At 41.6% G+C, this 72089-nt stretch overlaps 1 protein-coding gene across 1 annotated transcript; it reads right to left on the bottom strand.

The window, feature by feature from the left end:
* Positions 1–21657: 21657 nt before the first annotated feature.
* On the bottom strand, positions 21658–69771 carry sh2d1aa (SH2 domain containing 1A duplicate a). Its single transcript, XM_048544664.2, has 4 exons — positions 69541–69771; positions 41376–41439; positions 26802–26919; positions 21658–26183 (listed from the first exon to the last, which is right to left on the bottom strand). Exons 1-4 carry the CDS (start codon positions 69672–69674, stop codon positions 26137–26139), a joined length of 363 nt encoding a protein of 120 aa, XP_048400621.1. The 5' UTR covers positions 69675–69771; the 3' UTR covers positions 21658–26136.
* Between the last annotated feature and the right edge of the window lie 2318 nt (positions 69772–72089).

Genomic DNA, 72089 nt, shown 5'->3' with positions numbered 1-72089 from the left:
TCAGCCAGCTCTGATACAATGAGCTGAATAATCTCCTCCTGTGTCATAAATTTTCTCTGTTGCTATTGTATCAATGCCTTTGAATGCAGTTGAACACAGAGATGGGATGTTAAAGTCTTTGGCAAATCAAACACTATCACAGCACCTTTAAACGTTGTGAAAAAGTATCTGCCAATGCTCTTCTCAAAACACTATACAGGTCGTTCTCCTACAACACAATAGTAGCATTCTTTTGTGACAATACACTATAGAAAATCGCCATAGAGAATCACATTATCGGGAATTTGCTAGAGAAAATCACTATACCTGTACAACAGAAAGTTTGCATTATCCAAACAGTGTCCACTATTCATCAATCACGTTTCAGCCAATTCACATTAACAAAATATGACGCATAGTGACCCAGGTTCAATTCCAGCCTCAGGTGACTGCCTCTGTGATGTTTGCACATTCTCCCCGTGTCGACATGGGTTTCCTCCCACCGTCCAAAGATGTGTAGACCAGGTGTATTGGCCCTGCTAAATTGCCCATAGTGTTCAGGGATGTGCAGATTAGGTGGGTTATGAGGGTTGGTTGGGATGCTCTGAGGGGCAGCGTGGACTTGTTGGACCAAAGGGCTTGTTTCGACACTGCGCAGATTCTATCCTATAAGGAAGCCCAGAAAAGTCGGGCTGCCACCATTTTTGACTCAAGGAAGCCCCCATATGCCAGATTTGTATTATTCTTTCGAAAACAGAAATTGCTGGAAAAGCTCAACAGGTCTGGCCACATATGTGGTGAGGAAGAAGAATTACCGTTTTGGATGCAGTGACTTTTCTTCAGAACCATTCTGAATAACTGGGATATGGAACGTTAGTGGACAGACTGGACAGTTTTGGAAGGGGTCAACACAACTCACACTGTCTGTAGCATTGATGTGGAGAGGGTACAGGGCTGGCAAGAATGTCGGCACCCCAATGGTCATGATCTTTGGGCGTAAAAGGAATAACAGGTGGAGCATGCAACTCACTGCCGTGAACACAAATTCTAAACCTCACCACATTGATCTTAAAATCAACTGTGCAATACATTGATATTCGATATTAAGAAAGTAGAACCCAAAGTGGAAGTGGTAACGGTATTTTTGGATAGGGTTGGAGTTCACCATTGGAATGTAAGGTCATCTAAAGCATTGCTCCAGTGATCAGCAGTCCAGTGATTCCACAATACTAACGATTTGGCTTCAATTCATAATTGACCAGCATTTCAACAGAGCTTGCAACAACCAAATAGCGTCCGGATACACCATAATGGTCTGCCCTGCCATTCTGTATAACAGGGGCTTCAGCAGGAGGTTCTCTATGTAGGAGTACTCCCTTTTTCCATTTGGATGGTGTTGTATACAGCAATTCCACGCAATAAATGATTCAGGTCATTCATGATTCCCATGCCACCTGCCTTTTCTATAGGGTGGGCATTCTGTTGAAATGTCAAATTTACTTTTTGAAGGCAATGGGACTGCCCTTAATTTCTGATGACACTTCAACCCTGTGTTCTTGATCAATGGCCATTCGTTGCAGAGGGGGTCAGCAGCAGATCAATTGGTCACCTTTGAGTCTGTTTCCAGGCATGTCCAAAACAGCCATAAGCGCGCCCAGGTAGAGGGCGGTTGAGGAGCTTGCACAGCTGTACCTTCTGCCCATCTTCCATGGTTTTGTGTGTGCCATGGAGGTCTTGCTGAAGGAGCATGAGGTGTCCTTCAGGCAGCACAAAGACTGGACTGTATTGTTAATTATCTAAGTGCCATTTAAATTTGAATTTTGTTATTTTAGGTTTGGACACAATTAGCTTTTGTCACACTGTCCCCTTCAGGGGATGGCAACTTTGACTGGGTTAATTTGGTTTGATTTGGCTTATTTGAGTTCAGTTGATTTAACTGGTTTTGAAAGAGTTATGTCAAACCAATTGACCATCGCCTGGACTTACTGTGTTGTGTTCCATCCAGAAAGTGCTGTGGTATCTGCTGCGTTGCTTTTTATATGGGAGTATTCCTCTTTACCATTGGAGATTTTCCATGGAGTGTGTCGCACACAGCAGTCCATGCAATAAAGGAACAAGATGGTTCACCCATGCTAAGTGAGTCCTTTGCAGCCTTGAGAAGCCTCTGTTCCATATATCTATTGGGTGATGTAAACTCCAGCTCCTTTTTCATTTGTAAGGGGGCTGCTACAACAATTCTGTTTGCATTTCAGCTCCATGCTCCTGATATTTTGACACAATGTATGAAGGGGAGATATAGGCAACACAGATGATCTTCTTGTGAGTCTGCTGCTGGTCCTGACCAAGATGGCCACAAACAGGCCCAGACAACATACAGTTAAGGCATTAATTTCACTGAACTGTCTGCCCCTTTTTCACAGCTATGCGCATGCTCAGGTCTTGTTGGAGTGGGAGCATGTTAGAATGATTTGCTCAAAATCTTCCATTACTGCGGGGGTTGGAGTTCCCAAAACAGCATTTCAATTTGAATATTGTCCACTTAAATTTGAACATTTAATTTTTGTTGCAACTTAGTCATGGAGGCATTGACACTACTGACTTGAGGAGAAAGCTGCTGACTGCTTAGCATGGCATCTTCTGCTCCATCAAGGCATATGCCATCTCAAAGCTTAGCGACTCAACTGCAAGATGGAATGGTGACTACAGACGGAAGTGGAGAAAGCCAATACAGGTCTGAGAATTCCATTATCCCACAGCAGAAAAACCTATGGGTCTAAAATTGGACTCCTCAGTTTCCTGAAGACTCATCTAACCTGAAAAGATGGCATCTTCTTTTATTTCTGTATTCTTCATTGTGGACTGCAAAAGGGAAAAAGACTTTTAAAAACCCAGAATTCTGGAAGGGATTACTGCGCTTTTTGAAAATCATATTAATGACACTCAGCATAGCTGCCATTCATGATTTTGTTCGTTCAATCACTGGAAGGTGAGGAGAATATTTCATTGCGATGCATTTGAGTTATAAATGGAGATTCATCCAGCTGCTGGACAAAAGGCTGGGTCACAAGAGCTGAGTAGAAACCTCATTCTTGTAACCCTAAAGGTAGTAGCTGCCCCTAATTTCTTTGCCAATTCAGGGACCTGCTGAGGATCTCTGTAAGACTTTAACTGCTAATTGCATCCAGGATGTCACTGATGACCTAATGGTGAGAGCCACCAATTCATTTGGCTCTGCCTTGACGCATGGAGTCAGACAGCAAGAGTATTAGGATTGTCAACCATTTCTTATTTTTTGCGGGAGAAGAGTGTTATTTATGTCTCATAGGTTTCAGGGACTCATCATAAACGAGCAATTTTTGTCAACAGCAAATACCACTTCCTCAAAGTTCAAAACATTTGTGACCACAATAGCCAGATAGTATGACTCTGCACTCAATATCCGGGAAGTTGCCATATTTAAAACATCCAGGATTACTTATCTGTACCAACTTCTTTTAAAGGTCACCAGGCCATCATTTACTTTGGAAGTAAAGATGTCATCTTTCAGGTTAGATGAGTCTTCAGGAAACTGAGGAGTCCAATTTTAGACCCATAGGTTTTTCTGCTGTGGGCTAATGGAATTCTCAGACCAGTATTGGCTTTCTCCACTTCCGTCTGTAGTCACCATTCCATCTTGCAGTTGAGTCGCTAAGCTTTGAGATGGCATATGCCTTGATGGAGCAGAAGATGCCATGCTAAGCAGTCAGCAGCTTTCTCCTCAAGTCAGTAGTGTCAATGCCTCCATGACTAAGGGCAAATTTGAATGTATTCCTAAACTACTTCCTTTGGTCACCCTTTGAATTTTCTCCAAAGGAGAGCTGGGAGAAGGATTCCGACCAAGGGAAGCAGTTTCCATTCATCAGAGTTGGTTTTTAAGGAACAAGCCTTCAGTGTCGTTGGACATTACTGCATTTAGGACACATGTGGGTTCAGTGGTCTTCCCATTTGACTGCCACGATTCAATATAGGCATTGCTAGTGGAAGCTGTCAAGGTTCTTAGTGTTATGTCGATAGATAGCTCAGGTCCTTTGCTGCTCTCTGAGGCAGCCCTGTTGTCAAAAACATATTGTTGTAACTTTAAAAGGTAGCATCAACAAGGGTGACCTGCTGGTGGACTTCTTCAGTAATGGCAGTCTTTGGAAGAGGTGGTTGCCAAGATACACCAAGTTCTATATATAGAAGATATAAGAGTCACCCTGTCTGTTCATTGTTTTAGGGGGTGTTCAACTGGCCTGGGGAAGGTTAGTAGAGGATTACTGTCTTGACAGTGTTTAGGACAGGCGAAACAGTAGAGACAAGGTTTTGAAAATGTCGACATAACTTTTCATATCCTGTGTAGGGAGAGCTATTTCGCAGCAGTCATCCACAAACTGAAAGTCATGGATGTCAATGAGTTTTGTTTTTGACTAAAGGTGACAAAGGATGCAGAGATGCCCATCTAGATACTTTTGGAGCACAACCCACAATTCCACTGGGGAGGGAATTCCAGGATGTTGACCCTAATGACAGTGAAGTAATGGTGACATATTTCCAAGTCAGGATGATGAGTGGCTAAGAGAAAAGTTTGCAGATTGTTGTGCTCTGATGTATCTGCTGCCACTGTCCTTCAAGATGGAAAAGACCATGGGTTTGGAACTTGCTGTCACATAATCTTGGGCAAATTTTTGTTGTGCATCTTGTAGATAACACACACTGGTGTTACTGAGCATCAGTGATGGGGGAATGGATGCTTGTGGAGGTAGTGCCAATTAAGTGGGCTGCTTTGTACTGAATGGTGTCAAGCTTCTTGAGTGTTGTTGGAGCTGTGCTCAAATAGCAAGAGGGGAATATTCCATCACACTCCTACCTTGTGCCTGAAAGGTGACGGACAGGCTTTGGGGAGTCAGCATCTGTTGAAGTTACTTCCTGCAGTATTCCTAGACTCTGACCTGCTCCTGTAGCCACTGTGTTTATGTGGCTAGTCCAGTTGAGATTCTGATCAAAGGTAAACCCCATGATGTTGAAGATGGGCGATTCAGTCATGGTAACACCATTGAATGTCAAGGGCAACCATTAGATTGTCTCAGATCAGAGCTGTCATTGTCTGTTTAGAATTACGTAATATAAGAGAGAATATAATGATTGTAACTTTATGACTGGCCTACTATCATAGAAATAAAAGCATTTGTCATAACAGAAAGGCATTTATCCATTGAGCAAGTGGGCAGAGTTGATTGTAATGGAAATGATATTAGGCCAGATTGGTAAATATCAGGGCTGCTCAATTTTACTGGTGCGAGGCTGCCTCCATTTCAAATGTTTGGCCATATTAACATAGATGCAATGGATTTTGAAAATGAATAACTATCCTCATAAGTTTAGCAATACCAGTCGGGCCCATTTTGGAAAACCCAAAGAACAAGACAGCTGGGACTACACTGCAAAGGGTAGGGTGGGGAGTGGCAGAAGAATGCTGGGGTCTACATTTGCAATCACAGAAGGGTGGCAACCTCGGGCAATATCAATGCACATTATTTTTGCTCTTCCTGAGACCATGAAACTAATCTGAAAACTTTTCATATCTCTTCTGCTGTACTACCAGCTGTTAGGTGGCAGATGCTCTGCACACTATGCAATTAAAAGTGCGTCTTATGGCCTCATTTTGTACAGGTTAATGAAACTCCTGCAGGTATGCTGTCCCTTAGACGTATTGTTATTTTCTACCCACAAATACACATAAGCTTTCAAATATTCTGGAATAAACTTAATCATATCAACTGCATTTTGCTTCAGTAAAGTGGATGGCATATTTTTCTTAAATGACAGCATTCTTGTATTTCAAAATAATTAAATATATGTGAAGTTCTTTGAGACATCTGTCCGAAACATAAGCTCCCACAAAGATATAAGCCTTCTTTCACTTTTGATGTTAGGTTAAATTTTAGTGAATGTGAAAACAAGGTTAAGCATAAGAACATGAAACTTATCCTGTCTCATAAGCAATTTACCAATGCATAATGATCTCAGACAGAAGTGAAAACACTCAACTAACAGAAACTATAGTTATAAATGTTATGTTTAAATATGTACAAAAATTGAAGAGATGAAAAAATTAAGTTGAAATTATACATTTAACCCAGTGAAAGAAAGGCTTCCATATGTATAGTACTTTTCACGACCACCAGATCTGTCAGCACTTTGCAGCCATTGAAGAACATTTGAAGTCTAGCCGGTGTTGCAATGCAGAATAAACAGCTGCCTGAGCAGTCAGTGCTCATAAATGGCAATGTGATAATGAGCAGGTAACTTTTTTTGTAATGTGCTGTGATGTGAGGAATAAACAGGTCTGAACACAAGGGATAACTCCTCTGTTCTTCTTCTTCTTCACGATCATTTAAATCCAGACAAACAGGCAGGTGGAAATTTGGCTTATCATCTCAACTAAAAGACAGCATCCAGCATTGCAGCAATCCCAAAGCGTGGCACAGAAGGATCAACTGGGGTGGAACTGGAACCTTGCAACTTATGGTCAAGGGTACCTAGCCAGGTATGGCTGGCACTCAAAAGTGTTTATGAGCCTGTAATTTTCATTGTATTTCCTAATATTGCAAGGGCAGAATGATGACCTTACAATCACAATGTATTTAAAACACTTGGAAATATTATGTGTGGTCATTATTTGCCATCTTGAAGGCTCTGTTCTACCATCAGCAGGAGTCAAATGGTATTGCAATTTTTAAATCGGAACATTGTGAAATTTCATTGTTGGAAGTTTCAACCTATTTGGCCACACAATGACAGTTAAATACAAGTAAGTCTTAGTTCTTGAAAGCAAGAAGGACAGGATGTGAAATGTTCAGATGGCTGTTGATCTGGCAATTTGTCATAAGTAAATGGATATCACCAATATCGACTGTGGTACCTTGGCATTCACAGCTTGCTCAGAAAACACATTATTGAGAAGTCCTCTCAACGACAATTGCATTTCATGCTCAATTTACCACAAAGGTATTTCAGAAACAAGTGTTTCTGAAATAAGCAGTTTCTTACAGTGAAATTTCCCAACTGCAATCAAAAACTATCTCCCAGGCTGCAAAACAATTTCAAACAGAGCAACTAGAAAAATCAGTCTTAAGAACAATGTTTTTGTTTTCTCCCTTGGATTGAGTGCAAGCAACCAAAATCAAGAATTATCTGAAACCATTTGTTTTCCATGAAATGCCTCATTAAAATCAATGTTCCAACATCATTTCATTGACCTCTTCAAAAAAATCAACTATTTCTCCTTCATTATGTTTGATTGCCTCTAAATGAAGTCTCTGTCAAAGCATAGACAAATCAGTAATACGACTGCAATAAGCAGGAGACACTCTTAACGAACAGCGTAGCACTCTGTTATAACCCTGTGTTTTCTATAGTATATGTTAGGGCAATAGGTCTTTATATAACTGTGGCATCAGCTGCTCAATGCAGGGTTTGAGGTTTGAGGTGTTTTTCTTTCTTTCTTACCACTTTTATTGTCCTCCATTTCAGTACTTTCTGTATTTGGATTCATGGAATATTTTTGAAGAACAACTTGCACACAGGTTTTGGAAGCAAAACCTTAGTTTGAAAATGACTCAAAACTTGGAAGTCTTGTTAACAGTGAGGATGATAGGTGACAACTTCAGGAGGATACAAATTGGTAAAACTGGCCAGCTGGAATTCCTTTACCTAAATTGAAAACGCAGCATTAGGGGAGGAAGAGTGTACAGTCATACAGTTTGAAAACTGACCCTTCAGTCCAGCCAGTCCATCACGACCTTGTCCCCGAGCCAAACCTGTCCCACTTGCCTAAATTTGGCCCATATCCCTCCAAACCATTCCTCTTCACGTACTCATCCAAACGTCTTTTAAATGTTATAAGTGTACCAGCATCCATCACTTCCTTCAGCAGTTCATCCACCTATGCACCACTCTGTTTAAAAAAGTTGTCTCGCATGCCCTTTTTAAAAATATGCCCCTTGTTTTGAACTCCCCCGCCCTTGGAAAAAGACCCTTGCTATTCATCTTATCTCTGCTCCTCATGATTTTATAAACCTCAATAAGGTCACCCATCGACTTCATCCACTCCAGTGAAAAAAGTCCCAGCCTATCTTTATATTTCAAGCATAATAAAAACTAAACTGAAAAATATTACAGTCAATTCAGCGGAATTCACCTTCTGTGTTTCATGATCAGATATCTCTGAATGTGGCAGAACAATAAGACTGTTTACTAACGAGCACAAAAAGCTGGGTTTTTATGAACAGAGAGACGTGAGATAACAAAAGGTGTGAAAATCATTAGTTGGGCCTCAGCTGGAATATTTTCTATTTCATGGCATCAGACTTTCAGAAGGATGTCAAGGTCTTGGAAACAATTAGTGCAGAAGAATAAAGCAAATTAGCACCACGTCAGAGCTGAGGGACTTTAGTTATTTGTAAACTCAAGTGAAACTGGGATTTTTTGTTTTGTGGAAAGGGTTGAGATGAGATTTATTTGACTTAATCAAAATTATGAAGGCTTTGGTAAAGTAAATTCAGAGATATTGTTTTCGTTAACAAAAACAAACACCACCAGAGAATCAGAGATAATGGGAACTGCAGATGCTGGAGAATCCAAGATAACAAAGTGTGAGGCTGGATGAACACAGCAGGCCCAGCAGCATCTCAGGAGCACAAAAACTGACGTTTCAGGCCTAGACCCTTCATCAGAAAAGGGGGATGGGGAGAGGATTCTGAAATAAATAGCGAGAGGGGAGGGGGTGGACTGAAGATGGACAGAGGAAGAGATACTTGGAGAGGAGAGTATAGGTGGGGAGGTAAGGAGGGAATAGGTCAGTCCGGGGAGGGCGGACAGGTCAAGGGGGCAGGATGAGGTTGGTAGGTGGGAAATGGATGTGCAGCTTGAGGTGGGAGGAGGGGATAGGTGAGAGGAAGAACAGGTTAGGGAGGCAGGGACGAGACGGGCTGGTTTTGGGATGCAGTGGGGGGAGGGGAGATTTTGAAGCTGGGGAAATCCTTTCGTAGATTTAAAGTGGTCGACAAATTAACCAGGGTTGAGCAAATCAGAATTTCTTGTGTACAGTGATTTATGATTTACAATAGATTAACTATAAGTGTAATGGAAGCAGATTCAGTGATGCTTTCAGAAGGGAATTGGATAAATACTTCTAGGTGATAAAATCACAGTGCTGAGGGATAAATAGTGAGGAAGTGGGATTCCCTCCCTAACGGCATTGTGGCTCTACCTACTGCAGTGGTTGAAGAAGGAAGCTTGAAGGTGACCAACGATGGGCAGTAATTGCTTGCCCAGGTAGGGATGCCAATATTGCTCGTGTTGCATAAGTGAGCAAAAAGAAAGCTTCCCCAACTTCTCTGCTTTTTTCCTAAAACTATAAAACGGCTGAGATATTTATATTGGTGCTAGCATTCGTTTTTGGTGCATGTCTAATTGCCCATTTGCTATCTCTGACATGAGACAGTGATTGTCAGCAGAATATTTAATAATACAAATGTACATATGAACTTCCAAATTAGAGGAGAAGGCCATTCGGCCCCTTTAGCCTGCTTCACCAGTCAAGAATACTGACTTAATTGTGACCTCAAATCCACAATTCCAATAACCATTTATTCCCTTGTTCATCAAGAATCTCCCTCTGCCTTAAAAATATTCAATGGCCCCATTTTCACTACTCTGTTCATTATCAAGCCTCGTGATTATTTTTTACCTATTATCTGTGGATATCTTTCTCCATCAAGTATCAAATTGTAATGATTACAAGTAACAACAATTGAATAATCCTCCCCCATGTAATTAAAGTATGCCAAATTGTAGTATTCCAACAACTACCTTAGCTGTGATCAGCCTGATCGATATGTACCATCAGAGAAGAAAGTGGTTGGAGAGAGAGGAGAAATACTCAGGAAGGTGTGTCGTGATCAGTAAAAGAGTTTTCAAGAATTTCATTAAAATTTCAATGCAATTTTATGTCTATGTAGCCAATTTTAATTTCTGTGCTATGGGGGTTTTGCTTTTATTGCGGTTAAAGTATTTATTTTCAATACATAATTAGTATCCGAAATAGAGAAACCATTTAAATAACAGTAATGGTAAACACACCAATTAGTCACACAAAAATTAAATCACTTCTAAACTAAATTAATTGCCAAGCACCATTTATGGAAATTTTGATGATGTGTGATTATTAAAGTTAAGATTAGTTAGTAGAATTGATGACATCCATCTATCTTGGGTGATGATGAACTGTGGTGTATGCATCTTCTGGATTGAACATCATCTGTTGTGAATGTAGAGGCTAATTCATGAGCATCTCTTCTGTCTCCAGCTGACATAGGTAAGTATTCAAGGATGACCAATCTCTTTTAACTAGTCATTTGGTAGTGTACAGTATTGCTGACAAAAATGCACATCTTATCATAACTTTTCTTCTGCATTTATCAGGAAAATTTACAAGAATACCATTGTAAGGGGGAAAAAAAACATTTATAGTGTATGATAGGAGAGTACTAATCTGTTGGAAAGTGGACTCAAATTAGTTGTCGTATTGCCAAGGATCATACACCAGTTGGTGATGACTGGTGATAATTGCTAAATTAAGCAGGTTATCACTAATAGGCTGCTGCTGTCAAGCCAAAATGTAATGTAAATGATGAATATCATATATGAATTTCAGCACTGGAGTGATGCTAGGTGAGTAAGTTAGCCATCTCAAAGACTAGAAAATTGTATCAAATAACAAACCATTTCAGATGTTCACAACAGGCAAGGTACTGACCATGCCTAACCAATCCACTGTTAGGAAACCCGTAACACTGTTCAGCATTGAGCAGCATTTCATGGATAATCATGAATGTGTGAATAATTACACTGGAAACTGATTCAGGATTGCCACGTGCTCAAAGAGTAGCACTATATATAGATATTATATATGTATATATATAGATGTACAATGTCCCATTCTTTGCAATCAGGGAGAATGTGCACAGATGGTGCATCTATTTCAATTCATCAAAATAGGATTTTGCTCATTCATTTATCAAGGCAACATCTTGACCAATCAGAATTAATCTGCTTGGTTTAAAATTAAACCAAGTGTGGCAGTCGTCAGTCATCATTAACTGGTGCATTCTTCATGGCATGATCTCTGCCAATCAGAATATACTTGCCAACCATTCAGCACTCACATCTCATATAGTATGCATTAGTTTCCCCTTGCAGTGGAATCGGGAATTATCCTTGTGAGTGCATGCTGAAAAGTTCAGCAAAAGCACCATTTTTCAGCAAGCTGGTGTCATCCCTTTTGGTGGGTTTTCTAGGCCCGAAACGTCAGCTTTTGTGCTCCTGAGATGCTGCTTGGCCTGCTGTGTTCATCCAGCCTCACATTTTATTATCTTGGAATCTCCAGCATCTGCAGTTCCCATTATCTCTGATACTATTTTAACCTCACTGCGAAGCCTCTTCCAGGGATGCCTAACCTGAAGAAGTTACCCTCCTCCCTCCGGACCAACCTCAGGGAATCTCTCTCCCATTGCAACTCTCTTGTACCTGTCCGTCTTCCCTGGACTGACCTATCCCCTCCCTACCTCCCCACCCACACCTTCTCCACCTATCTTCTTTACTCTCCATCTTCGGTCCGCCTCCCCCTCTCTCCCTATTTATTCCAGTTCCCTCCCCCCATCCCCCTCTCTGATGAAGGGTCTAGGCCCGAAACGTCAGCTTTTGTGCTCCTGAGATGCTGCTTGGCCTGCTGTGTTCATCCAGCCTCACATTTTATTATCTTGGAATCTCCAGCATCTGCAGTTCCCATTATCTCTGATACTATTTTAACCTCACTGCGAAGCCTCTTCCAGGGATGCCTAACCTGAAGAAGTTACCCTCCTCCCTCCGGACCAACCTCAGGGAATCTCTCTCCCATTGCAACTCTCTTGTACCTGTCCGTCTTCCCTGGACTGACCTATCCCCTCCCTACCTCCCCACCCACACCTTCTCCACCTATCTTCTTTACTCTCCATCTTCGGTCCGCCTCCCCCTCTCTCCCTATTTATTCCAGTTCCCTCCCCCCATCCCCCTCTCTGATGAAGGGTCTAGGCCCGAAACGTCAGCTTTTGTGCTCCTGAGATGCTGCTTGGCCTGCTGTGTTCATCCAGCCTCACATTTTATTATCTTGGAATCTCCAGCATCTGCAGTTCCCATTATCTCTGATACTATTTTAACCTCACTGCGAAGCCTCTTCCAGGGATGCCTAACCTGAAGAAGTTACCCTCCTCCCTCCGGACCAACCTCAGGGAATCTCTCTCCCATTGCAACTCTCTTGTACCTGTCCGTCTTCCCTGGACTGACCTATCCCCTCCCTACCTCCCCACCCACACCTTCTCCACCTATCTTCTTTACTCTCCATCTTCGGTCCGCCTCCCCCTCTCTCCCTATTTATTCCAGTTCCCTCCCCCCATCCCCCTCTCTGATGAAGGGTCTAGGCCCGAAACGTCAGCTTTTGTGCTCCTGAGATGCTGCTTGGCCTGCTGTGTTCATCCAGCCTCACATTTTATTATCTTGGAATCTCCAGCATCTGCAGTTCCCATTATCTCTGATACTATTTTAACCTCACTGCGAAGCCTCTTCCAGGGATGCCTAACCTGAAGAAGTTACCCTCCTCCCTCCGGACCAACCTCAGGGAATCTCTCTCCCATTGCAACTCTCTTGTACCTGTCCGTCTTCCCTGGACTGACCTATCCCCTCCCTACCTCCCCACCCACACCTTCTCCACCTATCTTCTTTACTCTCCATCTTCGGTCCGCCTCCCCCTCTCTCCCTATTTATTCCAGTTCCCTCCCCCCATCCCCCTCTCTGATGAAGGGTCTAGGCCCGAAACGTCAGCTTTTGTGCTCCTGAGATGCTGCTTGGCCTGCTGTGTTCATCCAGCCTCACATTTTATTATCTTTTCTTTTTTGTTATCTGGTCTTTCCTTGTATCGTCTGCTTTTCTCTAGGCATTCCAGCCAGAAGTGAGGACATCCCATGCACTGAATTTGCTCACAGTCAAAGTAAGGTCTCACTTCACTGTATATTGCAGTCTTGGGAAACCTGTTTAGGATTATTCTTTTCATCCTTTCTCTTTTCATACCTAATGTCATATGAAGTAGATGAAACATGTGCTTACGTCTGTTTCCATTAGCACCAAACGTTGTAGCTTGAGGGGCACCACTCTGCTTCAACCATGGCTGATCAGAAGACTCTACTACTCTTACTATCTGCTGTTGGCCCATTGGAATGGTTTAGGAGCTAATAATTACAAATGCACAATGGCCATCAAGTGTTTGAGAAGAATTCAAACTTAAGCCTTTGGTTCAGAGGCAGCTGTTATCCAACGAATTCCAGAAGCGTAGGATAGTTCAATTCATCATATGACTGAATAAACCAACCATCCACTTTAATCACACTTTTCAGCATCTGGTTTGTAGCTTTCCAGGTTACAGCAGTTTGGATGCAGATCCAGCTTCCTTTTGAATTAGTTGAGAGTTTCTGCCTCAACCCCCAAAGTTAGCAGAGAATTCTAGACACCTATCAACCTTGAGTTGAATCCCCATTTTTCCTCAAATGCTTCTACCAGTCACCCCTAAATCTATGGCCTCTGATATTTGACTTCTTTTGCAAAAGCAGATCTTCCCTGTTTATTCTATTCAAGGCCTTCATTATTTAGTACACCTCAATTAAGATACCCCACCCTCAGCCACCTCTATTCTGACTGAAACAACCCTAGTTTACCAGTTTTCCTCACAGTTGCAATATTCCAGTTCTGGAAACCTTTCATTAATCTCTTCTGTAGCTCTCTCAAGTAATAATATCCTTCCTGTAATGTGGTAAACAGAACTGGGTGCAAATTCTATCTGTGGCCTGAACAGTATCATATATAGTTCAAGCATTACATTCCTGCTTTTGTGTTCAATTCTTGCCCTAATAAAGAAAAGTATCCAAATGCCTCTTTAACAATGTATCTACTCATCCTGCCGTTTTCAGTTGCTAGCCATCTTTTTCACTGCTAACTATCTAGCATATTTTTTGTGTCATCTGCAATTTGCAAATCATGCCTCCAATATTTGAGGCTAAATCATGAATATACACCACAAATAGCAAAGGATCCAAAACAATGGAACACCACTGGAAACTGCTTTTGATTCATAAAGAATTTAGTGGATTTTGTTTCTAGTCATTCAGTCAATATGTGACTCATCATGTTTTCTTGTAATCAAAGACTTTAATTTTTCTGCATATTCCACGATATGGAAACTTGTTGAATATCTTTACAAACATTATGTAGACAACACCCACTGCACTTTCTTGCTCAATCTCCTTGTTGCCTTCACAAATGAATAAATTACTTATGAAGCCACAATCTTCCCTTAACCAAACCATGCTGACCATCATTGATTAATCGATGTCTCTCCAAGTAACAGTTAATCTTACCTTTCAATACATACTCTGGTAATTTGCCCACCATTGAGTTCAGACTGACTGACCTATAATTATTTGGCCTATTCTTTGCCCTGATTTTGAATAATGGTATTACATTTGCAGGCTTGCAATCTTCTGCTACCTCACCTGTGTCTATAAGGATTTTTAAAAATCCACTACGCAGCCATTATTTCCACCCGGGCTTCAGTTAATAGCATGGGATAAAATTCATCTAGCCCAGATTATTCTTTCAGTTCCAAGGAAGCCAGTCCCTATAGCACTTCCTTCTCATTACGTTTACTATTTTTCACAATTTTCCTATTTAACTAGAATATTTGCATTATCCTTCTCCTTTGTAAAGACATACAGTCATTGAGAACTCTGTCCAGATGTCCTGCATTTGTGTACATGTCTGATAGGCCCAACCCTTTCTATAGTTATCCTCTTGAATTTAATGTACCGTGTCACAAGACCTTCCTTAGGATTATTAGGGGACGGCAAATATGAAAAAAGCAAAGATTGTGCATGGTTCAATTTAAAACAAAAAGATTGATCAGTGGCAGTCATCAAAAACTTAATCACAAAAGGGATTCCTTAAAATAAAAATCTGACACATTATTGTTTTCATTCTTGACAGGGATAACTTATATGAGCAGATAAAGGTGGCATCTGCTTTCTTAGCTGATATTCAACACGTCAGGCCAGGTGACTGCTTGGTTAAAAAATTTGACTTCCAATCAGATAGGAAGCAGTCTAGAGCAGGCCATAGCCTAGGTAATAAGACTGCAGCTTGAAAGGCCACATAGAATCAGATACCTGACCCCAAAAAACTTAAGTTTTGCTGGAGATTCTGATGGTGCTGATTCAAATTAAAGGAAAAGGTTGAGCTTCGGTTGTTGTGAAAACAGTCCTGTTCAATTTGATCCCCAACCAATGCTGCAACAGAAGTATTTTTTTTTTATTTAGCTGTCCTCGTCTTGCTTTTGATGAATATTCTCCCAGACATAGAAATCAGGCCAGCCGCAGATAAATGTGCAAAGCCACCTGCCGACCTCTTGAGATTGTCTATCTGCTCCTTAACCTGTCTCCATTATACTTGGAAGTGGGGCAAGTCATAGGTAAGTTGAGACAGGTTTAAGATTCATAACATTCTAAAGTTTCCCTTGAACGCAGTCCAGTTTTCTGAATTGAAACGTACACATTGTCTCTGAATCCTAAAACAAGGTTATAAAAATTCTAATCACTATTTTGCCCACTAGTCATTATCTTTAGAAAAAGGAAAGTAGCCCTTTTCTTAACATGAAAATCAAACCTTACTTGTTGAGATCTGCTGGTAATTCAGTGCATCAGAAGATGACAAAGTTAATTTTGAATATTTGAATTGGTGAAGCATTTTCCATAATAACATACTTCTGTCACGAAAGACCAAGTCCATCTGCTTCAATAATCACTTTCTTTCATGATATAGTTTATGAATGTTTAATATAGATCAAAATAACCAGGAATCTCCTTTGATGTCATCAGTTTGATTGCTTTCTTTTGAAGTTCCCTGAAATTTCCTGTCTGACCACCTGCACAGGCAAACTGTCCCACATGTATATCACTGTTTTCCTTAAAAGGGTTTGGCTGAGTTGCAGATTTGAATTTAGATCTCAACATCTTCAAACAACATAAGTGGTTTTGAAATTATGCATCCAGAAAATATTATCACTTTCCAAAGTTTTTCACAGAATCTTTAAAATCTTTGCAAAGTTTCTCATAGTATGTGCTCTGCGAGAATGAAAACTCCCACATATTGCGCAACTGTTTTATGTAGGTCAATCTCCGTATATTCCGGTATTCAATTTGTAGCTCTCTACTCAACGCTTCCCAACAACACAACACAAACATGTGAGCGCATGGAATAGGAGCTCAACCATCCTGCTCTCTCTTCAATAAAATCATGGCTGCTTTGTTTTTGTTTCAAATTCCATATTCCAATCTGTCCCTAATAATTTTGATTCCTTTACCTGACAAGAATCTATCTCTGCCTTAAAAATATTAAATGACAACCACCTCAATGGCTTTCTGATGCAGAAAATCCCAAAGTTGCTCAACCCTCTGAGAGAAGAAACTTCTTATTTCAGCCTTAGAAAGGCAACCTCTTCCTTTAAATCAGTACCCCTAATTCTGGACTCATCCACATACTTTCCACATCCACCTTGTCAAGACTGTCTATGATATTATACACTTCAATCAAGCTATCTCTCATTCTTCCAAATTCCAGTGGTAACAAGTCCAACCTGTCCAACCTGTAAGTCAGCCCATTAATTGCTGGCAATTAGCAAACCTCCTCTGAATTGTGTCCAGTGCATTTAAATCCTTCCTTAAAGAAGGAGAGCAAAGCTGCACAGTGTATTCAAGAAGTCCTCTCACTGATGACCTGCATTGAAGGGCAGCTGAAGCAAAACATCCTTACTGATAATAGGATACCTTTCAACCATATTTCTGTAATGGCAAACACTATACAGCTTTTCTGATGAAGGGTCTAGGCCCGAAACGTCAGCTTTTCTGCTCCTAAGATGCTGCTTGGCCTGCTGTGTTCATTCAGCTGTGCACTTTGTTATCTCAGATTCGCCAACAACTGCAGTTCCTATTATCTCTCCCCACTGTACTGCTGTATATTGTTTTTACTTTGGAGATACCAATTAACTAAGTCTGGACTTGAATCAAACTGCTCTCTAATGGAAGTTTATGTTTCTATTTCCAATACAACAGGATTTTTACCCTTTCTCTCAGGGTGCCAAAATCTTTATCCAATGAAACAGTCATACAGCTGTACAGCACAGAAACAAATACTTCAGTCCAACTCATCCATGCTGAGCAGACACCCTAAATTAATCTAAATTAATCACTTGCCAGTATTTCTTCCATATCCCTCTCAACCCTTCTTATTCAGATACCCATCCAGATGCATTTTAAATGTTGTAACTGTACCAGCCTCCACCACTTCCTCTGACGGTTCATCATACAGCATTATATACACCACCCTCTGCATGAAAATGTGCCCCTTACATCCCTTTCAAATCTTTCACCTTTCACCTTAAAACTATACCCTCTAGTTTTGGACTCCCCTATCCTGGGGAACAGACCTTGATTGTTCACCCTATCCATGCCCCTCATGACTTTGTCCAAGTTAAGGGTAATCTTACACATTGGACCAATTTATGGTAGAGCTTCCATCTCCAGAAAGTTAACGATTGGAACCAAGTCACAAAGTGCCATTGATTACGTGGTGTGCCATGAGACCATCAGATATAGAAGGAGACTTAGCCTATTCAGCCCATCAAGTCTGCTCTGTCATTCAATCATGGCTGATATGTTTTTCAACTCCATTCACCCACTTCTCACTGTGGCCCTTGATCGCCTTACTAATCAAAAACCTATTTATCTCTGCATCAAATAAACTCAACGATTTGGCCTTCTCTGTGGAAATCAACCACCCGCTATATGAAGAAATTCGTCCTCATCTCTATTCTAAAGATTCATCCCTCATGCTGAGGCAGTGCCTCCTATTCTATTCTCTCCTACCAGTGGAAACATATTCTCCAAGTCCACTCTATCCAAGCCTCTCAGTGTTCTGTAAGTTTCCATGAGATATCTCCTCATCCTTCTCGACTCCATTGAGTACAGATCCAAAGTCCTCAATCCCTCTTCATCCCTTCATCCTCAAGATCATTCTTGTAAACTGCCCCTGAAGCCTGTCCAAAGGCAGCACACCCTTCCTGAGAAACTGTTCACAATATTCCAAATGGTGTTTGACCAAAGCCTTATACAGCGTCAACAGTACATCTTGCTCTTATATTCTCGCTGTCTTGAAATGAATGAGAACATTGCGTTTTCCTAATTTCTTACTGAACCTGCATGTTAGATAACAAGGTGAAGAGCTGGATGAACACAGCAGGCCAGGCAGCATCAGATGAGCAGGAAGGTGGATGTTTCGGGCCTAGACCCTTCTTCAGAAATGGGGGAGGGGAAGGGGATTCTGAAATAAATAGGGAAAGGGGGGAGGCAGATAGATGATGGATAAAGGAGAGGATAGGTGGAGAGCAGACAGACAGGTCAAAGAGGCAGGGATGGAGCCAGTAAAGGTGAGTGTAGGTGGGAGGTAGGGAGGACATAGGACAGTCCAGGCAGGACGGACAGGTTAATGGGGCGGCATGAGGTTAGTAGGTAGGAGATGAGGGTGGGGCTTGAGGTGGGAGGAGGGGATAGGTGGGAAGAAGGACAGGTTAGGGAAGCGGGGACAAGCTGGGCTGGTTTTGGGATGTGGTAAGGGGAGGGGAGATGTTGAAGCTTGTGAAATCCACATTGATACCATTGGGCTGCAGGGTTCCCAAGCTGAATATGAGTTGCTGTTCCTGCAACCTTCGGGTGGCATCGTTGTGGCATTGTAGGAGGACTTCACAAGCTTCAAAATCTCCCCTCCCCCTACCACATCCCAAAACCAGCCCAGCTCATCCACACTCCCTAATCTGCCCTCCTCCCACCTCAAGCACCACACCTATCTCCTACCTACTAACCTCATGCTGCCCCATTGACCTGTCCGTCTTCGCTGGACTGACCTATCTCCTCCCTACCTCCCCACCTACACTCACCTTTACTGGCTCCATCCCCGCCTCTTTGACCTGTCTGTCTCCTCTCCACCTATCCTCTCCTTTATTCATCATCTATCCGCCTCCCACCTCTCCTTATTTATTTCAGAATCCCATTCCCTTCCCCCATTTCTGAAGAAGGGTCCAGGCCTGAAACGTCAGCTTTCCTGCTCCTCTGATGCTGCTTGGCCTGCTGTGTTCATCCAGCTCTACACCTTGTTAACTCTGAACCTGCATGTTTATCCTTTTCAATGTCATCTTAATGCAGTCAGTAAACTTTTTAAAAATGGGAAACTGTTTCATTGAAGTACAGCACAAAGGAATTATATGCAAATATATTAGCCAGTGTGACACCAGAATTGATTAAGCACCTCTGAGCTGAATCACTGATGTTCACAATTAGAAACATCAGACAAACGTAGAATAGAGTAGTGTTGAAAAATGATGCAGTAACACAAATTATCAAATATAATTTTATTTACATTTTACATTCAAAAACCAGCTAAATTCTTTTTTAGGAATTCTTCAGTTTTATGGTATAAAAATAAAAGATAACGCATATTCATTATCATTTACTTTTTTGGTCATTTTGATGACAGAAGTCACAGGAGTGAACTGCGGGCCATTAATTAAGAAACAAGTTAGTCTAACAATAAAGGCAAGGCTCAGGGACAGGAATGTGCCATACAGACCATGAAGTGTCTGGTTAGATTCATGGTTATTCTTACATTAGTAGTTTTGAACCACAACAGCAGTTTGCCCATCACAGCTGATCTTAACTTGTCATGTTAGAGAGTGGAAGGAATAAAATAAGCTACACTTATCATCATCATTACCCAGAGACAGTTACTGCTAAGTGGATCTGTGGAGAATTAAAGACCAAAACAAAAGCAAAATATTTTGGATGCTCAAGATCAGAAATAAGAACAAAAAGAGCTGCAGACACCTAGCAGACTTGTTTTGGAGGGAGAAACAGTGTTAATGTATCAAGTTCAATACGACTCTTCCTCAGAATTGAAGACCAAGGCAGAAAATGGATGAGCTTTGTACTCTAAAGGCAGGAGGAGCAAGTGGAACAGATGGTGCTATGATGTTGTGGCCATAACAGAGACATGGGTTTCTCAGGGGCAGGAATGGTTGCTGGATGTTCCAGGGTTTAGAACATTTAAAAAGAATAGGGAGGGGGGAAAAAGAGGAGGGGGTGTAGCACTACTAATCAGAGAGGGTATCACAGCTACAGAAGCTTCCATTGTCGAGGAAGATCTGCCTACTGAGTCAGTATGGGTGGAAATTTGGAACAGCAAGGGAGTAGTCACCTCGTTAGGGGTTTACTACAGGCCCCCCAATAGCAGCAGGGAGATTGAAGAAAGCATAGGTCGACAGATTTTGGAAAAGTGTGGACGCAGTAGGGTTGTTGTAATGGGTGACTTTAACTTTCCCAATATTGATTGGAACCTCCTTCGAGCAGAAAATTTGAATGGAGCTGTTTTTGTAAGGTGTGTTCAGGAGGGGTTTCCAAATTCAGTACGTTGACAGGCCGACGAGGGGAGAGGCCATTCTAGACTTGGCGCTCGGAAATGAGCCGGGGCAGGTATCAGATCTTGTGGTGGGAGAGCATTTTGGTGATAGTGACGATAACTGCCTCACGTTCTACATAGCTATGGAGAAGGAGAGGATTAGGCAAAATGGGAGGATATTTAATTGGGGAAGAGGAAACTATGATGCGATTAGACATGAGTTAGGAAGCATGGACTGGGAGCAATTGTTCCATGGTAAAGGCACTATAGACATGTGGAGACTGTTTAAGGAACAGTTGTTGCGAGTGATGAATAAATATGTCCCTCTGAGACAGGCAAGAAGGGGTAAGATAAAGGAACCTTGGACGACGAGAGCGGTGGAGCTTCTCGTCAAAAGGAAGAATGTAGCTTACATAAGGTGGAGAAAGCTAGGGTCAAGCTCAGCTCTAGAGGATTACAGGCAGACGAGGAAAGAGCTCAAAAATGGTCTGAGGAGAGCCAGGAGGGGGCACGAAAAAGGCTTGGCAGAACGGATTAGGGAGAACACAAAGGCATTTTACACTTATGTGAGGAATAAGAGAATGGTCAAAGAAAGAGTAGGGCCGATCAGGGATAGCATAGGGAACTTGTGTGTGGAGTCTGAGGAGGTAGGGGAAGCCCTAAATGAGTTTTTTGCTTCTGTCTTTATGAAAGAAACGAACTTTGTAGTGAATGAAACCTTTGAAGAGCAGGAAGCTGATATGCTGAAAATTTTGTCAAACATTAAGATTGACAAGTCGCCAGGCCCAGACCAGATTTGTCCTTGGCTGCTTTGGGAAACAAGAAATGCAATTGCTTCGCCACTTGCGAAGATCTTTGCATCCTCGCTCTCCACTGGAGTTGTACCTGAGGTCTGGAGAGAGGCAAATGTAATTCCTCTCTTCAAGAAAGGAAATAGGGAAATCCCCAGCAATTACAGGCCAGTAAGTCTCACGTCTGTCGTCTGCAAGGTGTTAGAAAGGATTCTGAGGGATAGGATTTATGACCATCAGGAAGAGCATGGCTTGATTAAATGCAGTCAACACGGCTTTGTGAGGGGCAGGTCATGCCTCACAAACCTTATCGAGTTCTTTGAGGATGTGACTAGAAAAGTTGATGAGGGTCGAGCTGTGGATGTGGTGTATATGGACTTCAGCAAGGCATTTGATAAGGTTCCCCATGGTAGGCTCATTCAGAAGGTCAGGAGGAACGGGATACAGGAGAACTTAGCTGTCTGGATACAGAATTGGCTGGCCAACAGAAGACAGCGAGTGGTAGTAGAAAGAAAATATTCTGCCTGGAAGTCAGTGGTGAGTGGTGTTCCACAGGGCTCTGTCCTTGGGCCTCTACTGTTTGTAATTTTTATTAATGACTTGGATGAGGGGATTGAAGGATGGGTCAGCAAATTTGCAGACGACACGAAGGTTGGAGGTGTCGTTGACAGTATAGAGGGCTGTTGTAGGCTGCAGCGGGACATTGACAGGATGCAGAGATGGGCTGAGAGGTGACAGATAGAGTTCAACCTGGATAAATGCAAGGTGATGCATTTTGGAAGGTCGAATTTGAAAGCTGAGTAGGATAGGATTCTTGGCAGTGTGGTGGAACAGAGGGATCTTGGGGTGCAGATACATAGATCCCTTAAAATGGCCACCCAAGTGGACAGGGATGTTAAGAAAGCATATGGTGTTTTGGCTTTCATTAGCAGGGGGATTGAGTTTAAGAGTCGTGAGATCTTGTTGCAGCTCTACAAAACTTTGGTTAGACTGCACTTGGAATACTACGTCCAGTTCTGGTCGCCCTATTATAGGAAAGATGTGGATGCTTTGGAGAGGGTTCAGAGGAGGTTTACCAAGATGCTGCCTGGACTGGAGGGCTTATCTTATGAAGAGAGGTTGACTGAGCTCGGTCTCTTTTCATTGGAGAAAAGGAGGAGGAGAGGGGGCCTAATTGAGGTATACAAGATAATGAGAGGCATAGATAGAGTTGATAGCCAGAGACTATTTCCCAGGGCAGAAAAGGCTAACACGAGGGGTCATAGTTTAAAGCTGGTTGGAGGAAAGTATAGAGGGGATGTCAGAGGCGGGTTCTTCACACAGAGAGTTGTGAGAGCATGGAATGTGTTGCCAGCAGCAGTTGTGGAAGCAAGGTCACTGGGGACATTTAAGAGACTGCTGGACATGCATATGGTCACAGAAACTTGAGGGTGCATACATGAGGATCAATGGTCGGCACAACATTGTGGGCTGAAGGGCCTGTTCTGTGCTGTACTGTTCTATGTTCTATGTTCTAGAACAGAAGATCATGGACGGATAGAGGATGAGGCAGTTTAGAGGTCACAAGGGTCACAGCGGAAAAGCCAATGGGAGTGAGTTGGTTGTCAAGATGAGATAGGCCCAATGTGTAACTAGTAGATGTTGACACTTGAACATAGATTAGCTATGCTGAAAGCAAAACCAAGAAAACCAGCTATTTCATGGGAGGCAGGGAAAATAGAATGCAAGACGTGGTTCGTGATGTGAAATTATGGAACTTTCTGTTGAGTCCTGGCAGCTGGGAAAAGCCTAAATAGAAAGTGAGGAGTATTCCAACATCTGAAACACTGCAGCAGGCCTACGATGGAAATGTGAGCATGAGAGCAAGGTGGTTTATTAAAATGGTGTGACTGGAAGGTTGGAGCCATGCTTGCACACTGAGCAGAGGCGTTCAGCAGAACAATCACCCAGTCTATATTTGGTCTCCCAATAAGATATTTCATTATGAGCAGTGAGTACAGCAGACTGAAAAATGTACAAGTAAATTGCTGGTTCACCTTGAATGAATGTTTGGGACCTTGGACAATGAGGAGGAGTGTGGAGGTAAAAGGACATGTGTTACGTCTCCTGTGGTTACGTGGGCAGGTACCATGTGGATCAGTTGGAGGCATATAAGTTGTTGGCTGGCAGTGGAGTGCACCAGGATCTTATAGACAGAATGGTCCTTGCTGAATGCTGAAGCAGAAGGAAGGAGAAAATGTGCCTGGTGGTGGCATCATGCTGGATATGGCAGAAAAAGCAAAATATGATCCTTAATTAGGGTAAAAAGTGAGTACAAGGGTAAAAGGAAGGCATGGAGGAAGCACTGCATTTAAAAGATGGAAAAGATGTGACAGAAGTAGAGAAAGGGAGAATGAAATAGAGTCTTTAAAGGAAACCAGGTCTGAGAAAGTGTAGTAAAGGTAACTTGTCACAATTGGTGTGTTTGTGATGAATATTAGTAGATAGCCTTTTCCTGAAGTTTTTGTTATTTGTAGGATGTGGGTTACAAGATGCATTGCTGACATACTAATCAATATAACAGTAAAAGAGTTGTGAGAAGGCTCTGACTTGAACTATAACAAAGAATGTTTAACAAGGAATGTTTAATAAACTCTACAAAAAGACTATCTATGCGCACATTTATTTGGAGGGAATAAGTCAAGTTTAAAAAGAGATTGATCAATGAGATAACAGTTGGTGTTTGATGGCTGCTGTTAGCGACTTCATTTGAGACAGAAGTGGCGAGTCCTCCCTCATTCCCAGTGGGGGATTGAGATGTAGAAGGATTGGACACCCGTACTGAAGAGGAGGCAACTTGGGCCAGCAAACTAGTGATTGTTGCAATGCCATTAGAAAAATAGAAGAATCAAAAATGTAAATGAGACTAGACAAGTTGAGAAAATGTACAGTCAACGTAGAAAACATTAAGCTCAGAGAGACAGAAACAAACCGAAACTATAGGTCTATCAGGGCAGACCTGTTTGTAAATTTGGGAAGATAGAAGAAAACCGTGCAGAGCTGCAGTATTATAAGGTGGGAAAATTTTGATGGAAAATCTCCAGACAACATGAGATCAGTGACAGATCTGGAAACAGAAAGACAGTTGGGCTGTACAGAACAGTGGTGATCAAAGTAGTTCAATGGCCTGCAGGACAATCATGTCAAAGATGTCCACAAGAAAAGAACAAGGTACTGTATGCACAATACAGAATATCACTGCATCAAGACATAAGTAACCGTGAAGTACAAATATAAAATGATTAGAATATAGAAATCAAAAGGCAACTTTTTAATTTTCCACTTCCAATGTTTTTAAAAATTACCAGTTTAGAAACTTTCTGAGTAAAAATTGAACAGCTCCAGATGAAAATTGTGAAAACAAAACAAGTTGGTAAATCTTCAAACAACTAATCGAATAATTTGATGAATTCATTGCATCGAGTTACATAGCACAGTTTTCATAACTTGGATGGAGCAGAAAATATGAGAAAAGAAAGGATAAAGGGAACACAATTATTGCTTGACGTTGGCTCAATCAGTTAACAAAAACATGTAATGTATCTTATGTTTCATAGAAACAACTTTAGAAAAGATTCAGTAGCAATCCATTTCAGTAGATAACAAGAACATTTTTTCCTAATCATAAGTTCATATCTCAAGCCTGTCTTTCACTTCAATCTACTTGCCATATCTTTTTCTTTTAATATTATGCACAACTTTCCCAACTGGCTCTTGGGCATGAAATAATTTCATCTGATTACTAACAGGTCTTAACCAAATTCAGGGAGAAATCATTTTAGGAAAGGAGATTGATATTGAAGTATTATTACTGCTTGTAATTAAGTTTTGATGTGGCATCCATGTAACAACCCATTATGTGACTATATAATAATCTTCTAACTGCTAATTAAGAGCCAGAATGTCATGCTGTGATGTTACTGTTGTTGAGCTGAGCAAGGTTTGTTCAGCTATCTGTATCTTTGCATACATTACGCATCCACATACAGTTGTTATTGAAAGAAATTGGTTTGTCACTAGTTTCAGGCAAAATATTGGCCTAGAGCTTCTACAGGAGGTGTTCAATCTCCTGCTATAACCTTTGAGAGACAGCATGAAAACCCAAGAGACCAATTTCTCACAGCAATGAGAAAACAGGGCATCTCCTGTACAAACCAGGTTCTTTATATTTACAATGTAAATATGTTTTCATTTTTTTCTCACTGACGTGCTATTATTAATAACCAACAGTAATGCAGCCTCAACAAAAAGTCTTTTTAAAGTAAATCACACAAGTGGTAAAGAAATAAACTTCTTTTGGTTTCTTTTTCTGGTGGAATGTCAGTAGTGCTTTTAGATAGATATGGAAGTTGCTGAGATCCATTCTTGAACAAATTTGGAAAACAGATAAATAAATACATGAAATAAGAGCGTTATGCTTCATCAAGAACTTGAGTACTGAAATATGCCAGAGCTTTGATTCGAGCACACATCAAGAACAGGAATTGCTAGTTAAGCATCTGGTACTCTAGAAAAACAACACAATATTTAGAATATTGAGAGTGTCAGACCAGCAAAGAATCAAAGAAGACATATTCAGGATGACTGCTGCAGCCCATTTCAATAGCAAGTACGTATACTAAGTTCAATCCAACATCACTTCAGAAATTAGAGAAAGAACATGGAATCATTCAGCCGGTTGCATCATGAGATAATCTTCTTCTGTTTCAACACCTGTAAAACAAGTAAAAATTTGATGTTATAATCATGACTTCAGCTGGTAAAACTGTTGGTGAATTCAATGCATTAGATCCTGGAGAAATTGACACATCAGCTCTACAATTGTTTAACGGGCTAAAGACAGAAGTCACACGACACCAGGTTATAGTACAACAGTGATAATGGGAACTGCAGATGCTGGAGAATCCAAGATTATAAAATGTGAGGCTGGATGAACACAGCAGGCCCAGCAGCATCTCAGGAGCACAAAAGCTGACGTTTCGGGCCCGAATTGTCAGCTTTTGTGCTCCTGAGATGCTGCTGGGCCTGCTGTGTTCATCCAGCCTCACATTTTATTATAGTACAACAGGTTTGTTTGAGATCACAAACTTTCAGAGTATAGTCCCTTCATCAGGTCGGCTAAAGTTAGAGATTTCTTTGTACTAACTTTGCTGATCAATAGACTTGACTTATAAATTTGGAGTTTCTTTTTTTTTTGAAAAAGAAATTCAATAATATTTTCAATGTTGTGAACAAATCAATTTAACAAAAATATGATTAAAGGGATTTTTTTTAACTAAAGCATCATTTCGGAACATTCAGTTCAGATAAATGTAAAGGAAATATAAATACCTTTCTGCTTGTACACTGGATACAGTAAAGGTATTGCTAGGCCTTGGTTTTCCTTCTGGTACGCAGCAATTAAGTTCTTCACTTTACGAAACAACCTCTTATGTACTCCAGGTGCAGTCTGTGTAAACATATTAAAACAAAAGAATATTCATGAAGAGGATAAAGCCCAAAAAAACATATTCCTGCTGCTTTAGTCAGACAAGGGCCACCTGCCAATTTCTTACCTTAACTGCTCTGCCCCAAAATTTGCCAATTATAAGGGCTGCATTTCAGGTTAGTGCTGCCAGCTGGCAATCATGGAGTTGAGAAAATCCCTGGCATGCTGCTGACCATGCTGATCTATTTGCTCAAGTGGCCACATACATGCTTTCCCTTCAACATACTTGCACCCTCACCTGTTAACATATTTCACAGCCCTATTATGTGTTAAGTGTAGTATGACACTCCGCTTATTCCTTGCCTCCCAGTTTCAAAACTTGGGTTGTTAACATTTGAGTGATAATGGGAACTGCGGATGCTGGAGAATCCAAGATAATAAAATGTGAGGCTGGATGAACACAGCAGGCCAAGCAGCATCTCAGGAGCACAAAAGCTGACGTTTCGGGCCTAGACCCTTCATCAGAGAGGGGGATGGGGTGAGGGTTCTGGAATAAATAGGGAGAGAGGGGGAGGCGGACCGAAGAGGAAGAGAAAAGAAGATAGGTGGAGAGAGTATAGGTGGGGAGGTAGGGAGGGGATAGGTCAGTCCAGGGAAGACGGACAGGTCAAGGAGGTGGGATGAGGTTAGTAGGTAGGAGATGGAGGTGTGGCTTGGGGTGGGAGGAAGGGATGGGTGAGAGGAAGAACCGGTTAGGGAGGCAGAGAGAGGTTGGACTGGTTTTGGGATGCAGTGGGTGGAGGGGAAGAGCTGGGCTGGTTGTGTGGTGCAGTGGGGGGAAGGGACGATCTGGGCTGGTTTTGGGATGTGGTGGGGGGAGGGGAGATTTTGAAGCTGGTGAAGTCCACATTGATACCATTGGGCTGCAGGGTTCCCAAGTGGAATATGAGTTGCTGTTCCTGCAACCTTCGGGTGGCATCATTGTGGCACTGCAGGAGGCCCATGATGGACATGTCATCTAAAGAATGGGAGGGGGTGTGGAAATGGTTCGCGACTGGGAGGTGCAGTTGTTTATTGCGAACCGAGCGGAGGTGTTCTGCAAAGCGGTCCCCAAGCCTCCGCTTGGTTTCCCCAATGTAGAGGAAGCCACACCGGGTACAGTGGATGCAGTATACCACATTGGCAGATGTGCAGGTGAACCTCTGCTTAATGTGGAATGTCATCTTGGGGCCTGGGATAGGGGTGAGGGAGGACGTGTGGGGGCAAGTGTAGCATTTCCTGCGGTTGCAGGGGAAGGTGCCGGGTGTGGTGGGGTTGGAGGGCAGTGTGGAGCGAACAAGGGAGTCACGGAGAGAGTGGTCTCTCCGGAAAGCAGACAGGGGTGGGGATGGAAAAATGTCTTGGGTGGTGGGGTCGGATTGTAGATGGCGGAAGTGTTGGAGGATGATGCGTTGTATCTGGAGGTTGGTGGGGTGGTGTTTGAGAACGAGGGGGGTCCTCTTTGGGCGGTTGTGGCGGGGGCTGGGTGTGAGGGATGTGTTGCGCTATACACCTGCATTCCGCATGCAGATGGCCTCAAGGCCCTCCACTTCTTCCTGTCCCACAGGCCCCACCAGTCCCCCTCCACCGACACCCTCATCCGCCTAGCCAAACTCATCCTCACCCTCAACAACTTCTCTTTCGATTCCTCCAACTTCCTACAGACTAAGGGGGTGGCCATGGGCACCCGCATGGGCCCCAGCTATGCCTGCCTCTTTGTAGGTTACGTGGAACAGTCCCTCTTCCGCACCTACACAGGCCCCAAACCCCACCTCTTCCTCCGTTACATTGATGACTGTATCGGTGCCGCCTCTTGCTCCCCAGAGGAGCTCGAACAGTTCATTCACTTCACCAACACCTTCCACCCCAATCTTCAGTTCACCTGAGCCATCTCCAGCACATCCCTCACCTTCCTGGATCTCTCAGTCTCCATCTCAGGCAACCAGCTTGTAACTGATGTCCATTTCAAGCCCACCGACTCCCTCAGCTACCTAGAATACACCTCCTCCCACCCACCCTCCTGCAAAAATTCCATCCCCTATTCCCAATTCCTCCGCCTCCGCCGCATCTGCTCCCACGATGAGGCATTCCACTCCCGCACATCCCAGATGTCCAAGTTCTTCAAGGACCGCAACTTGCCCCACACAGTGGTTGAGAACGCCCTTGACCGCGTCTCCCACATTTTCCGCAACACATCCCTCACACCCCGCCCCCGCCACAACCGCCCAAAGAGGATCCCCCTCGTTCTCACACACCACCCCAACAACCTCCGGATACAACACATCATCCTCTGACACTTCAGCCATCTACAATCCGATCCCACCACCCAAGACATTTTTCCATCCCCACCCTTGTCTGCTTTCCGGAGAGACCACTCTCTCCGTGACTCCCTTGTTCGCTCCACACTGCCCTCCAACCCCACCACACCCGGCACCTTCCCCTGCAACCGCAGGAAATGCTACACTTGCCCCCACACCTCCTCCCTCACCCCTATCCCAGGCCCCAAGATGACTTTCCACATTAAGCAGAGGTTCACCTGCACATCTGCCAATGTGGTATACTGCATCCACTGTACCCGGTGTGGCTTCCTCTACATTGGGGAAACCAAGCGGAGGCTTGGGGACCGCTTTGCAGAACACCTCCGCTCAGTTCGCAATGAACAACTGCACCTCCCAGTTGCAAACCATTTCCACTCCCCCTCCCATTCCTTAGACAACATGTCCATCATGGGCCTCTTGCAGTGCCACAATGATGCCACCCGAAGGTTGCAGGAACAGCAACTCATATTCCACTTGGGAACCCTGCAGCCTAATGGTATCAATGTGGACTTCACCAGCTTCAAAATCTCCCCTTCCCCCACCGCATCCCAAAACCAGCCCAGTTCGTCCCCTCCCCCCACTGCACCACACAACCAGCCCAGCTCTTCCCCCCCACCCACTGCATCCCAAAACCAGTCCAGCCTGTCTCTGCCTCCCTAACCTGTTCTTCCTCTCACCCATCCCTTCCTCCCACCCCAAGCCGCACCCCCATCTACCTACTAAACTCATCCCACCTCCTTGACCTGTCCGTCTTCCCTGGACTGACCTATCCCCTCCCTACCTCCCCACCTATACTCTCTCCACCTATCTTCTTTTCTCTTCCTCTTCGGTCCGCCTCCCCCTCTCTCCCTATTTATTCCAGAACCCTCACCCCATCCCCCTCTCTGATGAAGGGTCTAGGCCCGAAACGTCAGCTTTTGTGCTCCTGAGATGCTGCTTGGCCTGCTGTGTTCATCCAGACTCACATTTTATTATCTTGTTAACATTTGAATCCGGTTACTACAAAAAACATTATTGATGACCTGCATCACTTCTCCCACTCTCCAAACGTATTTTACTCCTCTAGTTTAACCATACTGCACTCATATTAGATCCTCAAGAGATGCCATGACAATTTCTTTCTGCTAATGATTATCACATTTTCATGTCAGGGAATTTAGTTCAAAGAGAAGCCTGTCACTCATGGCATTAAATTAGAGAAATGAAAAGCTGCAAATTCAGGGAATACAAAATAAGGACGGGAAGCGCTGGAAGGCACAGCAAGTCGATCCGGCACATGTAAGGAAAAAGGATTAGTTAATATTTCGAAAGATCAGGGAAATAGATGACAATGCCACTTTGTAGCAGAGGCCAAGAAAAGGAGGGAAAGTAAAGTTATGCAAACTGGAAAAACCAAAACAATGAATAAAGGATATAATTAAAGACGAAACAGAAATACATGAAGATATTCCAAGTGTACAAATAGGCTGATGGCTAAAACAAACAGGCAATGAATTGGGTTTAGTAGCCTGTGAGCAGATTATTTTGCAAAGATGGAAAGGAATGAAAAATACTGCACGAGTCGTACTGAAGTGAAGGTTATGCCTGAAATATCAACTTGTTATATCTCTCCACAGATGGTGTGCCTGATTTGCTGATTGCTTCCAACATGTTCTGCTTTTGTTTCCTTAACCACACATGTCCCTGCCTCATCTTGACCCATGAATACTAGCCAAATTGCAATGCATATTCCCTGTAACTTGAAAAATGCAGCTAGCATCGAAAAGAAAGCATCCAATGAATAATCCAGTACAGACAAAAATGCTTCAGTTCTTTAACTGGCTTCAATCCACAGTGAAGGACTTCGATTTATTATGTACAATCCCAATGGAGTGAAAGGAGTAGCTGAAATGACATATTAAGTAAAAAAAAGGCAATATTTATTGCCAACCTAATACTGTAACAGTAGAAGGAAGGGGAAATATAGAATTCCACAATTTCAAGAACCTAAATGATAATGAATTTGAATGAGGAACACAGTGATGGAATTGGATTTTAAAACAGTGAGAATACAGAGAGGATGAAAAGTTCAGCAGCAATTTTTGAATTTAAATGTCAGAAGAAAGAAAGTGAGAACTCAAATAAGCAATGTGCAAATGATCAGAATGTTTTAAAAGTAGATTATATAGAATGATGGATCATTACAAGTGGAAGCAAATTCATGTAATGGATGCAGCTAGAATTCTAACAACATTCTGCATTTGTGCATCAGGGGTTTTCTGAAGCTAAATGATCCTTTCATAGAGCTTAGATCAATTTCTTTGTGCATTATGTTAAGCTTGTATAGTAGCTTGGTAAATCCACTTTTGGAGTAGTATGCACTTTTCAGATCTACCTACTGTAACAAGGTTATAAAGGCAAGGAGCTAAGAAAAGGATTTAATAAAGTGGAGCTGGATGAACACAGCAGGCCAAGCAGCAACTTAGGAGCACAAAAGTTTTCTGATGAAGAGTCTAGGCCCGAAGCGTCAGCTTTTGTGCTTCTAGAATGCTGCCTGGCCTGCTGTGTTCATCCAACTCCACACTTTGTTATCTCGGATTCTTCAGCATCTGCAGTTCCTATTATCTGTGAAAAGGATTTGCAAGGATGATACTGGAACTTGAGTGGTTATATGTATCTGGAAAGACTGAATGACCTTTTGTGCTTTTGTCCAGAAAAGGGCTACAGTAATATAGAAATCTGGAGTTGTACATACCCAAATCTTTAACATTATCTCAAGAAGCTGTAGAAGCTTTTTATAAGAATCTTTGGCTTTATCACTGAAGGTAAAGAGGGCAAAAACTGTGAAGTTAGACTAAACCTTTCTAAGAACACTGATTAGATCTTGCCCGAAATATTGTCCTCAATTCTGGTCACTACTCTGGTGTGCTATGAAACTGCTAGAACAGTACAAGGCAACAGGGACTGTGAGCATCCAAGTAAACTCAGTGCTGCTGTGAGCACTCCAACAGCAAGCAAACAGCAAGTCTGGTCTAGTACATGAGCTGGGTGCATGTCCCTGAGCATGCTGTGTCCTTATTTCAGCACTAAAATGATTGTTCCTGGTACAGCCCAAGGTGCAGCGATGAAGTGCAGAAGCCTACATTAAATGGATTGGAAATGTGCCATGTGGGTTTTAGAAGCCAGCACGTATGAGATACCTATATTGGGTATTGTGGTGAGTGCCCAAAGAGTGTGCTTTCGGGTGGTGCCTAGTGTCCAAGATGGAAGATCTTTGGAGCAAGTAGTGAGATGAAGTTGCTGAGTATCTACTCTGATTTCCATTTTGAGAATTCTCAACATCTAGCTTGTTCGGTCCACTTGGTAAGATTGCAACTGAACATTAATGAAGTGTGTTGGGCCATTAACAAGGTACTTAACAAGTTATAAACTTCCTTAAGTGGCAATTCACTGCTGCCTGTGAGAAGCCCTTCTTGCCCACTTGTCAAAAATGTAGATGGACGAAGGTACTCCCGATATTGAGTCAGGTTTTACTTGACTTCTCAAGAAATTCTTCCACAAAACTTACCAAGGCCCAAATTACTCAGACCCCTGAAAGATTCTGCCCAGCATTTCCAGTGGCAAAATGATCAATAACAAAGGACACTGATTTAAAATAAGTGGCAAAAAAAACAAACACAAGGTGAGAAATATTATGTTTAATGCTGAAAGATGCTACAACCACAAGGATGGAAGAAGCAGATTCAGAAGTGACTTCCAAGGGGATTTTCAATAAACACTTATAATTTTAATCAAGGCAAATGGAAAAATTACTGAATAACTCTTACAAGGACACCATGGCACAGTAGGTGGGATTCTGTCAGGCTCACAAGGGTCTTACCCACTGGTCAGCAAATCAGCAGGGAATTCCCATCTGTTCTTTGGGAGAGGATCAATGAAATCATGTTCCCTTCTTGCACTTAAGTGCCTATTGTTGGGCCATCCTCAAGACTGAGGATCCTGGTGCCAAAAGACCACACTCTCTAAGAGCTACCAGCTGCTCTTCATGCACCAAGGGCCAGTGGGATTAGTGGCAGCTTGTGGCAATGCATCTATCCAAGATCCAGGATCATTGTGCGAACTGTGGTCAAAGGTCAATGAGGGTGGGCTGCAGATCACAGGAGGTGTATCAGTTGCAAAGACAGAGGGTGACTTTCAGTGGCAAACCCCTCACAAGGTCTTCATGAGGAGGTCCCGTCAACCCTCACTCTCACCGGACTTTTACTGTGACCGAGGTGTTTGGCAGTAGAGGTTCTGCCCACTGACAACTGATGGCCACTCAGAGGCTGGAAGGTTATTGTTACCTCCAGTGACAGTTGACAGCTATGAACCCTCCACAGGTCCAGGTTGATAAGGGACTCCAGGCCAAAGGTGAGCTAAGTTGTGAAGGAGGGATGGAACTCACAGCATGGTGAGGTATCAGAGTCAGGGTGAAGGCCATGATTTACAGAGGAACCCCACTCCTGCTCCAATCCAGCACACAGTGCTGGGTTACGAGGGATCCAATACCACAGAAGGCTAATGGAAAACTTTGAAGAGTTTACTGGGCTGCCTTTTGAGGGATCACAGTATGTCACTTAATCCCTAAACCATCACTAAAATTCCATGATCTCTGGATAATGGATGACAAGTGGCTTCTTCATGAGCCTAAGTGATGGAGACTGATGCTGTCATGAACACTGTCAGCTCCTTCCATTCTCCGACTTTATCAGGGGAGACTGGTGCAAGACTCTCAAGATTCCTGCTGCAATGAGGTGCATTAAAATCAGCTTGATGAGCAAAATCGCCCTTTGTCTACTTTGAAGGGACAAGAAATGGAGGAACACTGGATATTGAGACTTCAATAACCCAAAAACCTGCAGGAACCATGCGAGACAGACAAGGAACACTGAAATAGTCAAGTCAGGAAGCAAAAAAAGTATGGATAAGAGTTTCAATATCAGCTCTCAAGGACAGGAGGAAGAGACAAGATGTTGTGGGGAACTAGTTATGTGTGACAGAGCTTTGGGCAAGTGGAGTTTTTGATTAGTGGAGGATGGACATGACAAGAAAATCGCATTGTAATGAGAAAGAAGAAAGACTTATAGTCACTTGGTCCCTTTCCTCATAACGTCAATGCTTCACCACCAACAGGGTGAGTTTGAGTTATCATTTGGAATGTAGGTAAATATAAGAGCAACTTACGCACAACAGAAGTCCCAAAACAATAGTGAGGTAAAGATCCTATTAATCTTTTTATGATGATATTGCTTAGGGATAAAAGTGAAACAGAATCACAGGAGAACGCAGTTGTTCTTTGATTCTTACCATGGGATCTTTCACATCCCCTGTGCATTCAGATAGGGCCTCCATTTAAATTCTGTTCTAAAGGTAACATCTCCAAAAGTGCAGCTCTTTCATTCAGCCTAGACTGCATGCCTAAGTTTTGAACTAAGTTTTGAACCAACAAGTAGTAAAGTAAGGCAAGTAGTCAATTTACAGGAGAGAACAGCATGAACAAGGCAAGAGACAGGCAAATATTATTGCAGAACTAAGTAGCTGTAATTATGGATAAGGTGTGGGGTCTGGAGCTCAGTTAAAGGTACAACAATAATGAATTTGTTAGTTCTACCAGAGACATTGACCAGGAAAAAGTTGAAATCAGAGACTAAGGAGCAGTGGTCAGAGGTTGTTGGAAATCAAAGCATGAGATTTTGGTTTTCCTGATATTGAGATAGCGAATTTTATGCCTTAACCTAATAGTTTGTAACAGAATAATCAGTGTGAAAGCTCAAAGGAAGTCAAGGCATCCAAAAAAAAGGATGGGTTAGGTGTTGCCAATGTACATGTGAAATTTGACCCTGTGCCTGCAGAACATGTAAGCAAGGAACAGACAGGAGTCAAAGATAATAAAATGTGAGGCTGGATGAACACAACAGGCCAAGCAACATCTCAGGAGCACAAAAGCTGACGTTTCGGGCCTAGACCCTTCATCACAGAGGGGGATGGGGAGAGTGAACTGGAATAAATAGGGAGAGAGGGGGAGGCGGACTGAAGATGGAGAGTAAAGAAGATAGGTGGAGAGAGTATAGGTGGGGAGGTAGGGAGGGGATAGGTCAGTCCAGGGAAGACGGACAGGTCAAGGAGATGGGATGAGGTTAGTAGGTAGATGGGGGTGCGGCTTGGGGTGGGAGGAAGGGATGGGTGAGACGAAGAACCGGTTAGGGAGGCAGAGACAGGTTGGACTGGTTTTGGGATGCAGTGGGTGGGGGCGAAGAGCTGGGCTGGTTGTGTGGTGCAGTGGGGGAAGGGGATGAACTGGGCTGGTTTAGGGATGCATTTGGGGAAGGGGAGATTTTGAAACTGGTGAAGTCCACATTGATAGCATTAGGCTGCAGGGTTCCCAGGAGGAATTGAGTTGCTGTTCCTGCAACCTTCGGGTGGCATCATTGTGGCACTGCAGGAGGACCATGATGGACTTGTCATCTAAAAAATGGGAGGGGGAGTGGAAATGGTTTGCGACTGGGAGGTGCAGTTGTTTGTTGCGAACTGAGCGGAGGTGTTCTGCAAAGCGGTCTCCAAGCCTCCGCTTGGTTTCCCCAATGTAGAGGAAGCCACACCGGGTACAGCGGATGCAGTATACCACATTGGCAGATGTGCAGGTGAACCTCTGCTTAATGTGGAAAGTCATCTTGGGGCCTGGGTTAGGGGTGAGGGAGGAGGTGTGGGGGCAAGTGTAGCATTTCCTGCAGTTGCAGGGGAAGGAAATTTCCCCCTCTGTGATGAAGTGTCTAGGCCCGAAACGTCAGCTTTTGTGCTCCTGAGATGCTGCTTGGCCTGCTGTGTTCTTCCAGCCTCACATTTTATTATCTTGGAATTCTCCAGCATCTGCAGTTCCCATTATCTCTCACAGACAGGAGTCAAGTTCACTTCCTTGGGTGAGTTGAAAGTTGAAAGCTGGAAAGCAATGGCATCGTTGGGCACGCATGGTTGCTTCAGAATGAAACCATATGAAGGCACTTGCACTGAGCTGGCAATAATAAAGTCATAATCTCCATTTACATAACTTTTCAAATGGTGCAACCAACTGTTCATGTAATGGCAGGCATAGAAATTAAAATATTTAATTACATGTCTAATAAGAGATTACTTAACTGCTGATCCCCATCATTTTTCTAACAATGTAATTAGATGGCATTGTGATGATAAAAGAGAAAACATTTGTCATCAACAGTTACTGGCTTGAATTTAAACAAGTTCCAACTGTTAGCAGCACAAATTCATGTTGCCATTCTCAGACAGCATAAATCTCCATGACAACGCCACTTATGAAAGGCAGTAGTAAGGAAACCCACTTCAGAATTATTCCAGGAATTTCGTTTGCCTCTTCAGTCTTTATAACATTTTGTCATTTGGCTTCAACCACTCATCAAGGTTATCTTTCATGCATATCAAAAGCAATATACAGATGGTGAAATTTTGAAAAAAAAACTGAAAATGCTGGTTAACCTCCATGGGAGGAACCAACAGTTGATATTTCAAGTGTTTATCCTTCATCTGAACTGTTAAATAAAAGACCTATTAGTAGGACAGAAGAATTGGAACATTAAGCAAACATACAGAGGAAACAGCAGTGGAATGACACAACAGCTCACCTCAGTCACTTCAATAAAATAATTAAAATAAGACAAGGAAATTACAGGTTGAACAAAAACAGGAAAGATGGAATTGAAATCAAATCAAGGATGAAATGAAAACAGGCTTGGTACAGAAGATGCTGGCAAACTGCAGCAGCTCCTCCCCAATGGGGACAGAATATGTCTGCATTAGCAAAAACATTCCATGCTCCGACAAACTAGAGTGAGGAAATGTTCCCAAATTTCTCGCTTCATTCTACAGATAACAATTTTGAATTAATAACTCCACAGCACTTTGGGGAGATGGTGGCATAATGATAATGTGACTGGGCTAATAATCCAGAACACCAGGCTGATATCCTTGGGGCAAGGGTTCAAGTCCCTTAGCAGATGGCAAAATGTGAATTGAATAAAAAATTATGGAGCAAAATGTAAACCTAACGGTGACAGTGTAGCCAGTATATTCTGCTGTAAAAACATCTGGTTCACTAATGTTCTTTAGGGAAGGAAATATGCCTTCTTTATCTGGCCTGGTCTACATGTGACTTCAAACTAACAGTATCATAGTTACCTTTTAACTGCCCTCTGGATCACTATGAGTGAATTCTCACTAGATCTGAATTATATATATATATACACTCTACGGTTTCAATCAACATTCTTTCTATGTTGGAATGGTCAGGTTGTCATAAAGCACCAGAACTAACCTAACCAGCATTTGTACAAATTCATCATTGTGTCTAAATATATGCAATTAGGAAGCTTAAATTGCAGTTAATTTCTTTGTGGTTTTTTCCACCCCACTCCCACTTTCAGGGATGTGTTTGGAAGCTCATTGGATTTAGGCTACAGGCCCAATGCTGAGCCAAAGGAAATCAGAACAGAAAGATGTTTGATGGCTATTATTCGCATCATCGTTAGCCATGAATGAGATCCCAGTAGACTGGAGAGTAGCGAATGTTGTGCCCTTAATCAGGAAGGGCTACAAAGAAAAGCTTGTGAATTATGGACCAGTAAGTTTAACATCTGTGGTAGGTAAGTTACTTGAGGAGATTCGTAGGGATAAGTTATATTTAGAAGGACAGGGTTGATTAGTCAGGAGTAGTCAGCACGGCTTTGTGCGTGGGCAATCATGCCTCACAAATTTATTAGAGTTTTTTGATGAAGTGACCAGTAAGGTTAATGAGGGCAGAGCAGTAGATGTAAGGCCTTTCAGTAAGGCCTTTGATAAGATTCCACATGGTAGGCTGCTCTGGAAGGTTAGATTGCATGAAATTCCTTGAGAATTGACAAATTGGATACACAATTGGCTTGATGGTATGAAGCAGAGGGTAACAGTGGAAGGAAGCTTGTCGGACTGGAGGGCTGTGAATAGTGGTGTGTCTCAGGAGTTGGTGCTGGGCCAATTGCTGTTTGTTATCTGTGTCAATGATTTGGATGAGAATGTACAAAGCATGATTAGTAAATTTGTGGATGACACTAAAATAGGAGGTACCTTGGACAATATGGAAGGTTATAAAAAATTGCAGAAGGATCTTGATCAGCTAGGGAAGTGGGCTGAGAAATGGCAAATCGAGTTCAATATAGGTAAGTGTGACGTAATTCATTTTGGAAACTTAAATCAAGGTCGGACTCTCATTGTCAATGGTAGGGCCTTAAAGAGTGTAGTAGAACAGAGGGACCTTAGAGTTCAGGCACAGGTTTCTGAACATGGAGTCCCAGGTAGACAGGGCAGTGAAGAAGGCTTTTGGCATAATGGCCTTTATCAGTCAGGGCACTGACTATAAAAGTCAGAAAGTTATGATGCAATTGTACAGGATGCTAGTGAGGTCACACTTGGAGTATGGTGCTCAGTTTTGGTCATCTTGCTGTAAGAAGCATATTATTAGACTGGAAAGAGTACAGAAGAAATTTACAAGGATGTTGCCAGGACTCAAGGGACTGAGTTATCGGGTGAGGTTGGATAACCTAGGGCTTTTGTCTTTCGACTGTAGGAGACTGAGGGGCGATTTTATACAAGTGTATAACATCTTGACAGGCATGGATATGGTGAATGCAGAGTTGGGGAATCGAGGACTATAGGGCATCAGTTTAAGTTAAGAGGGTAAAGAACAGATGGGAACCTGAGGGGCAACTTTTTTACACAGAGGGTGGTACACATATGGAGTGAGCTGCCAGAGGAAGTGGTTGAAGTGGGTACATTAGCAACATTTAAAAGGCATTTAGATGAATACATGGGTAGGAAAGGTTTAAAAGGATATGGGCCAAGTGCGGGGAAATGGGGTTAACATGGATGAACATTTTGGTCGGTACAGATCAGTTTGGGCTGAAGGGCCTGACTCTGTGCTGTCAGGCACCATGACTCTATGGCTCTCTGACCAGCATGGACATGATGATCTGAAGACCCCTGAATCCACCAACATGTCCTCTGAGTGACTGGTCCAGTTTAAATCCATACAGAAAGTTCAAACAAACCCGACATACTATTCTGTGCACATCAGTAAATTCATTTCATTATCTGAAAATGGTGTAAACTGACAAATTTAGAATGTTTTATTGTGATGGCATTTAGAGTTATCTTCCACTTTAATGATTAAAATGCAGCGTCACTTGCAGCAGCACTGAAAAAAAAGGGCAGAATTTTAGGAGCAAGCGCAGACTGGAAGCGACAGCAGCAGCCAGCCAACAGTCCTGATAGAAGCCTGCTCTCCAGTCTTAATGTGCTGCAGTTGAGTTAAATTGTGGAACACGGGGCTTCCAACTTTGACCAGTGCCAGAGCTGGGTCATGGGTGATTAGATTAGATTAGATTAGATTCCCTACAGGTCCTTCGGCCCAACAAGTCCACACTGCCCCTTGGAGCATCCCACCCAGACCCATCACCCTATAACCCACGCACCCCTGAACACTACAGGCAATTTAGCATGGCCGATCCACTTAGCCTGCGCATCTTTGGACTGTGGGAGGAAACTGGAGCACCCGGAGGAAACCCACGCAGACACGGGGAGGATGTGCAAACTCCGCACAGACTGGGGGGCTGCTGCCGGGAATGGAAGCAATCCCAAGAAGAAGGCACAATGGAAGCCTGAACCTTGGCAACAAAGGGGCAGTCAGTAGAAAACATTCATTCACCTTAGGGGATGGGGTGTGGGTGGTTTGGAGAGGTGAGTTTTAAAGTCCATGCAGAGGAGACAGAAGTGGAGGAAGGTCTATCACCTGGGTGTGGAAAGGGTCCCAACACAAAACATCAATTCTCCTGCTTCTCTGATGCTGCCTGACCTGCTATAATCTTCCAGCTCCACACTGTATCAATGCTCTCTTATGTCATGCCAAAAGTGTTCTGGCATATGCAGGCTAACATTGGGTTTTTAATAATCTCAGTTGTCCTTTAATGGCAGAACTGACGATCTAATGATTTTGGCACTAGGCTATTAACCCGGAGACCCCAGAACAAATCCAGCCATGCCAGATAGCAGAACGTGAGCTAATTAAAAAGAAATTAGGAGTCTAATAATGACTTGCGTACCCACGGCAACTGTCAGGGTGAAAGCCCATCTGATTTGCATACTACCTTGAGGCGAGGAAGCCCTGCTGGGCAATTAGGGATAAAGAATAAATACTGGGCTAGCCAGCAACACCCATGTCCTGAGAGTGACTAATTATTTCTTTAAATAGGGTTGGAAAGCTGTTGCTTCTGGCACGCATCTTCTCTCCGAATAATGGCGTGAACTCTGGGGTGGGTGGGAAGGTAGTGAGCTGAGCATTCGCCCTTCTTTTTGTGCCTCTACCCACAAAAATCACATCTGGCATGGACACAAAGAATTCCAATCCTTGAAACGAGACTTGTCTCAATTTCTGATAACTGTAAATGCCACATATCAGAAAGGAAAATTCAAAGGCGTGTGTAATTTTCTTTTTATTTAAGCTATCAGGTAATATAACAAATTATTTTGATAAAGAAAAGGGTTAAAATTTTGAATTACCTTGTCAAGACCTAGAGCTGTGCCGTGATATTATGTTAATGTATGTTGGTTGTATTCGTAGTTCCATACACCATGAAATGTCACATTATCAACTCCAATAAAAAGTTCACTGGTAAAGCACAATGTGTCAACATGAAAAAGATAACAAAAAGCCACAAATTTGAACTCCAGGTGTACCAAAATTTTAGGTTTCCTTCTTAGACAGTTACTTGACAAAATCACTGTCAGAAGTGACCCTGTGCCCCCATAATCAGGGAGATACATCTGGCATAACAGAAGATGGCATAACCTTATCCCCTCATCCACACAGCATATGATCCAATCTATTCCACCCCTTTGGCCCAGTTCTTCATTCCTTTTCCTGTCAAATGAGTCCGTGACCACCTTGCGTCGAAAGCCGCCATATGCAAAGCGTAAAGGACATAAGCAGCATTGGAAAGACAATGTAAACAACATTCAAATAAACATGTTAAAGGTTATTTAAAGATTAACATTTACACTTACCTCAACAGTCCATGAATCAGTAGGAGTCTTGAAAACACGATATGTGTAAACTAATCCAGAGTACCTGTCAATTAAAATGTAACCAACTTAGACTTGGAGCAAAACATCTATGGAATATTAAACTTGGTGTGATTGAGTGATGGGGTGGGTGTACATTTTACAGTAGTTGTACGCCTTGCTTTTCTATACTTCCTTCCCCCAAGCCTACCATGTTCCTTAAAACTGCAAAAAATCTAAAAGCTCTCCTTTTGCTAGTCTCTGAAGCGAGGGGTTGAAGGCCTTGATGCAGAAGGCTGAGGACAGGTAACGTCATCACTCAAGCTGTCACTCAAAGCCTCCAGCAAACATACTGAAACTACAGAAAAGTTAGAAAGCAAGATAGAGGCAGAATCGGCATATGATCAAGTCAGGTGGCATAAACAGGCAGTAGCCAAGGCAGGGACAAATATCAGATGGATGCCAATTCCCTGGAAGCTGAGGTATGACACAGAGAACTCATGCAAGAGATTTTAAAGCAGTAATGAATAGAAACAAATTGATGGGCATGCACATAAAATTATTTGACAAATTAGTACATCTGCCAGAATTCTGTTGATACTATCACATATTACAGAGGAATTGGTTCCTAATTAACACAGAGCTTTGTGCTGAACCCAAAGGTTATCCTGCACCAGATGGAAGTGGTGGGTGTCCTCTGAGAATACATGTGGGTCCGATCATAAAACTGTTTCTGATTGACAATACCTCAGCTTCCATGGCACCACAGGGTGAAGTGACCCAATTCTGATTGCTGATGCGGAAAATCAGGCTGTGATTATGAAATATAAGCTTGTGAGCTTGCAGTCCCCACTGGTGCCATCATGACCGTGGATACCGTGCTCAAAAGGAGATTCAGTCCAGCAAATTGTGCTCCAACAGATTACTTGGATACTTAAGGTACAGACCCTGCTCTAAGTTGTATAGTGCTAAATAGAGACGATCTTGGATTGCATTCGGGGGAATCAGAATCGAATAATGAGCTCAGCGACAGGTACTCTGAAATGTGAGATTACACAGCGTGGAGCTGAACGAATACAACCGGTCAGGCAGCATCAGGGGAACAGGAAAGTCAATGTTTTGGGTTTACACCCTTCATCAGGACTCTGACTCCAGCATCTGCAGTTCTGAAGTGTGAATTTGTCAGCTGCTTCCCATTTCTTCTTCCCCCTCTTCCACCTGACAATGATGCCAAATCCATGGTGGCAAGGCCCAAACCTGAATGAGGGTCAGTTCATGTAGGAAGCAACTGTTCCCAATACATTGGGACATCACCTCGTGTACAACACACAATCAGTAATGCCCAGCACCAAGGGGAAACTTGCAGGACACGAGCAGTTAATAAATAGCTCTCTCATGGGTTAACATTGCTCTGTCACCTCCTAAAATGCACTGAAGAATTATAAACTGCAGGATGTTTATTATGTTGCTTCTTCCAGCCCAGAAAGATCCATTCGCAAACATTTCAGGGCTACAGTAAATGGCATGTCCAGTTGCTCTCAACTAGTTCCAAGATTTGGCACAGATCTGTGGACTGAGATCCCTTCCTCATATCACAGCAAGCAGTTTGTTTTATTCTTTGCTTCCTCCCTTCTGCCATAACCTAGGGAAAACTGTGAGCAATGCTTCTAAAAGCAGGTGGTGTGCTGAGAGCTCTTGAAATAGCAACCACAACCCTTCTCATAGCAACGCCTCCCTGCAGGCTTAGCAACTGAAAGAACCCCTCCAAATACCCAACTCTTCCACAAACGCAAACCTACCCGATGCTAAATGATAAGCAACCAGCCCACAGGCTGGTTCACTTTTAAATTGAAAACTGAAAGAACTGCGGATGCCATAATTCAGAAACAAAAACAGGAGTTTCTGGAAAAGCTTCGGAGATCTGGCAGTCTCTCATATCATAGAGTCCTTACAGTGCGGAAACAGGCCCTTTTGGCCCAACAAGTCCACACCGCCCCAAAGATGCTGCCAGGCCTGCTGAGATTTTCCAGCAAATTCTGTCTTTGTTCACTTACAAATTCTTTATTATAAATGGTGCTGGTGTTGAAGTTGGTGGAGGTTGGGGAAGGAACATTCTCTGCAACTGCTGCTTAACTTGTGGTCAGCCATGTTTGGTTAAAAAAAGGAACTGAGATCAAAACAGGCAAATTGGCATTAAGCCAGCTTGAGACTTTGACTCATATGACAATCTGACAAAACTTCCGACATGCATCTGGCACTAGCGTCCTCACCAAGTTGACATTCTTCATGAGTTGTGTGAGCTGTGGTCAGAAACAATGCAGTTATCAGATTTTTCTTTTTAATTAAAGCAGCACTTGGCACTACTGGAACAACGCATGAGGTCATTTTGTAGCTTGAGACTTTCTGGCATAAAAACATGGTCACCCTAGAATACATGCACACTGACTAAACTATTCCATATATTTATCTCTTGCGCTCATGCTTTCACAGCCATGTGGATACACAACACAATCAGTGCTTTAAATATATAGGATGTCCAAGGTGTTTACTATGGTTATAATGGTAGGGGACTAACAAAGCAGAGATTGTGAGTTTGCATCCCATCACAGCATGTTTTGAAGCTAAATTCAGTAAATCTGACAATTTGTGATGTGACACCAAATTCAGCGAACATAAAACTCCAACAAGGAAAGATGAGGAGGGAAATTAGGTGAAATCCTCCCAGTGGTGGCCAATAGAGGACTATGGAAGGCAGATGAATTGCTGATGCAGGAGGGTCAACCAGCAGTTCAAGGGAAGCGGGGGCAATGAAAGCCCCACTGACAATGTGTGCACTGTTCAGGTGAGCAAAAAGAGAGAGATGGCACCACAAGGTGGAGGGGTGCTAGTCATTCTGTAACAGGCAGTCAGCTTGCATCACCCAGAACTATCATGTTGCTCCATCTGTCGGGAGAGCACTCCAATTGACAGCATTTGCTGGTGGATGAAAACTACATTCTCATTTTTGGATCGCCTTGAATATTCATTTTGTGGAACTCTGACTGAGCTCATTCCTCCTGAAGGTGATGAGCTGCAGACATAGCTAGAGTCATGTGGACTTCCTGCAAATTCCACTGCTGTAGAACATAGGCAAAACAACAGTCGGAATTGACTGTCTGCTAATTCCAGTGGGTAGCAGTCAGCTCCGAGAGGCACCTCTGGAGAAAAGAGAACACATCAGGTGACTGGAAAAGTGACAGGCACAGAACCATGCGGAACCTTCACCAACTAAATTCACCTCCTGCACTCCAGAAAAATATCATGCTTTCACAGTTGGTCTGAAAAGCCAGTGATTTGTACAATCGAATAAAATTATCACCCAATAAATTAGCTCAGCATAAGCAATGAATAAAAGGTTAAAAATCTGTTGAGCTAATTAAAAACTAACCTTGTGTTGTAACTCCATAAGATACAATTCCCATCAGAGAAATGTCTGTAAACTTATCATAAGTGACAGTGAAGCCTTATCCATAGATCCCATTCTTCACCTGTCCCACTTTCAATGAAATTCCATTCACAAATTTTAATTGATACAGCCAGTCACTAAGAAAGACCAATACAGCACAGGAGCAGGCCCATTGGCCCACTAAGCCTGCGCCGACACATTTTGTCCTTCCATAGAAATAAAGAAACATAGAAGACAGGAGCAGGAGGAGGACATTCGGCCCTTCAAGCCTGCTCTGCCATTCTTCACGATCATGGTTGATTGTCCAACTCAACTGCCAACTACCTTCTGTGGTAATGAATTCCACAGGCTCACCACTCTATGGGTGAAGATATGTTTCCTCATCTCCATCCTAAATCGTCTACCCCCGGTTCAGAACAAACCCACCAACATGAACATCCTTCCCCGAGCTACCCTGTCCAGCCCTGTTAGAATTTCATAAGTCTCTATCAGATCCCCCGTCATTAGCCTAAACTCTAGCAAAAACAATCCCAACCTAGACAATCTCACCTCCTTTGTCAGACCTGCCATCCTTGGAATCTGCCTGATAAATCTTCACTGCACTCCCTCAAGAACAAGGACATCATTCTACAAAAGAGACCAAAACTGCACACAGTATTTCAGGTGTTGTCTCACCAAGGCCCTGAATAACTGCAACAACACATCCCTGCTCCTGTACTCAATACCTCTCACAATGAAGGCCAACACACTACTTGCCTTCTTTACCGCCTGCTGCACCTTCATGCTTACCCTCAGCGACTAGTGCACAAGGACACCCAGGTCCCACTGCACACTCCCCTCTCCCAATTCACAGCCATTCAGGTAGTAATCTGCCTTCTTATTTTTGCTTCCAAAGTGAATAACCTCACATTTATCCAAATTATACTGCATCTACCATTGATTTGCCCACTCACCCAACATGTCGATATCATGCTGAAGGATCTCTGCATCCTCGTCACAGTTCACCCTTATACCCAACTTGGTAGTATCTGCAAACTTGGAGATGGAACATTTTGTTCCGTCATACAAATCATTAATATATATTGTGAACAGCTGGAGTCCCAGCACCAAGTCCTGTGGTATCCCACTAGTTACTGCTTGCCAATTTGAAAAGGACCACATTGAAATAGTCTTCACTTGCAGGATCCGTATCCCTGTATTCCCTTCCTGTTCATGTATTCGACTAGGTGCTTCTCGAATGCTGTTGTGTCTGCTTCCACTGCCTCCTCTGGGAGCACATTCTAGGCACTCATTGTCCTTTGTGTGAAAAATGTGCCTTGCACATCTCTTTTAATCTTCCCCTACCTCCTGCACCTTGAATCTGTGTCCCCTAGTAACTAACCCCTTCATCCTGGGAAAAAGCCCCATACTTTCCACTCTATCCATAGCATTCACAATCTTATAAACTTCTATCAGGTTGGACCTCAACCTCCTGCAGTCCTGTGAGAACAAGCCCAGTCTATCCAACCTTTCTCCATAGCTAAAATCCCCCATACCAGGGAACATCCTGGTAAATTTCCTCTATACTGTCTCCAAAGCATCCACACCCTTCTGGTAGTGTGATGACCAGAACTGTACACGATATTCCAAGTGTGGCCTAACTAAAGTTCTATAAAGCTGCAGCATAACTTGTTCATCCCTATACTCAAAGCACCTTCCAATGAGGAAAAGCATGCCATAGGCCTGTTCTCTTGCCTTTTCCCACTGCTTTAGGCTTTTCCAAGAAATTGGCACTTTTGCCTTAAGCTCTACATTTCTATTATTCCCAGTACAGTTGTATTTCTCTTTAAGTCATCTCAGTACTGGCTCCTGCCCGGCCCTTGCACACCCTTTCCCAATTTCATTCAGTCTTGCTACTTCTCACTTCCTACTGTCATTAACTGCATTCCCTGTAATCTGTTCAGTTATTTCTTCAACACAATATGATTACAGCCTCTGCACCCACTCACTCCTTTCGGTTTTGACATTAACGTCGTTTGCACCCACTCAATCTTTTCTGCAGTTTCTATAGTTTGAGGGGGAAGGAAACATTATTAAAAAGAATAAAGCTCCCCAAAATATTGGATAAGACTGAAAACTAAATTCTTCAAATACTGTGGGGAACTGCCATAGAAAAGCCAGGAAGGTTTAATCTTTGCATTAATCATAATAAAATATTCTTCATTTACATGTTTATGATTTTACTGGATGCAGTGGACTGAAGCAATCAATCATGTAAGTTTTATCTAGTCCATTTGAAAAGCACAAAATCATCTGAAGTGCCCCAGTCCATAAAGGTGTTCAAAAACTACAGAAATCCACTGACGCTGATTGTTACAATGGGAGAAACCTTGATTGTTGATTTTCAGACTGGAGGCCTGTGACCACGGATATTCCATGGGGATTGGTATGGGGTCCACTTTTGTTTGTCATTTATATAAATGATTTAGATGAGAATATGGAAGGCATGGTTAGTAAGTTCAAGGATGACACCAAGATTGGTGGTAAAATAGACAATGAAGAAAGTTATCTCGGATTATAAACAGAGCTCGATCAACTGCAATGGGCTGAGGAGTGCCAGATGGAGTTTAATTTGGATAAATGCAAGGTATTGCATTTTGGTAAAACAAACAAGGGCAGGATTTATTCAATTAAGAGTTGGGAATTAGGTAATGTTGTAGAACACAGAGACCTAAGAGTTCAGGTACATAATTCCGTTAAGTTTGCATCACATATAGGCAGTTTGGTTAAGAAGGCACTTAGGACACTTGCCTTCATTGCTCAGACCTTTGAGTATAGGAGTTGGGGTGTTATGTTGAGGTTGTACAGGACATTGGTGAGTACTGTATCCAGTTCTGGTTGCCCTGTTTTAGGTGAGATATTATCAAGCTGAAGATGGTTCAGAAGAGATTTATCATGATGTTGGAGGGAATAGAGGGTTTGAGTTATAAGGAGAGGCTGGATAGGCTGGGACTTTTTATGGAGCATAGTGGGTTGAGGGTTGACCTTATTGAGATTTATAAAATTGTAAGGGGTAAGATAAGGTGAATGACAAATGTCTTTTCCCTAGGGTGGGCGATTTTGAGACTAGAGGGCATATTTTTATGGCGAGAGAAGAAAGATTTTAAAAGAACTCGAGGGAATTTTTTTTACATAGAGTGATTCATGTGTGGCATGAACTTCCAATGGAAGTGGTGGATGCAGATATATTTATGTTGAATAAGTGCGTAATAAGTATGTGAATAGGAAATGTTTGGGGGGATATGGGCCAAGCACAAACTGGTTTAGTTTGGGATTATGAACAGAATGGATTGGTTAGACCCAAAGGGTCTATTTATGTGCTGTATGATGCTACGATTCTATGACTTGGCAAAAGTCTTCCCTTCTTTCTCCACTTTCACAAGCTAGAGTTTAGGAAAAGGATTTATCGGGAAGAAACCATCTTTGTACAACTGCTTAACAGAATTTAAGCAGTAATCTTGAGATCAGCCCAACTGTAAAACATGTCTACAGCTCTAGTCAGCCAATAACTACGAATACAACCCATCTGCTGTGTGATCTCAAAATTGTGTACCATCTGCACAAAAGTAAATCCCGTTTACAAGTTATTTGAAAACATTCTGAGCACTTGTTCAATTCTAATTAATATCTTTGGCTGAAAATAGTATCACAAACTGAACACGTGAAGAGCATGCACAAAGTATTAGAACACTGCCAAAGCACTATCTAATTAATTTCTGATATTGCTGTGTAAAAGTTTGCTTTGCTCAGAATAAACTGAATGACGTCAACATTTGATGAGTTAACTGCAGGCAAATCGAAGTTGGCCAGGCGTTTGCTCAAAAATTATAGAACCAGCTACGAAATAGATTTGAAGATAAATGTCAGAATCACTGAATTGTTACAGTGCAGGAGGAGGCCATTCAGCCCATCATGTCTGAACTTCTATCTCAGCTTTTTAACTTAGTGCCAAACTCTTGGGCTTTTTTCCCAGAACCTTGCATGCTGTTTCTATTCAAATAATTATCCAATGTCCTCCTAAATGCCTCAGTGTGAATCCTGCCGTGGCAGATGGTGGAATTTGAATTCAATAAAGAATCTGGAATTTAGAACCTAATGATGATCGTGAATCCATTGCTGATTGTCAGAAAACCCCATCTGGTTTACTATGCCTTTTAGGGAAGGAAACTGCAATCCTTACCTGGTCTGGGCCTACATATGACTCCAGACCCACAGCAATGTGGTTGACTCTTAACTGGCCTCTGGGCAATTAGGGGTGGGCAATAAATGCTGCCTGGTCAGCAATGCCCCCATCGCGTGAATGAATAAAAAAAAGTTGAACCTGTCTCCACCACATTTCCAGGCAGTACATTTGAAACCCTAACCACTCACTGTGAGAACAAGTTATTTTTCTCATTTGCTTCTTTTTCAAAACACTTTAAAACTCAGCTTTCTAGTTCTCAAACTACTTATGAGTGGGAACAGTTTCTCCCTGTCTACTCTCTGCAGACTCCTCATGATTTTCAAAACTTCTAAACTTAAAAGAAACTTACATATCCCCTCAGCCTTCTCCTCTCCAGGGAAAACTGACTCAATTTCTCCAATCTTTTCTCAAAACTGAAGTAGCTCATCCCTGGAACCTTCCCATAAAACTCTTCAGTACTCTCACTAGTGTGTTCTCAACTTTCTGACAACATGGCACTCAGCACTGTACACAATACTCCATCTGAAGTCCGATCAGTGCCGTATATAAATTCGTCATAACCTCCCAGTTCATCTAATCTATCTATGAAGCCAGGAATACTGCATTATTTTGTATTACACTTTAACTTATATCATCGTTCCATATGCTTTATGCCAAAGTGCAACACCTCACATTTCTCCAGAATGAGCTCCATCTGCTCTCTCATCACACTTCACCAACCTTTCAATGCACTTTTGAAGTTTCACACTGTTATCCTCGCAGATTAAAAATCTCACAAGTTTTGGATTATTCACATTCTTTGAAATTGGCCACTGCAATCAAGGATCTAGATCATCCCAGACCCTTGTAATATTCCTGAACACAGCCTAAGAATACCTTGCCCTCGCTTTCTCTTGCACTACTGATATCTCAGTAAATATATAGGTAATTAAAGAGCCCTGTTTATAACTACTTGATGATGCTTACATCTTTCTATAATTTCCGTGCAGATTTCTTCCTCTACTTCCTTCCCATTAGCTGATGGTCTTGATATCATATAAGTAAGGCAATTCAAGTATTGCAATGCTCTCCAAAACCAAAAATGCAACTCCTGTTTTGTTCCTTTCCCATCTTTTTTGAGCATCTCACATAAACATGCTTTTTTCTTCAAATTCATTCATAGATTGCGGGCATTGCTGGCTGGGTCAGTTTCTGTGCCCATCCCTTGTTACCCTTGGTGGTAAGCTTTTTTCTGGAAATACTGCAGTTCATTTGGTATCGGTGCACCTACAATACCATCAGGCGGGAGTTCCAATATTGTGACCCGGCTATACTGGTGATACATTTCCAAGTCAGGATAATGAGTGACTTGGAGGGGAACTTGTTGACCGTGGTGTTCCCATATCTTGCTCTCCTGGTGGTGTTGGCTGTGGATTTGGAATGTGCTTTCTAAGGAGCTTTGGTATATTTCCACAATGCTTCTTTTAAGTAGCACACATTGCTACTGCTGATCATCAGTGGTGGGGTGTGTGAATGTTTGTTGATATAATGCCAATCAAGTGGACTACTTTATCTTGCACTGTGCTAAATTTCTTGATTGTTGTTGGAACTGCACTTGTCTAGACATTATTCCATCACACTCCTGCTTGTGCCTTGGGGGACAGGTTCTGGGAAGTCAGAAGGCACGTTACTTGCTACAGAATTCCTGGCCTCTGGCCTGCTCTTGTAATCACGTTACTTATGTAGCTGACCAGTGGTATTTTTATCAGTAAAAGATCAAAGGGTCACACCACTGATGAGGATACACTGAAAAAACCAAAGATGCCGTTAAGTCTTTATTCAGTACATGTAAATCCCCGAATTCCTTTGAAGTCACTGTCCTGAGAGAACTAAAGGTTTTATCATTGTAAAGAAGGAATGACATTTTAGGGCAGACAATGTGTGTTCGATGTGAGGTCTTGTTAAGATTCTGTTTGTGTTTCAGTTTGGAGTCAGACTAGTTTCATTTCTAAAGTTGGAGTTTACAAAATGTCATATTGACTGACTGTCTATAAATTGTGTGCTTTTGAACAAAATAGAATGTATCTGCAAACACAAATCCATCCCATCGATTCACGTGTGTGTGTGTGTGTGTGTGTGTGTGTGTGTGTGTGTGTGCGCGTGTGTGTGCGTGCGTGTGTGTGTGTGGCTGTGTGTGTGTGTGCATGTGTGTGCGCGCACGCGTGTGTGTGTGAGTGGTGGGGGGGGGAGCTGCGGGGAAGACTGTGTACGATCTTTTACTGAAAACTCTGTGTCTGATACTACCTCTCTCACTAACACCTGAAAAAGGGTCCGAAACCTTGTGTTTTCAAATAAGTCTGTTGGACTACAACCTGGTGTTGTGTGATTTCTGACCCTATCCACACCAGTTCCACACCGGCACCTCCACATCATCCTGCAGAAAGAATGTGTTTGTTCTACCTGCTTCCCCCTTGAATGAAAGGAAGCAAAGCACTGCCCTCTGTTTGCACACCATTTATTAGCCTTATAAAGCAATGCAAGGGGGGATTGAGAGGTGCTGGAGACAACACAGTGAGAATTAAACCAGTGCCGTGTCTGCCAAGTCGCTTGAAGTTCCTCATTGACGTTGTCAGTACTAACGTCATTCTTTGCTCACGGGTCCACCCTCTTTGCTCTCTCACTAATCTACAGTGACTGCACTGCAGCTCACTCTACCTCCTTTCCTCAAGGCACATAATCATTATTGATGCAAATTTCCCAAAATCTCACACTATGCACAGGTAATGTTTTACTATGCTCGACTTGTTCAAGTCCTTCACAGTGCCTTCCTTTAAATAGGAGAAGATTAGGCATAGACCCGGTATGAGCAGGAGAGAAACCTTTCTGCACACTCTCTCCCATGTCAGCCATGGTAGTCATCAGAAGCACTTTTTTTTCAGCCATTCAGTGCTTTGAAGTTTGAGTTGTGGTTAAAATAGCCAGCACAGCTTGCTGACGGCCTCGTCTGTGAAGAGAAAGCACCTGAGTAATCACTCCTCAGTGGAGCTCGGGTTGGACTTGCTTTCTGAACACCCACTGGAGGTCTGGTGTACACAGTGTTCCCCCTTCTCAACACTCTCCTCCCAGTTCCTCAGGCCATACCCTCTGTTTTTGGCTTCTCCCCTGTGTCTGAATCCCAACGGAAACAACACAAGACTGCAAATGAGTGCAATAGAACTGTTTTGGGCAGTTAAAAACACCCCAGAGCTACTAAAATCACATTGTCAAAAGTCAGAATGAACATTTTTAGATCAATAAAATCTATATATATCGATATCAATAAAACTGCGAGGCAGCATGGTAAGTCAGTTGTTAGCATTACTGCTTCACAGGACCAGGGACGCAGGTGTGATTCCACCTTCAGGTGACTGTCTGTGTAGAGTTTGTATATTTTCCCTGTGTCTGCATGGGTTTCCTTCAGGTATTACAATTTCATCCCATAGTCCAAAGATGTGCAGGTTATGTGGATTGGCCATGCCAAATTGCCCATAGCATCCAGGGGTGTGCGGGCTCGCTGGATTAACCATGGGAAATGCAGGCTTACAGGAGTAGGGTAGGGGCATGCATCTGGGTGGGATGCTGTTCAGTGGGTCGGTGTGGACAGAATGAGTCAAATGATCTACTTCAACACTGTAGGGATTTTATCAATAAATTTCCCTGTGGCCTAAAAGGAGAAAAAAACCATTACCTTGTGGATGAACTATTTCAAACAAGGTCAAAGATGGATTTTTCCTGCCTGATAGTGTCACAAACCACTGAATGGGCTTATAATGCAGCAACAATGAATCCTAATTAAATAGTTTAATCAACCATGGACTGTGACAGCGCAGCCCAATTCAACATGGTGGATGGTACATTGAAGAGCATAGAAAGAGCACATTTGTGGCCTTGCTGTACAGGGCATTAACACAGATGGAATGCCAATATGTTTCTAGGCCAATTCTACAATCAAGGTGCTATTTTTCCACAGCTGAGTTTAATTGTTATTCTATTGCAGTGATATTGAGGTTTCTTACACATATTCTGGGGACCACAAGATGCAATTTGGTTACATTTTCCTTGATTAATACAAGCTGAAGGCTCTGCTTCTGAAACGTGAAAAAAAATTAGGGGGACATGTTTGTAGTAATCTACTGGCATGCCTGTTAGTCTTTCTCTCCGTGTTGCAGGAAAACAAACTTGAAAAATCTAAAACTGCATTTTTACAGTTTCAGATTTCAAAATCTCTGAGAAATATCTGGAAATGTGTGTGGGCTTTAAGAGTAAAAATCATATTTCCCTGAGGTAACTTTGGGGTATGCCCCTCAGGGACTTTTCTTCTGTGTACTTATTAAATTGTGATGGAGCAGGGTCATTTGAAATTTCAGGAGGTGGCTGGCCCTCTCCAGTTTCATGAGTCACTCCAGGCCACATATAAACTTTGGCCATTGATGACTCTTTGATAGTGATGGCAGAAGACCGCAAATCTCAAAGGAAATGGCTACTTTGAGGCACAATATCCTTCGTAAAAACTTGAGTTTCCTTTAAGCACACATGAGGAAACCATCTCATGTGTTACTTACTGACTCATTTTGTTAATTTCTCATTGAAGTTCAAAATCAGTGACTCTTATGAACAAATGAAGGGAAACCCATAAAATTGTGTGGCAGCGAAATGAGCAGAGAAACTGCTCTTTGGTAGATCACTACTATATCAAACTTAGTAGGTTGCAGTGAAAACAGAACTGCTTGTAAGCATACATCTGAATTGCACATAACATCAACTTACTTATAATACTGAAGTGTTGAAGCAATCATATAAATATCCTTAATGCAAAATTAGTATGTTTCACTTTAATAGATTCTTGATATGCATTAACATGTCTCAACATGCAATATATTAAAGGAGAAAGTATATAACATTTGGTGATGTGTTTACTTTTGCAATGGCATCAAAACAAATGTTTGAACTCAACAAAATGATGATTCCAGCTGCAATTATCCTGCCCACTGTTCCATTTAGGAGTTTGCAAATGATGCAAACCTTGCTGACATTTCACAATTTTGTTTCAGGTCACAGAGTTGCTGATTTAAGTGAGAAATCTAGTGATGAGTAAGACTGATTCCTCTTGAAACTAACCATATTTCCAGTTGCCAACCTTGACTGAAAATCCAGCCCCATACATGACTCCAGATCTGCAGTGACAAGTGGGTAACTCTTAACTGAACTGCAAAATAACATAGCACACCACACAATTGCACTCAATTAGTTGTCTATTCACCACCTCTTCAAGGGCAATAAATGTTGACCTTGCCAGCTATCTCCACAAAACATGAATATATTTTTTAAAAATGGCAGGAAAGTCATCCCAGCCTCAGAGGGAATGTTCACACCTCCACCACAGGAAACAACCGAGGCTCACTGTCTTCTGCATATTAAATTTAGGTCTTGTCTGACTGTTCCTGTCATATAATTTGAAGAAGAGTGGGAGTTTTTACACCACCAACATTTTTCTCTCAATGCACTGGAACAGACAACTGATCATTTATCCCACTGTTATTTTCTGACAGCCTAAACTTGCTGTCCTTCAAAATAATTGATTGTATCTGAGGCACAGCAATTATTCTGTGAAATATTAACACCAGATTTTTCAGTTGAATTAATGAGGAGGCTTACAGTATTGAACATCATTATGGAGCAAATTGGATAGCAACTTTTGATAGCTGCACATATGAAATTAAGCAGGTGTGCCTCTGTCCAATTTACTCTGATACTCCACAAACTGCACTTTAACAGTACCACACTAATTGATTCAGCATTCAGAGTACGAAACTGTAGTCCTTAACCACCAAGAACATCAGAAAAAGTTAGGGTTGGTTCATTAAGATGTAAGTTTTTTTTAAAATGTGGTAAGTCTTAATCACAACTAAATAATCACAAACTGTAACAACCTCTTGTTACAATTTTTGTACAAACTATTCACCTTCAAAAAGAAATTCAAATTTTTAGGTGATAGCTGAAAGGATGACGCTGCAGGACTCGAAACATTACCACTATTTTCTCTCTCTCTCTCCAGATGCTGCCAGATCTGCTGAGTTCTCCAGCACTTTTGATTTTTGTTTCAAATTTCCAGCATCTGCATTTCATTGTTTTATTTATTAAATAAAGGGGCATGAAGGTTTTCTGGGGGCGGAAGGGTCACTGAGATTAATAAAGTGAACCTATAACTCATACTGCAAAAAGTGGCCTAAATTGACTTCCATCCTCATCCAAATCACAAATGAGCAACAAAAATTAAAGAAGCATGCCACTAAATCTGGGTGTTTTGATTCTGTCTTGGCTTGTGAGTTCTACTTGTCAGTAAGATGAGGCCCTTCAAGAGGTAGCTGGGTTAATCTGACAGGTACACACTGCAGATTCAAAGATCTGTAATCAGAGAATTGGCATGTAAAAAGGCTTTTGTAGTCCAGTGATAATGTCTCTATCTACTAAGTTAGGAGATCTCAGTTCAAATCCCACCCACTGCAGAAATACATAACAACATTCCTGAACAGGTTCATTGGAAAATAACTCCTGCATGTGAAACGCATGTAGCAGTTCACAAATCCTGGTCACTAGCATTTGTGACCGTGTCATTACACATTGATCACAATCATCTCCACAAAGCACAAATGACTTCAAAAGTGCTATTTAGGAACCAAAATTCACAAAGCCAGTTCATGGTCTCATAGGCTACACAAGGAAATAGAGTTCTCACTTTGAACTGTAAGCTATTGCCATCACGTTATGCTATACAATGCTATCTTTCTTCAGTGATGTGGGGAATTGGTGAAAGGGAAGGAAAAGCTTCAGTAATCCTATCACACTTACAATTACCTACTGTATTTCTGTGACAAGCTGTGTATATCAGAATAAAGTCCACTGTGTCCAAGATCTATGTGCAGGCATTTCATGGTTATCCTTATCAGAATTCTCCAGGTTGCACTGTATCGCAGACTATGCTAAAGTGTTATTTGTGTTTGATGTGAATGCTGATTGCTCACTTCACTGAGGATGTGTTATGTTTCTGACATTCCTCCCATGGGTTAATTAGAACTGTAATCAGGGGCTGTTGTCATTGCGGATAGTTTACAAAAACGCACAGAGAAATTCAGAAGAAACAAGGCCAAGGCCAGCAGCTGCCAAATAGCCTGCACATGAAGGACACACAGCTGAAGGATCCCAACAGCACAGAGAGGAGTTACATGAGACTGAGCATCTATTCCATTTCCTCCAGATGAGGAGGCACATTGCCATCACAGTCTGAAGATGTTGCCGGACATTATCACAGAATTCTGCCATCTGCTGGAGTCGGATTTGTGAGCTGAAGGGGTAGGCAGCCATCCTATCTTATCTGCTGTCAAATTACAACTGAGTTAAATGGTATTGATACTGGATGATTTCCAGGATCCACAGAGGACCTGCATGGGAGGTCTCAAACCTCAACTCACACTTGTATCAAGGCTGTTACTGGTGCAATTTGTAGCAGATCACGCCTGTTCATCGTGTTTCCCAGCACAAACGGAGCAAAACAGGGGATGTGATGGATTCTGAAAATCTGGAAGAATGGCAGAAGATTTCCAAGGAGCAAGAGGAGGTCATTGAACAGGAAGAACATCACTTCATGCATGACAGAGCACAGTGCATCAAATGCTACATGTCAGACAGGCCTTAACTGACACCAGATGGGACTTGGTGAAGTGATCACTGATTGACAGTAAAACTGCTACTGAAAGACAAGCAGCCTCTGTTTATTTTCCCAAAAGCAAATTCAGCTTTTTTCTATTTGAGTTTTCTTTTATATTGCGTTTCCTGTTGTATAATGGAAGTTAATGATTGTGATATGAACTGTGTGATTTAATATCATTTGTTGTAAGACTAGTTCTCTGATATTTTAAGTTCAGAACCTTTGGGTTTCCTATTTTTCTGAAGTTAATACTTACCTGTGGGAATTTCTGTAACCATAGTGATTTCTTGTGTTTGTGCTGTGTTGCCATTCGAAGGCCTACAAATATTTGTCAGACATAATGAGTGGCATTCTTCTGTCACTGATCCCAAGCAGGACCTTGGGTATTTAAACCATTAATGTGGGCAACTAATACTCAGCATACCTAATAGCAGCAAATATAATTTAATTGTGCTGTTTATGAAAATTTACAATAACACAGCCGATTATGAACAATCTTTTACTTTGAAAAACTGCTTTGATTTTGGAAACTGTGACCCACATTTTGATGGTTATTGACCATTATTACCGCAAAAGAAAAACATTATAAGTGACTATAAGTATAACTCATTGCTATCAACCTGTTCAGGCATGTTATGACACACTTTGGAGCAATTGGGACTTAAGCAGTTGGGACTTGAACCCAGACCACTATCCTTTGTATATTGAGGTAAATTATGGTATTCCTTCTGCCACATTGATTGAAATAAAATCAATGCAGTATGACACTAAATCTGTGCTCTTACAGATATCCATGACTTAGTATGTTATGGAACACTATAACTTAACCATCAACCATGGAGGAAGTGGTTAGTTCTTTTTGCTACGGAATGGCATCAAAAGCAATAAATGCTCACTTATAATGTTTTTCTTTTGTGGTAATAATGGTCAATAACCATCAAAATGTGGGTCACAGTTTCCAAAAAGACAACATATATTTCACAATATTAAAAAGAAACCACAGCATTAAAATACCATATGAACAATAATACTTGCTTTTCTTTGGCACTTTATCACATTGCATGACTTAATGTTCCTCACCAAATGAATTGCTTTTAAAGTGCTGCGTGTAAGCTAAGATGATGTAGCTTATTTAGTCTTAAAGGTCTGTTTCACAACAGCAGCAGTTTTTTGTTTTGCAACCCAAGTCTGCTATTCCATCCTTAAAGTTGTTAAATAATAGAGATTACACAAATAATGATCTTACAAGAAATTTATTTCATTTTAACAAAAGATAGATTGCTATCTCAATGGTTACTGCTCCCAATTTGCATCTTTAAAGCATATTTTGACAAGTCTTCATGACTGTTATAACCATACAATATTTGGAAGAAATCCCGCCACAGATTCATTTTCCACTTATGGCAAGGCTTAATGGGGTCATAACTTTTTTTAGACCTTCCTTGCACCAGGAAGCAAATTAAAATCTACCCCAAGGGTTTTAATTTTTTTTCAATGGGTTAATGCCCTATTATGTAAATGAATTTCATACACATTAACATTTTTGTTATTAATGTTCTGCTTTCTGATTTCCATCCATTAGGATTTAAAGTAAACACTCTCATCTTAGGCCTTCATTTTTTATGTGAATGATGTTCTTGCTTCTCATTGTTCAAACCTCTCCACTGGTCATAAGCTTATCAGGCAAACTTAACCATATAATTAGTGAAATAATATACTGTTGACAAAAAATTGTGCTTTCTTTTTACAATAACATTTAAAGGAATAATGCAACTAAGCAGGAACTAAGTTGTAAATAACATATAACTCTACATCCTTCTCTGTTATTTATGCAATTTATAAGTCAATACATTATAAAACTAAAAGCGATACATACTCCTGCTAGTCTATTAACACCACAATTTAGAACTGAGGTAACTATACTTCAGGTTTCTTACGGGCTAATCTAGTTTCACTGTTTGACTCTGAAAGACATCTGTCATAATTGCTGTTCTACCCGACTTAAAGAATGGAAGAAATCTTATGTCTACAGTAGACGAACCACATAAAATTATATACAGCTAACAACTGAGGTGGTTGACTTGCTTGCTGAGCTGGCTTGTTTCCATTCAGACATTTTGTCACCACGCTAGGTGACATCATCAGTGAGGCTTCCAACGAAGCAATGTTGCTTGAAATTTATATTGTCTGGTCTGTTATGGTGAGTTGTGTCGTTTCCTGCTTTTGATCTTTCTGGGTTTAGGTATGGGTTTGTACTACACACCATAACAGACCTGACAGTATAAATTCCAGTACAACATCGCTTCATCAGAGGCTCCACTGATGATGTCACCTAGCATAGTGATGAAACATCTGAACAAGAACAAGCCAGCTCGGTGAGCAAGTCAACAACCCGATCCACAACCCGAGCTGCAGATCTTTGCCAAAACTTTAAACAGCTAACAATTTATTTCATTAAAAATAACACCCTCATAAAAGATAAAGACACAACATATTATGTTTACTAAATAAAACCTCAGGGGAGAAATTTTAAAATACTGGACAATTTTAGCTCAAATGCAAGGTTTGCTCTTAAAGTGTATTTAATAAGTGCAAATTGGGAAAATTAAACTATAACATAGACATCATGAATTTGTACTACTGGGGACATTGCTTCATTGTCCCTGTGCCTTTGACCTGCCATAAATACTGTCCACATTTACCTCTCCCAGCTTCCACCCTATTGCCCCTCACTTACCTGGCATGAAACTGTCACAAACCTCTCACCCTACTCCACGTTTACTTTACATATTCATCTTCTCACAGTAGCATTCTAAAGAGGTTACAGGGTGTTTATATCTCAAAATCTGGCACTTACAGCAATAAAAGGATTCTCTCCCGTTTTTATGAATTCAAGGATTTCTCAATACCGTTTCAGAACAGAAGCCAAGAAATTTGTTGGAAGAATTTATCTAAATGTGCCTTTTTTTTGGTCCAATGAGGATTACAAATGGTTTCCAATGCCTCATTTAACACCACAGGAAAAGTCACATTTCAGCTAAGGTCCTTTGATGTTAGATGTAACACTTTCATTTTATAAATAGATAGCCCAAAATGTTTTGTCTAGACACGTCAATTTCAAAAGTTCAAATGTCCCGAAACGAATATCATTGAACAATAACAGATGGTTAACATATTCATATGAAATTCCACTTCAACTAAAGCATTAGATTATTTAAAAATGAATAAGTTAATTTACAAAATTTGAAAACAACACCATGATGTTGCCGACTATTAAAGAACAGTGAAAGTTCAAGAGCCATAGTCACTGATGTTGCAAAACGTAACATGTGAAGAGGAAGCAGAACATCTCCTTTATAGGAATTAACCAAATTACAGCATGTTTGTATTGCATTGCATTTCTTTGACCCAGTTGTAAGTCTCACTGTCATTTGAATCTTAACAGGCAAAACATACAAGATTGTGGAAATAACTAGCTCTAATTTGGTGTGTAATTTTGAGCTGCTTTTCTGGGGTGGCACGGTGGCTCAGCGGTTAGCACTGCTACTTCACAGCACTGGGTACCTCTCGTGACTGTGCAAAGCCTTCTCCCCATGTCTGTGTGGGGTTTCCTCCTACTGTCCAAAGATGTCCAGGTTAGGTCGATTGGCCATGCTAAATTGCCCATACCGTCTGGGGATGTGTAATTGGGATTGTGGGGTTCCAGAGACAGGGTAGGGGATGTGTCTGAGTGGGATACGCTTCAGAGGGTCAGTATAGGGATGAAGAGCCTGTTTCACTCTAGGGATTGTATGATGATGTTGAAGAATACTCGTGAGTCTTACTTTATTTGAAAATATATTTCCACAAATGTTCCCAACGTATAAACTGCTGTGAAATGTGGCTTAAACTTTTGTGAGGCTCTGTCGTAGATCATCTCTCCTTGCTTTGAAAGGTGACTTGCAAACAAACAAAGAAATGAATAGGTCCAGGCAGCATCAGAGGAGCAAGAACGTTGACATTTCAGGTTGGGATGCTTCTTCAGAAATGGCTTTGCAGCGGGAAAGGGATTCACTGAGATCTTTCCGGAGGGAGGAGGATAACTTCTTCAAGGTGGGCATCCCTAGAAGAGGCTTCGCAGTGGGATTATAACTCACTCACAGATAGTAAGAACTGCGGATGCTGGAGTCAGAGATAATACAGTGTAGAGCTAGAGGAACACAGCAGGCCAGGCAGCATCAGAGGACTCTTCTTTAGAAATGGGTTTTGGTCCTTACCTGAAACGAGACCTTTCCAGATCCTCTAATGCTGCCCAACCTGCTTTGTTCCTCCAGCTCCACTGTGTTATCTCTGGCTCCAGCATCGGCAGTTCTTACTATCCCTGAATAATTAGGTACAGTTCTTTGAGATAACTTTCATACTTGCAGCACTTTGATAGAATTTAGTTGTGTCTTTTTTATATGTTAAAGTTAGTTGAAGTATGATATTACTAAATAATATGGGATTCATAAAGAAACAATTATACATAAGAACATCGGAAGATAAGAACTAGGACCAAGAGTAGGCAATTCTGCACTTCGAGTCTACTTCACCATGTACTTCATGGCTGGTCTCATCTGGCCTCAAGTCCAATTTCCTACCTGCTCCCCACAGCCCTTAAACCCATTACTAATTAAGAATCTGAAACAAATCTGAGGAATAGTCGCTGGGCCCAAAACATTAGTTCTGATTTCTTTTCCCAGATGCTTCCAGACCTGCTGAGCTTTTCCAGCAACATCTGTCTTTGTTTCTGATTTACAGCATCCACAGTCACTTTGTTTTTTACTAATTAAAAATCTGTCTATCTACTCCTTAAATTTACCCAATGTCACAGTGTCCTTCACACTCTGGGTTGGATCCACAGATTCACTATCCTTTGAAAAAAGTAATTTCTTCTCATCTTCTCTTTTAAATCTGCTACCACTTATCCTAAAATTAGAATCTCACGTTCTAGATTGCTCCATAAGAGGAGAAACCTTGCTATGTCCGCTTTATCTATCCACTTTAGCATCTTTTACACGTCAATTAGATCACCTCTCATTCTCCAAAACCCAAGACAGTATAGGCCTAAACTGCTCAATCTCTCTCTTCATATGACAAACTCTTCAGCTCTGGGATCAATCGAATGGATTTCCCCTGAACTGCCTCCAATGCAACAGCATTCGTTCACAAATAAGGGGGCCAAAACTCCACACAATATTCTAGGTGCCTTGTACAATTGCAGCAACACTTCTCCATAATATAATCGTTTATACTCTATTCCTTTATCAATAAGTGCCAAAAATCGGTTTGCTTTCCTTATTAACTCCCGTAGGTACACGTCAATCTTCTGCGATTCATGCATGAAGGCACCCAGATCCCTCTTCTGAAGCACTCTGAAGTTTCTCTCCATTTAGACAATGCTACCTTTCTATTCTTTTAACTAAAATGTATAATATCACATTTTCAAATGATCAGACCTGAAGTTTATTATTTACAAATACAGGCGCTCTTGTATCAATCACGTTAAGAAAATACCTCAGAAAGCATCTTTTATCTATCTCATCAATCAATTATTTGTCTATAAACAATATTTTAATGCAAAATTCAGAATGCTTGTATCATTTTTAAAATTAATGGAATAATTTTAATGTACCCTGTTCATTGGGAAACCAATAAAACTGGATTCAAAATGATGGCACATCTGAACCAGTTTCAGGCGCCATAAAATGAGTACAATCCACCGTGCTGATTTGCTTGAAATATCTTTAAAAGATGTTAGTTTCTCAAATAGAATGCAATTATATATCTTTAACCTACAATACAATCTGTTTTAATACTTCCAGCTGAGCTTCTCCAACAGTCCTGAAATAACTTAAAATTTCACCAAATATTCAAAACATTAAACTAGACATAATTTGCTGAGATACGCATCCTTTTACAACTGTACACATCTTACAGCCAGACACCTACTTTGCCTATTGACAGATAGCCCATCTGCAATATGAAACATTTGACTCAACTCTCTACTTTAAGAAAAGATCACCCTTACATCTCAGGGATTAAGTATATTGTATTTCCATACATCTTCACAGTTAATTCTCTGTCTCTTGACACTTGCAAAAATATTCCTATGTGTCCACGAGGAATATGAAGTCGCACAGGTAAGTATAATATTCAAACAATTATAGACCCACCAGTGTGGCAACTGATCTCTCAAGACACTACGGTAAACTGAACACAATCTAAAACGACAAGAAGTCACCAAGGAAAATATAAATAAGATGTCGAAGAGTAAGAAACAACTGCGTAAGTCCCAAGTCCAAGTTCTGCTCACTGCTGAACAACTGAGCTAAGCCAGGTTAACTATGGCAAAAAAAATCAACTGCTGGCAATATACAAGGAGAATTTTTTTATTATTCATTCATAGGACAAGGACGTTGCTGGCTGGAACAGCAGTTATTACCTATCCCAAATGGTCCAAAGGGCAATTGAAAGTCAACCACATTGCTAAGGGACTGGAGTCACACATAAACCAGAGCAGGTAAAGATGGCAGTCTCCTTCCCTTAAGGACATCAGTGAAATGGATGGGTTTTTCCAACAACTGGGAATTGACTTACCATAATCCTCAAACTCTTAATTCCAGGCTTCTTTACTGAATTCAAATTCCACCACAGCGGGATTCAAATCCAGGTCCCCAGAATATTACCTGGGTCTCTAGATTAACAGTCCAACCATAACACCACTAGACTGTTACCACCCCATTCCTGGTTGGGGTCTGTCCTTGATCATTATCCAGTGAATCTTTGTCAAGTTGGGCACTCGCTTGATCAAACAAGAACAGGAGCAGACTTGGCTGTAATGTGCCGGTCAGTCAACTATCTATGTGAACCATACGAGAAATTGTAAATTGTATCAGCTATTAGACAGCCAGTGCCAATGACGAAATTGAAATCCAACATGAAGTATCCAACAGAGTGTTTGTGGAAGAAATAAAGTCAGAAAAGGCACACCAAAGACTGAAGTCTGATCAACAGGCACAACTATTTGAATGCTTATAAAATAATCTTAACGGAAATTGGGTCAACACATCATATGTACTCCTCTAAAACAGATATTCCATTAATGCAAAAGTTATTTTAGAAGCACTGCTATGATGGTATTATGGATCAATTTTCTCTCTTTTCCCTAAAATACCCATTCTTGCTGCAAGATTGGCAACACTGATGTTCCAGCGCTTGGTCCCATTGCATCTGTGAGGCTAGTAATGCTTCCCGTAGGAGATGACACAAATGTCAAATCTTGTTCTCACCAGACATTCACTTTGCAACAAAAATTACTTAGCAGTCATCACTGCGTTATGGAAGGTATTGATTTTCTCACTTCTCTACGTGAGGACATCGAGTGCTTTTCTACTTAAATAGACCATAAGTAACTTTCATTTCCTTGGTATAATTTTAGCCATTCTGACCTTTTGTACATTCCCATTTTAATCACTTCACCTTTATCATTGCTTTCAACCGTCCAGCGCAGAAGCTCTTGATCCCTTCTGTAACCTCTCAACCTCTCTAACTCACACAACTTCTGTAAGATATTTCTTCAACTCTACTTCTTTGACCATTCACCTGCCTTAATAATTTTCTTTGTGGCCTGGTTTCAAGTTTTGTTTGATATTAATTCTTATAGGGACTGACAGAGTTAACGCAGGAAGATGTTTCCCCATGCTGGGAAGAGGTGTCCAGAACCAGCAGACATAGTTTCCAAATAAAATGTAGCCCATTTAGTACAGAGATGAAGAGGAAATTTTTCACTCAGGTATGATGAATCTTTGGAATTCCACAGGCATGTGAAAGTTCAGTTACTGATTATGTTCAAGACTGAAGCCAATAAATTTATAGATATTAGAAATAGCGTGGTAGGGGGATAATGTGGGAAAATGGCATCAGCCATGATCTCATTGAATGGCTGAGCAAGTTCGAGGATCCAAATGTCCTACTTCAATTTCTTATTACAACCCTGTGAAACACCATTTGTTGGTTCACTGTATTAAAGGTCCTGTATAAGTGCAAGGTTTTGTTGAAGTTCACTAGAGCAAAAAGCTTTCTGCTTTAACTGTAAGCAAATATAATAAATCTGTCATATGATTTACCATTACGTAGAATTCAAAAATGGTTAGTTTGAAGCTAACACGTCACTGCTATAATTTAAAATCAATGGTAAGAAAACAATAATAGATTTAGCTCAAAGAGACACTAAATTTTACAATTTTCTAAAAGTCATGTTTTCTTCAATCTTACACCATTAGGGCTTGAGCACTAAAAGTGTGTGTACAATATTTTTGATTTCCATTTGTTTGTCAAATCCAGGCTTAGAGTTATATTGTGATGAAACTTCTGCCTTCAGCAAAAATTCATTGGTTTTCTCCTTTTAGATTAAAATTTAAGTAACTTGAAAATATGTGTGACTTTTTACAAAGCACAGCTCCATGTGCTTCAATTGGTTTTACTATTTTTCATCGCAGATCTTTCTCAATTCTAACTTTATCCTGATATGGACTGATCCTGACAATGAACTCCTCTAACTCAACTGCCACAGCACACAAATACTTTAGATTAATCCTAAAATACACTCCAAAAGCCAAGTACTGTCAATCAGTTAGAAGGAAGACAAGCATGGAGCTAAATCTTGCGCAATGACTGCACAGCTGGGATTTTCAATTCCTAAAACCACTGATTTCAGATGGGCTGAATATCAAACATGAAAGTTTCTGTCAGTTTCAGGATAAGTTGCATATTTTAATCAGCCTGAAAAAAAAATAGTAGATTTATAATAGAAGCAAAGCAAGTTATAAAACTTATGAAAATTATTACTTGTCTGATGTCTTATATTTAAGTACATTTTCAAAACAACATTTGGAAATGTTTATGGCTTATTTTTGAAGAGAAGTTTGGAATGTGATGTATGAAAGGACCACTTAAGACAAAGCAGCTAGGTTGAAGTTTGCAGAATAAAGTAGTAAATGTTTCTTTGATGTTCAACAAGAAAAAAGTCCCTCCAAAATGCTAAACGTCTACCTAGTTTTACAGAAAAGTGTGACAAATATTAATAACTAAGTTTTATTTTGCTCTGCTCAGTCTTTTCACGGCACTTGTCCCTTTATCATTGTACTGCCCATAGTAACTATAGACTAATATAGGAAATTGCTTAGTGTAACAGATAACAATTGTATGCCGGAATAAAGCAAGGAATGAAACTGTCTTGAACCACTGGCATGCTTTCAACTTGGTAGATACAGAAAAAAGTATGTTTTAGTCAGTGAAACTACTGAATGATTTATAAATTAAATCTATTTTGAAGCAAAAGTAGAACACTCCTGTATCCTAAGGCAGTGTTTAACTCATAGTTTTATGTCAGGCTAGCTTGAGGTTGAATGTATGTCAATCTGTGCCACAGATCAATCCCAATAGTTTATGTCCTCAGTGCTCAAAGGACTGGAAAGACTGTATGCTAGAAATATATGGCTTTCTGTTTAATAAATTTGCACCAGAGTAAAATATTACATATGATTAAGTAACTAATAGTTATTAATTCTAAATAAAATAAATGTTATTTGGAGTCCAGATTCAAAGAGTATTGCAGATAAATTAATAGACTTTACAGGAATCCAAATTCCCAATTGCTGACAGAAGGAAATGAAACAAAATTTTTGGTCCAAAATGGTTTCTCTTCTCTCAACTGTACAATTCCTCATTTTAAACTGAGTACCTTATTAGATGTTAAGTTTCCTCAGGCAGAGTAAACACAATAAATCCTGCTGCAATATTTAATGCTGCTATTTAAAATGTTGATGTGAATTGAGCACGCATATGTCTGCAATCTGGATACTAAATTTCTTTTGATGGTGGTGGAATGTTATCTTTTTACTTGAAGAAGTTTGAATTAGAACGCTGCTTTAAATAATGAGAAGTGAGCCTATGGATTACTTTCAAAATTTGTATTCCGGTATTCATTTGTATTCACGTTGCATATTGTGCAATGTAAAAGTAAAATCCTCTTGAAATTTTAAATGGCAATTTCTACAGTATGATTTATGATGCCTGAAGAAAAGCTTAATCTGCACAATCTTGAGAAAAGGCATGTCGTCCACAGCAGAGTTGTGCACTATTTAATATCTGTTTATATGAGAAGTTACTTGCAATATTTTGAAGAAGTTAAATATGGCAAATTCTGCGTAAACCAGGAAATTAGCAGCAAAGAGATAAATAAGAAGTCAAATTTAATCAATCTAATCAATCATCAACATTTGAGAAGATTAGCCAAGATAATAACATCAGATGCTTCGGGATTATTTAAAATGCAATTTCTCCCAAAAATAAGGATACAAGGACTGAATGAATACCCAAAGATAAGTATACAAGGACTGAATGAATACCCTGAAATTAGATATATTGTCCTATGCCCTAACTGATTCCTGTTTCTGATTCCTTTCCAGTGGAACATGATCGAAAATGTTACTGCGTCAATGATACGACATGATAGAAACTGATTCATCTCCAATTTTTGAATAACTCGCTGACTCACTGCTCAGATTCATAACAGGGTACAATACCAGAGGTCAGCCTGTGCCCATGGGACCATGGAGCATTTCTCCAAGAAATAGCAGCTTCAAAAGATGGAGGGAAAGAAAACAAGAAAATTACAGCAGCTAAACATACTACCCACAATTGTAAGAAGTTAGCCTCTATTTCAAAAACTTCACTACTTTACTGTTAAATAGTATCTTAGGTAATGTTGGCATGGCTATATTTTTCTCACATTCTCCTATCAATGAGAAAACAGCCCTGATACATGTAGTAATGGTCAATTCTAGGTGTCTTTGGTATTGCTTACTTAGTGATTTTAGCTGTCATCTATCTTGACATACCTCAAACTGCATCATTATAAAAGCACTTTTGAGGGTGAATTTTGTAAAAGTGCATTTCTGTCACCCACCAAGAACTTGCACGCAGAGGTCAGCTGGTTTTGCAAGGCTGCCTTGGAATTAGTTTTGGGGGAACATTCAGTAATCCTGAGGGAAACCGTGCACAGTTCATTCTAGATAGTTTTCCTTTTTTTCCCCTAATTAATCTGTTCCAAATGTTATTACACACCAATTGAGCAGTTGCGATTTGAATCTGGGCCTCCTGACTCAGAGGATGGGACACTACACAGGATCCCTCATAATTCACTCCATACACCAACTCTAAATTCGAAACAGCTGTCAGATACACCATGACTCAACTGGTGTCCTTGAGTTTTTCTGATGAAGGGTCTGGACCCGAAACGTCAGCTTCCCTGCTCCGGAGATGCTGTTTGGCCTTCTGTGTTCATCCAGCTCCACACCATGTTACCCTGGTGTCCTAAAGTGCTGCACGATCTTATTCGCTGGATGGAAGGTTTATCAAGTTTGCTTTCTGCTCAAATGGACTTGCTTCTTTCGCATTATGAAGCCCACTCCCAGAGGTCCCTCTGCGAGCAGAGAGGCAATTTCGTAGCCGTTTGTTTCTTGCTCTCATCCTTCAACGCAGGAGCAGAGCAGACAGCACAGTGTGGAGCTGGAGGAACGCAGCCGGTCAGGCAGCATCAGAGGAGCAGGAAAGCCGACGTTTCGGGTCGGGACTTTTCTGTTTTCTGAGGGTCAACTTTCCCGCTCCTCAGATGCTGCCTGGCCCGCTGTGCTCCTCCAGCTCCACATTGTGTTATCTCTGAAACCAGCATCGGCAGTTCATACTATCTCCTTCAGAATAGCAAGCCTGCCAATATGAGAAGCTCAAATGGTGTGTTAATTGACGCTTTGACGGGGAGCTATGCGAGGAGCCCCGACCAAAGCATTAATTCGGGCCGGAACAGAAAACGTTGGAAATACTCAGCACGTGCCACGTCAAACACTGTTCTGAAGAAGATCATTTAACTTTAAAGCATGAACTTAATTTTTCTCAACAGATGCTGTCTGATCTGCTGAATACTGCCGGCCTTTTCCCTTTTATTTGGTTTCCACTAACCATAGCACCAATGATGGAAATGTTCCGCAGGTCAGACAGCATGTGTAGACAGAATTTCAGTTCATGTTTTTTGCTTTTGCATCTAATAAGTGTTTCCTGTCTCGAATGTTGAGCACCTGTTGTGTGCTTTTAACATTTTCTATCGAGTTGCAGCTTGCGAGCATGTATCTGTTTTTATTATCATCGCTGGCAATGCTTCGCGTTGTCCTCCCCTGGCAAATTCAAACTGCATGCCAGGACACTCTAAAATACTGGCAGGACGGGGGTGTTTACGTTGTTCCTAACCGTTTGCAGCTGTTTAAACGGGACACATTTGAAAAGCAAAACTTGCATTTTGTTTGTCAATTTGGTGGAAGCGACTAATCCTATGAAACAGGACTTTGCTGTCGCTTAGACCGGGTTGTCAGCTGTCGAAGCAGTGGATCACTAGGATCCATTCCGGGACTAACACAAGTAAAAAACTTCCCAACTGCATCAAACGGACAGCGATATGTTAGGGTTTGAGTGGCAGTGAGCAAGTTAATAATCTCATTTCTGAATGATCATTTAAGATGCGCAAATCTCGCGTATCTGAATGGGAGCTTTCTCCTTTCTGCGCTGAATCTATGCCGAGACGCGGGATAAGCCTCAATAGTGCAGTTGAGGCGAGGGGTTCATCGTACGCGATATACTTCCAACGTGAACTTCTGCAGCGGTTCTGAGCGGGAGCCGGGGTTCTGGGTGACAGACTGGTACTCACAGGACACACAGGCAGTAGACTCCTGGCAAAGACTCGCTGTCTCTGATCAAGTAGCTCCCGTCCTTGCCGTTTCTGCACAGCAACTTCTCCCCGAGCTCCCGGTTGATTTTCCCGTGATAGATCGGATGATCCATTTTCTGTTCGTTTTCGAGCGCCGGGAAATGGCCGGAATTTGTTTTGGTTCTGCGAAGCTCGGTTACAGGTCGGAGTGAACGCTCGCTTTCTGAAACCTCAAACCTAGCTCTGGCCTCTTTCCCTTGCACCTCGAAACAACACGTCACTTTCGGGCGAGGTGGTGCTATCTTGAGGCAACTTAAATACGAGTGATGGTATGAACACAACAGAGAAGTACCACCTAAGTTTTTATAAAAGTGTAGAAGCAGTTTGGGTCGACATGGGGAATGGCAAAATCAAGAAATCTCTTGTGAGAGTGGTATAAAGGCTCCCTAACAGTAACCATAAAGGAAGAAACTTTGGGGGTTTGTCACAAAAGTACAGCAATTTAAACCAACGTAAAGACTGGGAAAATCAGATGGGCAAAGATAGCTTAAGGAAAGAGCACATAGATTGTTTTCGGCATATTTTCGTAGAGCAGTATGTTCTAAAGTTGACCAGAGAGGATGCTGTACTTAGCCTGGCTTGTGCAGTGTGATCGGATTAATTAATGATCTCGGGAGTTCAGTTGCCTCAAAGTCGCCCTCCTAAAAATTTTTTGTCTGGGGAACCAATGGTGGAAAACGGGGAGATGACCAATGAACTGCACTGGTAATTTTCATCCGTCTTAGAGGAGATATTGCAAAATACCAGAAATTGCTGTAAATGAGGAAATGGAAAGGAGAGAGAAAAGTCAAGAAAATGACAATCCAAGAGAACTGATATTGAATAAATTGTTGGAGCTGCAGGTTGACAAGTCCCTAAGTTCTAATGCACTTCATTCAGGATCTTATAAGATGTAGTTGGTCAGATAGTTGATGTGTTGGCTCTAATTTATCAAAATTCCTAGATGTTGGGAAGTTTCCATCAGACAGGAAAATAGCAAATGTAGTAATCTTTTATTCAAAAAAGAAGAGAGACAAAAACCAACTTCCCTCCAAGGGAAGATGACAATTGTGAATGGAAGTGTCACTGACATGCTAGGAGCTCCTGAGCTTTAAGTAAGGCACCTGGATCTTCAATCCCAGAATTCCTGGTAAAAACTAAAATCTTCTGCTCACCCACTTCATGAACTGAAAAGATTTGACTGAGCCAGGAAAATTGCCCTAGCCTTCGGTGGTAGTGATGAACTCAGCATGCCCAATACCAAACTTTAATGCCAAAATGGAAAGCCCTAGCTCAGGATGGCAAGCAAATTGGATGGGAGCTTGCAGGGAGTGGTATTCTCAAGCAAGTGTTGCCCTTCTAGATCAACGTTGTGAGTTTGGAAGGTTCTGGTTAAAGTGATTTGGTGAGCTGTTGCAATGCATCCATCCAGTGCACACTTCTGTTACTGTACGTCAGTGGTAGAGACAATGCATGTTTAAGGTGGTGTTAATGCAGTATCAATCAAGCAGGAAGCTTTGTCTTGAGTTTCTTGAGTGCTGTTAGTGCGACACTCATCCAGGCAAATGGAGCGTATTATATCACTCTTCTGACTTGAGCCTTCCAAATGGTGAACAGGTTTTAGATCATCAACAATAGAGTTTCAAACCAAAGGATTCCCAATCTTGTTCTTGTAGCCATAGCATTCACATAGTTAATCCAGTTCAGTTACTAGACAATGGTAAACCCCAGGATGTTAATAGTGGGATCAAAAACAAAGTTGCTGGAAAAGCTCAGCAGGTCTGGTACCATCTGTGGAGGAGAAAACAGAGTTAGTGTTTCAGGTCCGGTGACCCTTCCTCAGAACCTGTTCTGTGGAAGGATCACCTGACCCGAAACATTAACTCTGTTTTCTCTTTCACAGATGTGCCAGACCTGCTGAGCTTTCCCAGCAACTTTGTTTTTGTTCCTGATTTACAGCATCCGCAGTTCTTTTGGTTTTTATTCCCCAGTTCTGATGAAGGATCATCAGACCCAAAACATTAACTCTGTTTTCTCCTCCACAGATGCTGCCAGACCTCCTGAGCTTTTCCAGCAACTTTGTTTTTGCTCCTGATTTACAGCATCCACAGTTCTTTTGGTTTTTGTTAATAATGGGATATCCAGAGATGATATTGCCATTGAATGTCAAAAGGTGATGGTTAGATTTTCTCTTGTTGGGCATGATCATTTTCTGGCATTTGTGTGATGCAGATGTCATTTGCCACATCTCGTTATAAGCCTGAATATTCTCCTGGTCTTGCAATGTATGGACACAGACTGCAACACTATCTGAGGAGTCACAGTTGCTCATAAAGATTCCTACCTTTGATATAATTGAAAGAAGGTCATTGATGAAGCAGTTATAAATGGATGACCCTTAGGCACTATCCTGAGGAACTCTTGAAGAAATGCCCTTGAGCTGAGATGAGTGATACCAAAAACCACAATGATCTTCCTTTGTGCTGGAATTCAGTTCTCTTGTCCATTCT

This window comes from Stegostoma tigrinum, chromosome 15 (assembly GCF_030684315.1).
Source record: "Stegostoma tigrinum isolate sSteTig4 chromosome 15, sSteTig4.hap1, whole genome shotgun sequence".
Taxonomy (NCBI): domain Eukaryota; kingdom Metazoa; phylum Chordata; class Chondrichthyes; order Orectolobiformes; family Stegostomatidae; genus Stegostoma; species Stegostoma tigrinum.
This window is presented reverse-complemented; position numbering and strand designations above follow the sequence as displayed.

Bases quoted from the DNA above. Each gene is read 5' to 3' on its own strand.
- sh2d1aa (XM_048544664.2), bottom strand. From the start codon at position 69,674: ATGGATCATCCGATCTATCACGGGAAAATCAACCGGGAGCTCGGGGAG. The intron at 41,440-69,540 runs GTGAGTACCAGT...TTTAATTGACAG, and splicing joins GTCTACTGCCTGTGTGTCCT to GTACTCTGGATTAGTTTACA. The intron at 26,184-26,801 runs GTATTTATATTT...CTTGTTTTACAG, and splicing joins TCCAGTGTACAAGCAGAAAG to GTGTTGAAACAGAAGAAGAT.